Below are 60,948 nucleotides of genomic sequence, written 5' to 3' on the forward strand. Positions count from 1 at the left end.
GACAAGAAATTCATTTCAGTTCGTATTTCAAGCCAAATCTTATCAAATTTGAGCTTTCTGAAACAATATGAGAACCAAAACACAGCCATCCTTTGAAATTCTCACTTTATTCAAATTTTGCAATGCAGTTCACAAACTAAACTATGTTTACAAAAGTACATATATTAGGAGAAAGTGTGCATAACAATGAATATATGAGTGAAAATAACATACACAAATGCATTAACATTAGGAGGAATTGTTTGCAAAAATGTGTACATCAGTCAAAACTGCCTACAAAAATGTGTTTATATGGAGAAATTTGCACTAATGCACTAATGCAGGAGCATTCTCATGCAGATTTTTTTTAAAAAAATTGCAAACTGCTGTAAAAATGTGGAGAACTGAATTTAAGATTAGAAAAATGAAAATCTGAGGGAACCAAAATTGAGATATCCTTCCATCCCTAATAAAATCTTTTTTGCAAGCAGAAGATTTTGCAGGATCCTCTTTAATTATTCATCTGTTAGTCTCCACATCATAAGTATATAACTTAAAAGTGCATGAATATCTGCAAATATCAAGGATTTTTCAAAACAAAAGTAAATACAACCAATAATTTCTCAACAAAAAGAAGACACAACAGGACACACATCAAATGCCTGAAAGAGGCAGTATTAGCATTGTTGTTGTGTAAATTTGTATATTTGTTAAGCAGAGAACAACAGCGGTCTGAAATGCATGTGTGCCAGTGTGTGCGTTTACCTAAGTGGCAGGCTTTTACCCTGCATTAGGATCACTGAGACTTAAGACTTAGTAAAATAAGAAAAGCTACTTTATTTATAGGAATACATAGTAGATAGAAAGGCATACCTAGTTCTAACTAACTAACTAAGTTGGAGGCGCAACGCCCACGTTTGGGAGTTGCCCTCATGGCTAGGAGAGAGAGAGCAGAGACAAAGGTGTCTCCTCTCTCTTGGACAGTCAAAGAAGAGAAGAGAGGAAAGGGCGGAAGGAGGAAGGGCAGATAAGCTTCCCTAAGACATATCAGTCTAACAATGGAAGGAAGTCAGTTAGAGCATCACAGTAAGCAAGCCTATCCATCTGGAGGACCCTAACTCTATCTCCCTTCTGGAACATAAACAAAAGAACAAAACAGGAGTTGCTCTTGCCCCACTTCCAACAAGCATTACATTTAAAATAATTACATTTGAAAATACTGAGACCATCTGCAAACATGGAATACAGCCATGTACCCTCACAGCTAATAATTTCAAGGTTTCTGGAAACAGTATCTTTCAGCCATCAAACGCCTGGGTGAACAAGAATGTGTTATAAATTCCTCCTGAAAGTTAATCATGAGGGAGACAGGTGCACCTCACCAGGGACGGTGTTCCACAGATGGGGAACCACAACCAAGAAGGTAGCTTGACAGGAAAAACATATGGGGAGCAATGGTTAAACTCCCGTTCCTCAGCGCCTCTACTTTTACCAAAACCAAAGTGTGCAAGTACATGTGTGACTTGTTGTGGCTTATCCCAGGACTGAGAAGAAGTGGTCAAGGAAGAATCATACAATAGTAGAGTTGGAAGGGGCCTATAAGGCCATCAAGTCCAACCCCCTGCTCAATGCAGGAATCCAAATCAAAGCATTCCCGACGGATGGCTGTCTAACCGTCCAAAGAGATTGGTTGCTGCTTTTGGACCCAAGCCCAAATAGCAGGAAGAGAAAGGGGTAAGACGTAGCAGTAAGAGGCCAGCTCTGACCATGCTTTACTTTGGGATGCATCACTTGGCTTTGGATGCTGGCATACTGCGTACATTGTCCCCTTTCTTAGACACGGGTTGAGGAACAACATTCAGCATTCAAAGAGCACTGGGCCACGGAACAGGAGAGGCGAACCAGACAGAGGTGAACTGGCAGAGCAGCTGTGAAAATGATTGTGGGGGGGGGAAGCTGAGGAGGATCCAGTGCAGAATAAATCTCACCCCCCCCCAGAATGAAGATAAAAAAGGAGGAACATTTAAATGGGGGAGGCATAAAACTGGGCATGGTGAATGCAGGGGCACAGGATAGCAATTCAGAGAGGCCAAAGGACCACAGGCCAAGAGATATTGTATATATGTGTTTATACACTAACGCTAGAAGCCTCCGAGCCAATACAGGCGAACTGGAGTGCTTGGTCTTATTTATTTATTTATTTAAAATATTTTTATCCCACCCCTTTACCTTATAATAGGGCACTCAGGGCGGCTTACAATAAAATCGAGCCTGTACATAATAAAACTGTACACAATAAAAAAATCACAAAAACATTAAAATAAATTAAAATACATAAAATGCACTTAAAATGCATAAAATAATATATATATACATATACACACATATATGCATATATAGGGAGTGGTACTGAATGGACTACTGAGGTAAAAATTAACATAGAAGGCATAAAATCAGTGTCAGGCTCTACCTTCAGTCCCTCCCAAAGGCTCTCCGGAACACGATCATTTTCAGAAGTCTCCAGAAAACCATCAGGGAGGGAGCATTCTGTATTCCAAAGCTTGGGGGCCATGGCTGAAAAGGCTCTCTCCAGTGTGCCTGTCAGTCTAATATCTTTAACTCCGGGCACGCAGAGGAGACCCGAGAGGTCAGCATGATATAGTGGGCATAATGCAAACCAGGAAGAATGGAGAGAACCAGTGGGACAGGGTTATCTCTGCAGATAAAATCTATAGGGAGGACAGAGCATGATGTACTGGAGGCGGTGTAGGTCTGTATGCCAAAGAGGGCATTCGCGGAGCCTTATCCTCCATTTCTGAGCCCCCTTTAAAGCCATCCAAGTTGGTTGCCATCACTATCTCTTGTGGGAGAGAATTCCACAGTTTAACTATGCACTGTGCAAAGAAGAAGGCCTTCCTTCTGTCTTTCCTGAGCCACCCAACATTCAGCTTCATTGAATATCCACAAATTCTGGTGTTATGAGAGACTGAGAAAAAGTTCTCTCTTTTGACTTTCTCCCTTTCTCTCTGTGTGTGTTGAGACATTGTTATACCATTCCACAAATCACTAGCAGCAGTGGAAGAGAAAATAAATACAGAAATGCTGCAGAAACCTCTTTGTCACACACACACTCGCCTTCCATCAATGCATCCTCTCCAAAACATTTATTTTGCTCCAACTCTATTAGTCAGTGAGTGGCCAATATTGCAATACATCTTGAATTGCTATTAGCATTAATTTGTCAGACACAGACTCTGTGGGCAGCTGAACATCATTTTTTAAAACATTACCAGGCCTTGAAGACCTCAAGTGCCATAAACACCATTCATTTTAGAGCTGTTTTGTTTTTCTGGCAGATGGCCACCTGAGAACATCAGGTAATCTGCAGCTATGAAAGAGAATTGTGAAAGGATGCCCCTGCATCTCCTTGGGTACATTCCCATTATTGATGTTGGTGCCCATTATCGATACTGGTGCTCAAGACTAATGTTTGAGACAGACAGGCAGATAGACAGACAGACACACATAACCCCCAAGCAAAATGGGTATCATTGCTATCCAGTGCATGATATGAAGAGGGTCTCAAATCAGGTCTCCTAGCAGTCATGTCCTGGCTTCTTAACTGCTGTGCCAGAGGTACTGTAGTTCCTCTGAAATGCCAGCAGACTGACCTCCATTAACATAAGAAGAGCCTGCTGGATCAGGCCAGCGGCCTGTCTAGTCTAGCATCTTCTCATAGTGGCCAAGCCAACACCTATGGGAAGCCCTCAAGGAAGTCCTGGTTGCAACAGCACTCTCTCCAATTGTGATTCCCAGCATGAACCATACTGCCCCACCTGTACTATGCATTTAACACATTATTACACCACTTTAGCAGTCATGGCTTCCCCTCAAGAATCCTGGGAACTGTAGTCTGCTAAGGGTGCAGAGAGTTAGGACAACTCCATTCCCTTCACAGAGCTACAGTTCTCAGAGCGATTTGCCAATAAATTCCTTTCTCCCAGGGAACTCTGGGAATTATTTTGTGTGGATGAGGCCCGACAGTGGAGGGAGAGCATAGCATAGCCATCACTTTCAAGGGCACCACCCAGGTTGCTGTACCAGCCTACCTGAGCATTGTCAGCTGACCACAAAGACCAATCCCTGTCAACCAGGTCATATAAAACTCCACCCTTGGAGCCTGATTTCAGTCTGAGCAACTTCTGTGTGGTGTGAGAATGCTGCTTAAGTGCCTGCTCTGTTTCCTTGTTTGCTGCTTTGCATTTTGACCCTTGCGTGGTTTATTTATTAAAATGACCACATTCATACCATGCATTTATTCTACTAGTATTCCACTTCAAACAGTCATCCCCCAAAGAATCCTGGGAAGGGTAGTTTGTGAAGGTTGCTGAGAGTTGTTAGGAGACTCCTATTCCCCTCATGGAGCTACAATTTCTAGGGTTCTCTGGGAAGAAGGCCTATTAAACTACACAATAATAACCCCTGAAGTAACGGTACAAAACAGTGAGCCACTTTGCAGACTAGCTGTAGCTTCCGAACCGTCTTCAGAGGTAGCCCTACGTAGAGCGCGTTGCAGTAGTCCATCTGGTACAATGATACAAACCAGGCTCAGGTTTAACCGCTTAGTGAGAACTAGGCCTAGAACGGACAGAGAGCCATGATCAACCTACGGATGATATGAAAATTATTTTGAATCCCAAAGAGCACTGGGGTGGTGGAAGCAAAGCACTTGCTCCACACACTAAAGTTGTGTTTTTTCCCTGTGCTCATTCTGTGGTTTATATTTGCAGAGCCAAAACCATGACGGAACGTTAACTAAAATTAACACCAAGGAAGATGAATTAACATTTTAGTTCAATTTTATTAGTAATCTGCAAACTTTCAAAACTAATACTTGATTCTATAAAATGAGGGGGAAAAGAAACTCCAAAATACGAGGAGGCCTACTAACTGTACATCTTTTATTGTTTAATATTTATTTATTTTATTTAATAAGGCTTAAGTACTGCTTAATCAACAAGGTTTGCTGAGAGTTGTTAGGAGCAACCAAGGAGTAACCAAGTAACTGAGATTTGTTCTTAGTTTACAGCTGGCAGTTTTTCTGGAGTGAGACAAACTATGATCTGAGGTTAAGACAACATGCTAAGCCAAGCCATGGCATAGTCCACAGCAACAGGACTGGAGAAAGACGAAAGTGACTGTAGTTTCCTCTCCAGGAGCCCACATGCTTGGTGCATTCATGCTAAGCCATCATATGACTTTGCATTATGTATGAATGTGTAACTGCAGTCAAGGGCAGGAAAGGGGAGTCTGCATCATTTCTTAGGCCGTCTCCTTCTCTGCTAAGCAGAGAACATGGAGCAAGTGCTTTGCTTCCACCACCCCAGTGCTCTTTGGGATTCAAAATAATTTTCATATCATCCGTAGGTTGATCATGGCTCTCTGTCCGTTCTAGGCCTAGTTCTCACTAAGCGGTTAAACCTGAGCCTGGTTTGTATCATTGTACCAGATGGACTACTGCAACGCGCTCTACGTAGGGCTACCTCTGAAGACGGTTCGGAAGCTACAGCTAGTGCAAAATACGGCGGCCAGACTGCTAACAAGAACTAAGCGGTCTGAGCATATAACACCTGTTCTGGCTCGCCTGCACTGGCTTCCAATATGCTACCGGGCCAGATTCAAAGTGTTGGTATTAACCTATAAAGCCTTATACGGCGCGGGACCACGATACCTGCAGGAATGCCTCTCCCGTTATGAACCGGCTCGTACACTACGGTCTACTACGAAGGCCCTCCTCCGGGTCCCGACCCATAGGAAGGCCCGGAGGGTAGTAACAAGATCTAGGGCCTTCTCAGTGGTGGCCCCCGAATTGTGGAATAGTCTCCCCGAGGAGGTACGCCTGGCGCCGACACTATTATCTTTTCGGTGCCAGGTTAAAACCTTTCTCTTCTCTGAGGCATTTTAATCTAAGTTATTTATGTAAATGTTGTAATTGGTATTTTAGATGATGTACTTTTATATTTGTTATATTGATCTTGTAATTTTATTATTGTATATGTTTCTATGTTTGCTGCCCAGAGAGCTGTTAGCTAGGCGGGCGGGATATAAGCTGAATAAAATAAATAAATAAATAAATGGAGGTGGGAGCTCAAAATGATCAAATGCTTCTTCATTCAGCCTCCCACCACATGATCAGAGCTTGGAAGATTACTTTTAAAAAGTAATAAATTACAGTTACAATTACTTGGCCCAAAAAAGTACTAATTACCATTACAATTACAATTGCTCTGAAAGTAACTGATTACTTTACTTTTTCTCAAAAGTAATCACTACAGTTACATTTCAGTTACTTTTTTTAAAAAAACTCCTACAAAGTGCTGGCCTTGGCTGCTGCACATCTAAGTAGCCTAAAACAATATTAAAAATAAACACACACACACACACACACACACACACAGGGGATAGTAGAATAAAAAAAATTATCCATAAGATTAACAGAATGGCATAACAGAATCTTACATCCCCCCACCCCGACCTCACATTTCAGGGTAGTTGGGTTGATCCAGTGGGCTGTTACCCCAAAGAGGGAGAGAGCAGAGACAAAGGTGTCTCCTCTCTCTCAGACAGTCGAAGAAGAGAAGAGGGGGAAAGGGTGGAAGGAGGAAGGACAGATAAGCTTCCCTAAGCATATCAGTCTGCAAGGGAAGGAAGTCAGGCAGAGCATCACAGGTAAAGGCAGGCAAGCCTAGCCAGGAGTTTTATCTAAGAATTATGGCTTCTAAGAGCTGGTTGTTGGGAGAGCAAGAAAAGTTATATCTTGGAAGCAAGCTTTGTTGTTGTTATTATGTGCCTTCAAGTCAATTATGACTTATGGTGACCCTATGAATCAGTGACCTCCAAGAGCATCTGTCATGAACCACCCTGTTCAGATCTTGTAAGTTCAGGTCTGTGGCTTCCTTTATGGAATCAATCCATCTCTTGTTTGGCCTTCCTCTTTTTCTACTCCCTTCTGTTTTCCCCAGCATTATTGTCTTTTTTAGTGAAACATGTCTTCTCATTATGTGTCCAAAGTATGATAACCTCAGTTTCACCATTTTAGCTTCTAGTGACAGTTCTGGTTTAATTTATTCAAACACCCAATTATCTGTCTTTTTTGCAGTCTGTGGTATGCAAAATGTGTGTGTTGTACCAATCTTTCAGTAACAGTTCCACAAAGAATTTTCTGAAGCTTGCTTGCTTTCTTTTGACAGATGCTCATTCACTTGAAGTGAATTTTTTTAGTCAATAGATTCCTACAAGTCTGAACAGAAGTGAGAAATCAATACATCTTACTGTCAAATTAACATTGTCACAAGGTCTTCAGCTGCAGTTTCCCATAATAAAACCTCCATATGAGGAGGGTGTGGAATGAGTTTCTCCTATGAAATACTAATTTTATTTAGCACAGAATAGACTTAAGCTCAAAGTTCTCTTGCTGAATAGCATCTTAGATCCAGGCAGCAGTGTGGGGGTTTGTCTCTAGCTTCGCAAAAATGCTAGTCATGGTAGTTGGAGGGAAAGAGGTGCAGGTAAGGGTAGAAACAAAGCATAACTAATCTTAATGATTTTAAGACAGCAGGTGCTAATGACTTACACCTCAGGGTGCTGAAGGCACAGGCAGTGGAAATATCTAAACTGTTAGCAACTATATTTGAACATCTGTGGAAGACAGTATAAATCTCCGATGACTGTGAAAGAATGAACAATATATTTTTTCAAGAACAAGATTTGGTGATTTACAAATCAATGCATTTAACTCATTTGGAAAGTAGTTTGAAAAACTGTTTTAAGAAACCTAATCATTAGCTTATAGAGGGAAAACAGACAATCACTAGAAACTCAGGGAGGTTTGAAATAGTTACAACTTGCTTTGGAAACATTGACACATCATGTACACACTGATCTTTCCCTATATTCTTTCCTTATGACTTACATCTTTAAAAATGTATTTCTGACCAGTCTCAGGGCATGGTCTGAGATCACATGATGCAACAACCTGAAGCCTGGGGTCTGGTCACTGCCTGAATGGGAATCGTTTGTGAGATCACTGAAAATATTTTTAAAGCTATTACAAGACAAGCTTGCTGTATATTTTAAAGACCTCTGGAATTGTTATCTAAAGTGGCACCCTTGCTTTTCCCATTTTGGTCCAGCCAAAACTCTCTGGAGATGGAGCCAGGAGCTATGCCCATGAACAAAATTCTAGTTTGGGACTGAAACAACCTATTGGGCATATTGAAGATGACTTTGTTGAGTGGGTGGGAGTTTGTTGATAGCTTGAGTCTTCAGACAGAGATTCTGGCTTCATACACAGACTTGCTTTGTCATGCATTACAAAAGTCTTTTTAGCTTTTGGGAGTGACAAGAGTTTTGACAGCACAATCCTGTGCATGCTACTCAGATATAAATCCCACTGAGTCCAATCCTGTATATAAGATTCAGCCTAACTACACAAACCTTGGAAATCAGTCTTGTTTTCTCCAGTGGGTCTTACTTCCTAGTAAGTGTGTTTAGGATTGCAGCCTGAGCGTAACTATTCAAACAGCTAACTGGCCAAGTGCACAAAATTCTTCGCAACATAATCAAGCTGATCTTACTGATGAATGCGGGTGTTGTGTTGGAACCAGAAAATGTGGGGGAACACTCTTGATCTTAGCTTTCAAAGCAGACACATGAAAAGGTAAATGCAGAAAATCCTCATATTACATGTTCCCCAATTTGTCAAGTCATGGAATTTGCCAACAAAAATGGAAGCCACTTGAGTGTCTTTAGAAGGTATTTGCCCAGTTCATGGATGTGTGTATGGATGATACCCAATGCTGATGACACTCAGGTAGACCTATTGAAATCAGTGGACTTAAGGAACTTACATCTATTCATTTTAACTCCTCTGACACACACAGACACACACGTGTATGTAACATCCAACATACAAACACACATACCCTGATTAAAAGTCTGCCTTCCTTATCAACAAAGGTCAACTTGGGTCAAGTTGTGTCACTAAAAGAATATGATTCCGCTGCCACACACACAGAGCCACCCACCCACATCAGTAAAAAAAAAAAATCCATCTGTGAACAGGGGTGTACAAGAACTAGGATGAAGCGGACTCCTTTGCACACCCACAGACCGACCACCTGCCTTGCGGCAGAGACTGCGTGGGGTGGTGGCTGTCTGCGTGTGTTCCCTCACCTGAGAAGAGAGAAAGGTGCACTCTGGCACAGCAGCTGTGAGGCAAGCCGCCATGGGGAGCTCTGACTGGGCGAGCTGGAGAGTGGAGGGAAAGCATTGCCGTCGCCCGCTGTTTGCTCGGCCGGCAAAAGAGACTCTGCGGAGGAGCGTTACGCAGCTCTACATGCCTGGGAGCCGCAGCGGGACAAGGCACAGCCGGCTTGGGTTGTTCGAGGCACGTGTTTTGGCGGCAGCAGAAAGTAGTTGCTGCGCGCCACGAGGGGAGACGGCATGAAGGCTGGTGCCCCAGGATGCCCTCCTCAGCCTTCCTGAGAAAGAAGGGGAATGGCAGCGGCGGCTCCAAGAGGAAGTGCGGCGCAGCGGCGGCGGAGGGGCTCACGGTGGCAGGGGTGGGAGCAGGACACGCAGTGGGGACGGCAGGAGCTGCGGGGGTATGAGCAGTGGGGGGGCGGCAGGACACATGGGGCACACGTGCACACACCATCCTCACACCTCCACAGCTCTCTTCCCCTCCATTCTGCTGCCGCCTTCTCCATCCATTTTTTCTCTCTCCAGCACTCCAGCTGCGGAGACCTCCAGTGTGAGGCACATGTCTTCTGTCCACCAATCACATGAGCAGAAGACTTGCTCTTCCTCTCGCCCCTAGTAACGTCCAAATATAACGTCAGAAACGTTACAGTTACTGCTAAAAAGTAGGGAAATTGCTAGTCGTTCTATTACTAGCAAAATGTAGTGAAGTTACGCCCTCGTTACTTAAAAAAGAAACAAATTACAAGTAACTCGTTATTTTTAACGAGTTACTTCCAAGCTCTGCACATGATTTTATATATATATATATATATATAAAATATAAAAACAGAATCATAGAATAGTAGAGTTGGTAGTGGCCTATAAAGCCATCAAGTCCAACCTTTTGCTCAATGTAGGACTCCATCTTAAAGCATACCTGACAGGTGCCTGTCCATCTGCTTCTTGAATGCCTTCAGTGTTGGAGAACCCATCACCTCCCCAGGCAATTGGTTCCGTTGTCGTAGTGCTCTAACAGTTAAGAAGTTTTTCCTGATATTCAGTTGAAATCTGGGTTCCTGCAACTTGAATCCATTATTCTGTGCCCTGCACTCTGAGACAATCAAGAAGAGATCCTGGCCCTCCTCTTTGTGGCAACTTTTCAAGTACTTGAAGAGTGCTATCATATCTCCCCTCAGTCTTCTCTTTCCAAAACTAAACATATCCAGGTCTTGAAGACCTCAAGTGCCATAAACACCATTCATTTTAGTGCTGTTCTGTTTTGCTGGCAAATGGCCACCTGAGAGCATCAAAGTAATCCTCAGATATAAAAGAGAATTGTGAGAAGATGGCCCTGGATTTCCCTGTCTCTCCTCATAGGGCTTTGTTTCCAGCCCTCCTGATAAAGTTCTCCATGTCTGGGAAAAGTTACGCTAAAGTCTAGTGATCTGTTAAGGGTTTGGGTTTGCATGCAGGGAGTTTATTTATTTATTTATTACATTTATACCCCACCTTTCTTTTCATGATAGAAACCCAAGGCGGTTTACATATGGTCTCCCATTCAGGCACTGACCAGACCTGACTCTGCTTAGCTTCAGCAGGGAGCTGGCCTTATGTACCTTCAGACCATAGTCTGGGAGTTCTTGAGAAACCTTCTACACTATGCATTGGTACAGTTCAGACCTGGATTTTCCACCTCTCTGAGAACTACAATGAAGGTAAGAATGGGGAAGCCATGGTCCTCTAGATGTGGCTGGACTACAGCTCTCATCACTCCTGATCCCTGGCCATGCTGGCTGAGGCTGATGGGAGTTGGGAGTACAGCAACATCTGGAGGGCCACAAGTTCCCCATCCCTGATTAAGCGTTAATGCAGGCTATGTTTATTTATGTCTTCATGGACCCTTGTTCCAAGAACTCATTTTACTTTCAGGAGTATTGTAGAAACTGATTATGTTCTACTGAACACAAAATCCCTAAGTGGCATTCTCTGGCGTATGATTGCCTCAGATGATGGAAGCAAAAATCTGTATAATTGAGGAAAGCAAAAGCTGATCTAGGGGTTGTCAGAAGATTTTAATTGCCTCATTTTGAACCAGATCTATCATTGCCAAGCCAGAAAAAGAGAAAACAGATTATAGCCTGCCCTTGATGCTCTTCAACTTAATAGGACTGGTTTGTTCATTGTCATGCACTGTTACTTAAATTGTAGAACAGCATTAAAGAATATTTAGTTCATTTCTTATCCAGCTTTAAAGCAATTACTTGGCTGGTTAAACAATTACATTTAAATCTATTTGTGTATTACCAAAGCCTTTGTATAGATGCCATGTATATCCTTAACTCATCACCTCACTCATTAAAATTTGCCCTTCCCATGGAATCAACCCAAATTTTAGATCAGGGTAGCCAACATGGCACCTCCCAGATGTTGTTGGACCAAGCTTCCAGTGTCCCTGAACACTGGCCATGCTGTCGAGGGCTGATGGGAATCCTAGGCTCCATATGCATATACATTTAAGGCAATATTATCCCATTTCAAAAAGTTGTGGCTTTCCCCCAAAGAATCCTGGGAAGGGTAGTTTGTGAAGGGTACTGAGTGTTGTTGGGAGACAGTTCTGGTCTCCACACTTCAAGAAGGATGCAGACAAACTGGAACAGGTTCAGAGGAGGGCAACAAGGATGATCAGGGGACTAGAAATCAGGCCCTATGAAGAGAGACTTAAAGAACTGGGCATGTTTAGCCTGTAGAAGAGAAGATTGAGGGGAGATATGATAGCACTCTTCAAGTACATGAAAGGTTGTCACACAGAGGAGGGCCGGGATCTCTACTCGATCGTCCCAGACTGCAGGACACGGAATAATGGGCTCAAGTTGCAAGAAGCCAGATTTCAACTGAACATCAGGAAAAACTTCCTAACTGTTAGAGCCATATGACAATGGAACCAATTCCCTAGAGAGGTAGTGGGCTCTCCGACACTGGAGGCATTCAAGAGGCAGCTGGACAGCCATCTGTCGGGAATGCTTTGATTTGGATTTCTGCATTGAGCAGGGGGTTGGACTCGATGGCCTCATAGGCCCCTTCCAACTCTACTATTCTATGATTCTATTCTATGATTCTAAGACACCTATTCCGCTCACTGAACTACAATCCTAGGAGTGGTTTAACAATCAGTCAGTTTTCCCAGGGAATTCCCAGGGCAGAGACAACCATCTGATCGTCCCTTCCCTTCTCGGGAGGAGATCCTGCAAAAACCAGTAGCTGCCTTCACAAGGATGGAATTCCTGCCTTTGGATGCAGACTGTGGGGGTCTGCTTTGCAAGCAGCTTCCCCAACGAGCATCACCCCACAGGATTTAATGAATCCTCTGGGCTGCAGGGGCCAGCTTCACAATCCCTTTCTTGGTGCTTGCACAGCAGCACCACACAGGATTGAATCTTCCTGTTCACAGTGTGGTGTGGCTCCCCTCCTGACCGTATGTTTAATTAGGGGTTTAACCCCCCTAATTAAACATTAGCCCTGCCCCTAGATTGATTTGGGCTCGGATCTGGGTCAGTTGTCCCCAGGTCACCCTGGGTTGGGTGTAGGGGGCTGTGGACAGCCCTAATAGCTTTATCCTTGATGAAGTCATCTAATTCTCTTTTAAAGCCATCCAAATTGGTAGCCAGAAAGCTTATTAATGGTATCTCTACTTCCCTTCCACGCAGTTGGGAGAATTCTTCTTTACTGATAATGATTACAGAGGCATTTGTATTTTTGACTGGAGTTAACCTTCTAACTAACAACCTGCCACTCACTTCTAGCTGTGTCATTGCACATTAACCTTGCTCCACAAGCTCTCCCCTTAGAGAGCAGCTGATTAGTGCTGCATCTTTTTTCCCCTGGTGTGCTGGATTATCAATTTGTTGCAAAGGCCCCAAGTATTCTAATTGGTTGAACCATCGCAAGTGCAAATGAAAGCACTGATTGCTATCAAGGGGAAACGAGCCAGAGCTAGTCCCAAATTAAGCCACATGAACAGCAGCCAGGAAATCGGTGGACAGGAAGGGAAGCAGAGAGATTGTTATAGTAGCGGCACTAATCAATTACAAAATAATGCCACTTTTGACTGCATTTATAAAGGCACCTTACTGAGTCTGTGAGCTGATTCCCCCCTCCATCTAGGGTTGCCAGGTGTCCGATTTTCATGAGTTTGTGGGGGTCCTCTCTGGGTCCCTCACTTTAATCTTTGGCTCTTAGCGTTCATATTTTTAAAAAAATAATTTTCTAGGTTGTCTGGTTCAAAAGATATAAACCAAAATGTCAGCAGCCCCCCACCCCTCGCAACTTCTGTTAGTACACGGTGCTCTAATCCCTGTCCTTTCAGGTTTTTAGCCAAATAGAGAAGTCAGGGTTGTGATTGACAATATTTGTTCTCCCCCCACCCCAAGGCAATAGCTAAACCCACAGTTTCCTTTTCCTACTTGTCTCACATGAGGAATTCAGTAAATATATGGTTTCATCAACTATGTATGTTATGTAGTATAAACAGTACTTTCTCTGTACAGGATTGGGTATTGCTTCTGAATAAACATGCATAGGATTGTACTACAACAGAAGTTCACAGCAGAGTCTTGGTAGGCATAAAAGTGTACATGCAGGGTTTTTTAATTACTTGCAAAAATGGCATATTATACATTTTATCTTTCAAATAATTTTTAAACATAATTTTAAAAAGTGTACATGATGCAGTGTTATACTTGTCTAATTAAGGAGTCAAACAAGTTTAAATTTTAATGGACTGTTGAAGAGGGCAGTTTATTTTTCTTATTCATAACCTGTTTGGAAATCCTTTCCAATATGAAGCTTTTCTGGGAGTAAAGCTGCAATGTTAATTGCACATACCTAGGAGTTAACCCCATTGAATTCAGTAGGACTTACTTTTGAGTAGACATGGTAAGGATTATGCTGAAAATCAATGGGACTTTTGTGTGAACATAGAAAAGGATTGTGTTGTAAATCTTCCTCTACCCCTCTGATTCTATTTTTTTAAGCAGCTAGGCAGGGCTTACTCAGTCTCATTGCTTTTATTTGGCAGGAAACTAATACTTAAAAAAAATGTTTTGCTATGGCCAACTGGTTTTGACAACAAACTATTATATGGGGTGTACAGGTGGGCCCCGCTTATATGGCAGGTTCTGTTCTGGACCCCCCCCGTAAAGCAGAAATCTCCATAAAGTGGAACCCCATGGAGTATAATGGGGTGCATCACGCGAAAATGCCACAAAAGCGCAAAAATCGGCTTTAAAATGGGGAATGAAAGCCACCGCATTAGCAGAACGCTGGGAAGCGATGCGCCGGTAAGCGGGGTCCTACTGTATGTATTTTTACATCTTCAGTGTGTGTGTATATGGAATATTTCCAACAACCCTGTGAGATAGAGTTGGAAACCAAGGCAGCACACAAGAAGAAATAAAGCCATTTAAAATCCAACAATCATAAAACAAGTATAAAACAGTTGCAAAACAGCGGCATGATTCTGAATTTTGGATTGGGTGAGTGAAGTTCCTTATCGGTGAATTGCAGTCCTGTGCATGCTTCCCTGTTTGACTAAGCCTCATTGAATACATTGGGACTTACATCTGAGTAAACATGCATAGGATTGCACTATAAATATCTTCACAGGTTGTGTAAATAATAAACATCTTTGACATTCATGCTTATATAAATATTTCTTCATACTATGTCTTGATACGTATCTGATTTCACACTATGGTTGTAAATTATTATTTACAAATTGCTTCCTCTACATTTTAAGTGTACCCTTCTTCCTTGGGGTGATCATGGTCCCCCTCTATCGCTTTTACCCTAAGGGGCAGATGCGTAGCCCATGGGCACCCAGTAAACTTTGTAGCTTATTTCCATTTTAAAATTTAATTAAAATGATTTATATGCAGGCACAGTTTATGAAGTAATGCAGATCCACACAATACATTTAAAGCACATCCAACTTGCATTTAAAGCACATGATTTCCCCAAAAGAATCCTGGGAAGTGTAGTTTCCCCCTCACAGTTATTGTTCTCACCACCCTTAACAAACTACAGTTCCCATGATTCTGTGGTGGGATTCATGTGTTTCAAATATATGTTGAATGTGCTTTAAATGTACGGTGTGGATCTGCCCTAGTATGCTATGCATTCATTAGTGAACTGAAAAGACCAATTTTAAAAGATATGTTTTTAAACAGGCTGTAGCTCAGTGGTAGGTCACATGCTTTGCATGCAAAGGTCCAAAATCCAATCTCTGGAAGAGACTATTCCCTGGAATCCTGGAGAGCCAATGCTAGTCCATGTAAGCAGTACTGAGCTAGATTGTACCAAATGGCCTGACTCAGTATTATTATTATTATTATTATTATTATTATTATTATTAATATTATATTATATTATATTATATTATATTATATTATATTATATTATATTATATTATATTATATTATATTATATTATATTATATTATATTTATTAGTCACCCATCTGGCTGGTTGACCAGCCACTCTGGGCGATGTACAAGATAAAATACATTGAACATTAAAAATTAAAATTTAAGAACCCAACAGTAAAACTTAACCCATTCCAAAGGCCTGCCGGAAAAGCCAAGTCTTCAAAGTCCGGCGGAAGCTCATCATAGAAGGGGCATGGCGGAGATCATTTGGGAGAGAGTTCCATAGGGTGGGGGCCACTATTGAAAAGGCCCTCCCTCTGGTCCTCACCAGCCTAGCTGTCTTAACCGGTCGGATCGAGAGAAGGTCTTCTGAGGCTGATCTTGTTGAGCGGCATCCCTGCGGATGCTGGAGGCGCTCCTTCAGATAGACTGGTCCAAAACCGTATAGGGATTTAAAGGTTAAAACCAACACCTTGAATTGGGCTCGGTAAGCAACCGGTATCCAGTGTAACTCCATTAACACTGGAGTGATATGGTCCTGCCGGCAGCTGCCTTTGATCAGACGAGCCACTGCATTCTGTACCAGTTGCAACTTCCGGACCGTTTTCAAGGGTAACCCCACGTAGAGCGCATTACAGTAGTCTAGGCAAGAGGTGACCAGGGCATGTACTACTGGTGGGAGCAGATGGTTGGGAAGGTAGGGGCGCAGCCTCCATATCAGATGGAGTTGATACAGCGCCGCCCAGCTCACAGCCGAAACCTGAGCCTCCATGGACAGCTGGGAATCAAGGATGACCCCCAGGCTGCGGACCTGGTCTTTTAGGGGCAAACAAACCCCATTAAGCACCAGGTCTATATCCCCCAACCTTCCCTTGTCTCCCACAAACAGTACCTCGGTTTTGTCTGGATTCAGTTTCAGCTTATTCCTCCCCATCCAGCCACTCACCGACTCCAGGCACTTGGACAGGGTTTCTACAGCCAACCTTGGTGAAGATTTAAATGAGAGATAGAGCCGTGTGTCATCCGCATACCAATGACACTGCAGCCCAAATCTCCTGATGATCGCCCCCAGCGGCTTAATATAGATGTTAAACAACATCGGAGAGAGGATGGAACCCTGTGGCACCCCGCAAGTGACAGGCCAAGGGTCCAAAATCTCCTCCTCCAATGCTACTCTTTGGTACCTACCGGAGAGGAAGGAGTGGAACCACTGCCATACAGTGCCTCCCACGCCTAACCTCTCCAGGCGGTCCAAGAGGATACCGTGGTCAACGGTATCAAAAGCCGCTGAGAGATCAAGGAAGGTGCCTTTGCACCTATCCCATGCCCTCCTCATATCATCTACCAAGGCAACCAATGCTGTTTCAGTCCCATGTCCAGGCCTGAAACCCGATTGAAATGGATCCAGATAATCTGCTTCCTCCAAGTGCACTTGCAACTGCTTTGCCACCACCCGCTCAGTTGCCTTGCCTAAGAATGGCAAGTTTGAAACTGGGCAGAAGTTATTCAAATCTCGAGGGTCCAAGGAGGACTTCTTTAAGAGTGGTTTTATTATTGCCTCCTTGAGCGCTGATGGCATTACTCCCTGTTCAAGTGAAGCATTTACCACCAGCTTGATCTCCTCGCCCAGTTTATCTTTACAGCTCATAATGAGCCATGATGGGCAAGGATCAAGTACGCACGTGGTTGGCTTTAAGGTTGAAAGCACCTTGTCCACTTCATCAGAAGGAAGAAGCTGGAACCGATCCCACATCACCAGAGCAGCACTGGTCACCTCTGGCTCACTCACTGTATCCACAGCGTACGGAATAGCACTTTTGATACGATCAATTTTCTCCGTGAAGTGCTTTGCAAATTCGTCACAGGTGACCTTATCATGTTCCATCGGTTCCGGAGCAACTGGACCGACCAGGCTCCGGACCACTTGGAACAGTCTCCTAGAACAGTCTCCTGGGACAGTATAAAAGAGGAAAGAGACCCAAGGGCCACAGTGACTCAGAAATTTATACATTTTATTTACATTTATATACTGCTTTATTGAAAAAAACCTCAAAGCAGTTATAGACAAAATTTAAACAATAAAATTATTGGCAAAAACACTTAAAGACAGGTATTTAAAAACATTCAAAATAAGAAAACCAACACTGAGTTAAAAACAGATAAAAAACATAATAGCTTCTACATGCCTGTGTAGGCTTACCTAAACAAAAATGTTTTAGCAGGTGCCAAAATGAGTACAATGAAGTCTCTTGCCTAATGTCAATAGGCAGGGAGTTCCAAAGTGTAGATGCTGCCCCAATAAAGGATTGATTTCTTACAAGCACACCTTGAACTTTGCCGATTACGCAAGTTGTTTATGACTTATGGCAACCCTATGAATCTTTTTTGGGTAGATTCATAGGGTTTTCATGGTAAGAGGTATTCAGAAGTGGTTTACAACTGCCTACCTCTAAGCCTATGGCACCCAGTATTCAGAGCTTGGAAAAGTTACTTTTTTGAACTACAACTCCCATCAGCCCAATCCAGTGGCCATGCTGGCTGGGGCTGATGGGAGTTGTAGTTCAAAAAAGTAACTTTTCCAAGCTCCGCTAGTATTCCCCGGTGGTCTCCCATCCAAGTACTAACCAGGCCTGACCCAGCTTAGCTTCTGAGATCAGACGAGATTGGGCGTGTTCAGGGTAGTATGGCCCTAAGCCTAATTCATGTAACTCATTCAATTTGCACTTCCTGAAGCAATGGATGAATAAAAACTGAGCTATCCGTTTCTCCACATTCCACAGTGATGCATACAAATATGTGCATATTCAGGGAAAGCATGATACAAATGCATATATTCATAAAAAAATTACACACATGCATTATATTAGGCAGATTTGCATATAAAATGTGTCTATTAGCAGAAATGCATGCTAGAATGCTGATTAAGTTCTGTAAGGACTTTAAAAAAATTAAACTGATGTGGCAATGTGGTGAAACGTACTAAGGCGCCATCTGCACTGTACATTTAAAGCACTATTATACCACATTAAACAGCCATGACTTCACCCAAAGAATCATGGGGGCCGTAGTTTGTAAAGGATACTTGAGAGTTGTTAGGAGACCCCTATTTCCCTTATAGAGCTACAATTTCCAGAGTTCCCTGGGAAGAAGAATTGACTGTTAATTCTGCAATCTCCTAACAATTCTCAGCATCTTTAACAAACAACACTTCCTAGGATTCTTTGGGGGAAGCCAGGACTGTTTAAAGCAGCATAAGAGTGGTTAAAATGAATCCTGCAAATGGGGTCTCAGACTGGGAAAATGAAAAATGAAGACAAATGAAAACTGACAGATTTGCCCATTCCCTACCTGTACCGACCTGAGAAACAAATTGATGTGATGCTCTACTAGAATGTCAAAAGGACATTAATATGTATTCTACATTCCCCACTTGGTGTATCACTTCAGTTAAGGGTGCTGCTGAACATTAATTAATAGTCTTCTTGAGGTGAGAGGCAGTGTCTGGTTCATTTCCCTTCCAAGCTGCCCTCTGAACTAACAAACATTTCAACATGTCACCTGCTAGGGGAACATTTCCACCCCTCCTCCTCTTTCTCTGTTTTACTCAGAAGGGAATATGCTAATTCTTCTGGGTATATCAACTGTAGCCACAAACTCCTTAATGAGCAAAGCAGCAATGCTTAATTGTTCTGTGTATCTCTGTGGTGTCAGCCACAGCATGAACCCCTACAGGAGCCCCACATTAAGCAAAATGTGGATTTAAATGGAATCTGATTTGTCTATTTTTAAAAAACAAAGAAAACAACCCTACGATTTCCCTACAACTAGACTTTGATGGGGAGACAAAGCACTAAAACGATTTGATGGTGCACCAGCTGCTTTTGGGTAGAGCCACTAGAGACTGGTGGCTCTGACGTCAGTGGGGCAGTGAATCCACTCTGGGTTTTAGTCTGAACTTTCAAGGAGCTGTCCAAGGTGCTTTTGCTGGGTAGAGCAGAAGGGGTGGAAGAAAGACACTATGGACTCAGATCTCGGTGTTACAGTCCTTTTTTAACATCATTTTCAGATCCTGTGTAGGAAGCACAGCCAAGTAATGCCATCATGGTCAGGCAGCAGGAGATGTGAAAAGCCTTCAATTGGAGGCCCTAAAGAGCTGCTGCCAGTCAGAGTGGATAATACCAAGCTTGATGGACAAACAGTCTGACTTGGTATGAGGCAGTTTCCTATGTTCCAAATGCAGTTATACCATACTTAGGGATGGAGGAGAAATTCAATTCATTTTGCATTTAAAGGCAAACCTTTCTAATTCACACTTTTTGAAACAATACAAAAACTGTAACACAGCCACCCTCTGAAATTCAGTTTCCTGAATTTTGCAATGCAGTTCTCGAGCTAAGTAATGCGTACAAAAGTGCATAGAATTAAGGTAAAACGTGTATAAAAATACATACTATTAGCGGACATAATACAGCTCCCCTACAAATTTATTCTATATAGATGGTATAGCACAGTGGGGAGGAGAGCCTGGCTGGGAGTCCAGAGTCTGTGAGTTCAAATCCCCGCTTGTGTCTCCTGGGTGTCAAGGGCCAGCTAAAGATCACCCCCCCCCAGTGAGTGGCTCAGGAGTGATGTGCCCTGCCACCTGTACAGCCGTGGGCAAGCTGCAGAGTCCCACAGAGCCCAGTTGCCCCCCAGCTGGCAGTTGTGGACAAGGAAGGGGCTGGCTTGTGCAGCTGTGGCAAGCTGAGCAGGCTCTAGCCAGCTGGGGAGGACTAGCCTTAGAGGGAGGCAATGGTAACCCCCCTCTGAATACTGCTTGCTATGAAATCCCTATTCATAGGTTTGCCATAAGTCGGGATCGAATTCAAGGCAGTCCCTTTCCATTTCAGCAGACATAGCATCCAAAAATGCATTATATTAAGGGAAATTGCTTTGCAAAATATGTATATTAGGCAACATTGCAAACAAAAATGTGAATATAAGGAGAAATGCACACTAAAATGCTGATGCATTTTCATGAGGACTTGTTTTTTTAAAAAAATGTGTATTAATGCAGAAATGTGGCACAGTTAAGACTGCAAAAATGAGGATCTGAGAGAAACCAAAACTGACAGATCTGTCCATCCATATCTCTGAATACCAGTTGCTGTGGAGACAATGAAGGACATGGAGGACATGGAGAAATCATCAGTCTGGCCACTGTGGGAAGCGTATGCTTGCCTAACAGAGCCATCGGGGTGGCTTACAACTATGGGGAAAACCCCCCAATAAAAGCACTCTACAAACAACTGAGTGAGAGAGCAGAGTGAAATTAGACTACAGGGACAAACAACATATTTTCTTTGTCTTCACTTAAAAAGGTTTTTTCAAGTAGATTAGCAATACTTCCTAGGATTATCCACACACACACACACACACTCATCCCTCCTGAGACTTGACTTTTATGTTCAGCCAGAGCAATCAGATCAGAAGGATCAGCAAGATCTTTAGTTGGAGGGACACTGACTGGCCACATGGGAGAAAGACAAACAACATCTGTTAATGTGATAATTCAAACTATTGCCAGTAAAAAGAAGGAGGAATTGCAACTGATTTTTCCCTTGGAGGAAATGAGCTGTTAGGCAGGCCCCTCTAGGTAAAAAGGGAAAAAATGAATAAAAAAGGGGGGTAGGGAAGCAAATCTTTTTTCTGAAGCAACAAGAAGTCTACTCATCATAGGGTTGCCAGGTTCATAGCCTGAGACTGATGCTGTATCTTTAGGAGAAGAGAAAGTCAGCCAAGTGCAGGTGTTCTTGCAACCTTGTAATGGGAAAAACCACAAGGTAGAATTCTCCCTTCCCCCTGCACAACTTTGAAAGATACAGAAGACCTCTTGGAGGCTGGGCCTGGCAACTAAGAGGTCTTCTGTGTCTTTAAATTGGCTATTGGCCTGATCCAGCAGGCTCGTCTTACATTCTTTCAATCAAGCACTTTGTACATTTTCTGAATAAATAAATCTTGGATATGCAGTATTGTCCAGAAACAAAATGAGGCTCAAAGGGAAACATTTTTCACATCTGGTACCCTGCCTAAGTTCTGATTTGAGTCTCTCTCCCCGCATTTCCCAGCAACTCCAGCGAAGGATGCAGCAAAGCTAAATGTTGGTGTTGCAATTCAGGACAGAAAATCTGTATGCAGAAGTGTCTCTCAGTGTCTTTAGCAAATGATTGCAGGCTGTCTTATCATGTTCTTCTTTCACTAGAGATGTGATGGATTGATCCTGCAACCTTTTGTATATGATGTATGTACCCCAACAATACTCCCTCCAGAGCTTGGAAAAGTTACTTTTTAAAACTACAGCTCCCATCAGTCCCAGCCAGCAAGGCCAGCAGATTGGGCTGATGGGAGTTGTAGTTCAAAAAAGTAACTTTTCCAAACTCTGCCCCTTACCCTGCCATAATGGTGCAGAACCTTTGGCTTTCCAGATATCATTGGACTCTAACTCCTATTAGCCAAAGCCACCGTGGCCCAATGGTCAGACATAATGGGAGCTGCAGTCCAACAAGCATGTTTGGGAGCATTGGATCAGGCCAGTCTGTTGGGAAAAGTGGGTCAAATGAATTCTTCCCACATCACTAGCAGAGAGCTTAGGGATTAAGCACATCCTTAGGACCTTAGAACTTTTATAAAAGTACCAAAATGCAAGAACCTACAGCCGAGGGCTGGGGAACATGTGACCTTCCAAATATTGTTGGATGCAACTTCCATCAGCCCCAACCAGCATAGCCAGTGACCAGGGATGATGGGACTTGGAGTCCAACAACATCTGAAGGGCCACAGCTATCACCATCCTTGCTTCTTCATGACTCAGTCTGGGAGCTTCCTTGTCTACATAGTGCCTAGTGGTAGGGATGTGCTAGAATTCTGTCCAATTCAGATTTGGTACTGAATTTTCCAATAATTTGCTTATTTGCTATCATTTCTTATTGGATTTTTGTGTAGTAATGTTCCACGGCTATTTTCAAAAAACAGATTTGTTGTTGTTTTTAAAAAATCATGTTTAAAATATCAATATTATTATTGACATTTTATTGACATTTCCTTCAATTTATTGATATTTCCTTTCAACATATTGATATTCCCTTTCAACATATTGATATTCCCTTTCAAAATGTCAAAAAAGCAGTGGCTTGTGGGCAAAGAATGAACTTGAATTGATTCCAGCCTGTTAGGTCGACTGAATGCTTTTAAATTGACACTGACCCTAACTACGGGTGAACCACCTGAGATTTCAGAGAGGAATAAAAAATAGGGTTGAATCCAGATTTCTCAGAAAACATTTTTGTCTGAGAAAATGTGTGAAATTCTTCTTTTTCTCACTCCCTTAGAAAAAGGCTACTTGAATGGAAAGAATTCAAATACTTTCCTCCATTTTTTTAATGGCAGCTCTGGAATGATGCTAGGTCTGGGGCATTGTGGAGAATGCAAAACAGTGGCCAGGTGGTCAGTACAGTTGGTGCACCTGCCATTTGCATCAGCAAAAAAAAAAAAAAAGACCTTAGAGGGAAATGAAGCTGTGCTACTATTAATGGTGAGCTCCACCACTGTTAACAGAATTTCTCCTCTCACTGAAGATGTTTGGTAAAATTCCCTCCATTTCTCTGCACCAGAAATAGAGTAGGCCAGAAGGGATGGGGGATACATTTGATTCACTTCAAATTTAACACTGAATTCATCAAATTTGCAATTTCCGAAACATCATGAGAATCGAAACAAGCCATCCTTCAAAATTCACACTTATCCAAATTTTGCAGTGCAGTTCATGTTTACAAAAATGCACATGTTAAGGTAAAGTGTGCATGTAAATGCATATATTAGTGAAAATAATATACAAAAATACATCATAAGGAGAAATCGCTTGCAAAAATATGTATATTAGTCAAAATTGCAAGGAAAATGGGTTTATTAGTTTATTTGCACTAATATTGTGAAGAATTTCCAAGAGGATTTTTTTTTTTTAAAGTGCAAATTGTTATGTAAATGTGGAAAACTGAATTTAAGACTGGAAAAATGAAGAATTGAGAGAACTGAAATTGACAGATCCTTCCATCCCTAATGAGGTGTAACCAATGCAGCACCTAACATAGTAACTTATACTGAGTCAAATTGCTAGTCTGTCTAGCTTATTTATTTATTTATTGAATTTATATCCCACCTTTCCTCACAGGAGCAGCTCAGGATGGCAAACAAAAGCACTAAAACCACTCTAAAATATCTTTTTTAAAAACTAGTTAAATTATGGGTTTCTCGAAGAATCAATTCTAATTTCAGTTTGTAAGGCTGCATTTCATTTAAAGATACCAAACAATGTTGCTTTAGGATGGTGTAATAAAATTACTCTTCATTCTTCCTCATTATTGCTTTTTTCCTCTTTCTAAGATACTGTTTTATGTGTTACTTCACTGTCTTTATCATACTGTATTGGTGTGTAAAAGTTATTTTAAAATAACGAGAAAGGTATAATTCAAGGGCCTACAATAGGGTTCCTTACCACCTTTGCTTGCTAGCTGGACTCCTATGTCTTTAAGAACTGGGGGAGGAACAGAAAACAGCTGGTACAACTTTCCCCATCACCACATCTGAGGTGGATGGAAAAGTTTCACCTGCAGAATTTCTGCTTATGCCACATCTGATAAAGCCACAGACAAAAAAATCTCTGCAAGGTGATTTTGGCCAATGTGAAGTTGGGATACTATTATGGTTTAGCTAAGCCCTATTGAAAATCCTATTTTCAGTCTCTTTTAGTGCCATCCTATATATATCTACTCTGAAGTAAATTTCATTATTTTCAATGGGCTTATCCTCTGGCCACTGTGTACTACATGTATAGAATGGGAGTCTCTCTCTATCTCATACACGCACACCATTCCCAAGCTAGCGTTGCCAGGCTCAGGGCCTGAGAATGATTCTGTATCGTTAAGAGAAGAGAAAATTCAGCCAAGTGCAGGTGTTCTTGCAACACTGTAATGGGAAAAACCACAAGGTGAAATTCTCCCTTCCCCCTGCACAACTTTGAAAGATGGAGAAGACCTCTTGGTTGCCAGGCCCAGCCTCCAAGAGGTCTTCTGTATCTTTAAAAGTTGTGCAGGGGGAAGGGAGAATTTCACCTTGTGGTTTTTCCCATTACAGGGTTGCAAGAAAACCTGCACTTGGCTGAATTTTCTCTTTTCTTAAAGATACAGAATCATTCTCAGGCCCTGAGCCAGGCAACCCAATTCCCAACTGTTCATGAACTGCCTGCTTTCCACAGCTGACAGAACACATCCACTTATGGACAGACACGTTTTGTTTCTCTGCAGTTGACCTACAGTTTCACAGGACTCCTTGGACATGCAAATAAAGTCCCATTGTTTTCTACAGTGGATTCAGGATTTCATTCCATAGTTAAGACAGGATGTTATGAATCACATTTCTATCTCACTGTTCCTCTACAGAGGTATATATTCAGATTTCCACCCTTTATCTTTACAACAACTATGTGAGGTAGGTTTAATGAAGACACTGTGTTTTCCCTGAACCTGCCAAGCGATATGAATGGCCTAGTGTGAACTGTGAAGTCAGGCAGGTCCAGCACAGGCTGACTGGGAGCAACCCATCGATGAAGGGCAGCAAATTATCAATTACATATTTTATTTTTATCACAATGCAGGGGGTGGGGGGCATCCATATGATTTGAACAGCCTCTAAAGTTGAGTTTCCCCAGTCTTAATCAAGCACTCTATTTAATGCACTTCACTGAATACACTTTATTTTGAGTAAACATACATGGTGAGGAAACTCTTCCAGCATGAGGACCATGTTCCCTCTTGGACAACCTTCTGGGGGCCACATGCCAGTGGTGGGTAGGGCCAGAGTCTAAAGTGGGCAGAGCAAGTAATGATAATCTGTTACAGTAGGCTAGTTTCTACACACCCTCACACACACCCTTCTCTATCCTTCATCTTTGTTATGTGCCTTCAAGTCGATTACGACTTATAGCGACCTTATGAATCAGCGACCTCCAAGAGCATCTGTGGTGAACCACCCTGTTCAGATCTTGTAAGTTCAGGTCTGTGGCTTCCTTTATGGAATCAATCCATCTCTTGTTTGGCCTTCCTCTTTTTCTACTCCCTTCTGTTTTCCCCAGCATTATTGTCTTTTCTTGTGTGCTCAGAGTTTAAGGACACATTCTAGGCAGGCAAAAAGCCTCAAGGACAGTGCAAAGCAGCATCAGTGATGGGTTTAGCCTGTGGAGGGGGTATGTCCTAGGGAGGGTCTCAAGGGCCAGTAGAAAAGCTTTTGGGCTCCAGGCCTGAGGTTCCCCACCTACATAATATAGGATCTGACTGGAAAATGTTTTCAAGGACGGTTAGCCTTTTGGTCCTGCATCAGGAGATCCCATGCAGTTGAGTTAAATGATTCTCCTGCCACCCACAACTCTGATTAGAAGCTTGTGTTAAGAAGCAACATTCCCACTGTGTAGCACCATCTGCCAACCCCACACTCACCTGCCTCTACAATGCATTAATAGTGCTTGTAAAAGCCCACCCTGAAAGCCATATCAATGTGGGATGTGGGTTAATATACATGTGTTTGAGGACATGGCAATAAAAACAGTTCAAATGTTGACTGCTTCACCTAATGACACAAGAGTATCTTTAGTGAACTCTATTAAGGGTGTACCCCCAACTATTTCTAGATATTGGCTTTTGCTTAATTTGTCTTTGGGAAATACCAGAAACCTCATTCTAAGCCGTCTAAAATAACAGTTGTTCAAAGCTTAGGGGAAACAATTGTGAAATCAATCATGCATTTGAAAACCAAATTGAAATGCCATTTTTTTGTCAGGTATGGAGACCTGTTGTGGCATAGCCTAACAACATACATTTTAAACAAATTGCTACAGGGGCCTCATATGTACTATAATTGCTTTTCATTTGAAATTATCCAAGTTTAGCTGCTGACGAGTAGAACATCCTGTGTACTTCTGAAGCCCTTTTGTCTGTTTCTGTGAATAGCTTTTTAGTTTTTTTATCACTTCTCCATGCTCTCTTTCATCATAGCAAACCCATCATTTGGTTGGCCCACCTACCCAAGCTCTGCCAGGAAATGGAAGTGTATACAATTGAACAATGCTTGCCTTTGACTTCTCTGTCATGGGACTTCCTGGATACTTGGAGGGGCAAGTGAAGGCCTTCAGGTAGCTAGGAGACCACCTCACTAACCAAAAGTGCCTGAGTGTGCCCCCGAATGGCATAGAGGAGTGCCTCCTTGAGGTAGCTGAATCTCTGTGTAGTTGTATATTTAGAGGTATTAAAACAGGGATAGGGGGGCTGATACTGTTTATTTTATTTTATTTTTTTATTAAATTTATATCCCACCCTTCCTCTCATAGGAGCCCAGGGTGGCAAACGAAAACACTAAAAACATCTTTGAAACAAAATATCTTTGAAAACATAATCTTTAAAACATCTTTAAAAATAAATCTAAAAACACTTCGAACACGGATACACACTGGGACAGATTTTATTTATTAATTAAATTTCTATCCCACCCTTCCTCCCAGAAGGAGCCCAGAGCGGTAAACAGAAACACTAAAAGCACTCTAAAACATCTTAAAAACAAAAGACTTTAAAACATATTAAGACAAAACATCTTTAAAAACATATTAAAACAAAACATCTTAAAACATTTTTTAAAAGAGGCTTTAAAAACATCTTTAAAAGCAATTCGAACACAGACACGGGCTGAGATAAGGTCTCTGCTTAAAAGGCTTGTTGAAAGAGGAAGGTCTTCAGTAGGAAAAGACAACAGAGACAGCACTTGTCTAATATTTAAGGGGAGGGAATTCCAAATGTTCAGTGCCACTACACAAAAGGTCTGCTTCCTATGTTGTGCCTAATGGATCTCCTGATAAGATGGTATCTGCAGGAGGCCCTCCCCTGCAGAGCACAGTGATCGACTGGGTATATAAGGGGTAAGACAATCTTTCAGGTATCCTGATAGCAAGCTGCATAGGGCTTTGTACACCAAAACAAGAACCTTGAACTTGTTGGACTCCAGCTCTCATCAGCCTGAGCTAGTGTGGCCAATAGATAGGCTTGGTGGGAGCAATAGCCCAACAATATCAGGAGGGCCAGAGATTTCCTATTGCTGGGTTAAGAAAAGGGTCATAGCTCAGTGGTAGAGTACATGGATTGCATGCAGAAATTCCTGTGTACAATCCCCAACATCTCCAGTTAGGGAAGCCCCCCACCCCCTGATGATGCAAATCTAGTTGCTCTAGTGCCACAACTCCACACTAGCCCTTAGGGCTGAGTACATCACTTCAGGCATCTCTTATTGAAGCTGAAGATACAATGGGTAATTGTTAAAGGTGTTCACACAGTTTGATTTTCTGTACGCTTATTGTTTTTCACTTCATGTGTGGGAGAAATAAAGGAAGCTACACTTACTTTGGTGTGAATTCGCACTCAGTTGTGAACATCTTTTCAAAGCTAATAATGCAAACTGAAGCATGTCTACTCAGAAGTATGTCCCACTGAGTTCAATGGAACTTTAACCTGCAAAAATGGTCCTTTGAACTTTGTGAGACTTACCACTGAGTAAGCAAGTTATAGGATTGTGCTGTAAGTCTTATTGATTTCCAGTAGCATTATTCCCACATATATGTGCTGCTTCCTTTAACCCCTAAACTCCTACAGCTGTGAGAGTGGAAAACCCCACACAGTAGCGTAAATAACTAATTAAATATCCTTCACTAAAGAGAAAGAGTCCAAAGTAGTCAAATCAGAAGTTCTTGCATAGACAAGGTGAGGCCCAAATTGTTATCAGCTGTTAGCTTTGACCTCTTCTGCTGACTCATCCTCCCACCCACAAAGCCAAATGGAATTTCTATTAAATGACATTGTTGCTAGTCACATGCTATTTCCCTGCTCCAAACTGTATTAATACTACTGGGGCTAGGTAGTCTCCTATAATAACGGGGTTGTAGGACTAGTTGTGGTATTGTTTAGTCTTAGTTTATGTTCCTAGGACCTAGAGATGACTTCCCAGGTGTGCCAGAACTTCCATACTGACTGTGAAGCTTCTATAAACCAGCTAGTGAATTTGGAGCTACATACTAGCTATGTTTATTTGTCTATGGTAAGTGGCTGTTAACTATCTATCTAATGGGAAGAGTTTGGAAACTTTCTCTGGTACAGGGAAGAACTTGGTTACAAACTGTTTGTAGGAATCCAGTTTTATTCCACTCCTGCATATGTTTCTTCATACAGTGGGTTTGTACCCTTAGCTGTGAGAATGTGCCTGTGATAAAAACCCTAGTAGTCACAGGGCTTGGTAGACCTTTGATGCTTTATTGTGTCTTTTTAATTCCAAATATCTTTAAATGCCTGAGGAAAAGAGCTAAACTGAACTGTTATAACTAGTGCATTGTAATTACTACACTATAAGGACATGACCATGATGGGTGGTATGCATTGCTAGTCCTCCTCAGACTTAACTCATTGAAGTTAATGGATATAGCTAACTTGCATTAATTTCAATGGACCTACTCTGAGTATAATTTAGCTGAATGCAACCCTATAGTATTGCATCAACTAGGATGTTTCTCTAGTATTCTAGATGGGGTTGTGGTTGGTTTTTCACCATTGGTTATGCACAGTGTTCTTCATGGGGAGGGGCTTTCACCACATAAAGCTGACATGGGAAGCTTGGGCCAAATGTGGTTTGTCAACTCTTTGTAACTGCTTCTCGGGACACTCTCTGGGCCACACCCTTTCAGGTTATGCCTCTCACTAGCCCTGCTATGCAATTTCCTTGAGTGCTTTTATTTAGTTAGGTTGTTTCCTTGAACTGTGATAATGCCTTTCACACTAGCCTGGACAGAGGGATGTGTGGTGTGTATCTATGCAGAAACCTGGGTGGCTGGAATGTAGCCTACTGAACTTAAGTGAAAGTTGTATCCCTTGATCTGCTGACTTCTGGTTCTGCCCGTTGCTGTTATGTGGCCCTGGCAGACTACCCACAATGAAATGCGGTCCTTGGGTTGAAAAACGGTTTGGTAATATTGGTGTGGGAACACAAAGCAAGCAAAGATGTATGTTCCCTTCCCCCTTTGCAGTTAGTTGTAGACCCTCAATGCTCCCAGTGTAGGGTTGCCAGGTTCAGGGCCTGAGACTGATCCTATATCTTTTAGAGAAGAGAAAGTCAGCCAAGGGCAGGTGTTCTTGCAACAATGTACTGGGGAAAACCATAAGGTGGAATTCTCCCTTCCCCCTGCACAATTTTTAAAGATGCAGAAGACCTCTTGGAGGCCAGGGCTGGCAACCATCTACCCAAGTTGTACCTTTTTCCATCACTGTATCAATGCAAGTTTGTGTGGGCTCTTACAAACTGCATGGACACAGCTGTGTCCATGTAATCTGCCTGTTGGCTAAACATCATCTAACTTTCATTTTAATATGTATTTATTTATTGTTTAATTTATATCCCGCCCCTCCTCCCAGCAGAAGCCCTGGGCGGCAAACAGAAGCATTCAAAACACTTTAAAGCATCAGAAAAGTAGACTTTAAAATGCATTAAAGCAAAACATCTTTAAAAACATTTTTTTAAAGCTTCCAAGGTTTCAATATGAGTTTAATGCTCCTTCCCCCCCTTCTTAGTCTTATCACTTTGACCGGGATGATGTTGCCCTGATCTGCGTGGCCAAGTTCCTGAAGGAGCAGTCCCAGGAAAAGTGGGAGCATGCAGAGAAATTCCTGAAATACCAGAACAAGCGAGGGGGGCGCATTTTGCTGAAGGACCTCAAGGTGAGTCACATGGAAGGGTTTTAGCTGGGCTCCATCTGAGAGAACTGAGATGTTGAGTGTTGATGGTACTGCTTATCCAGAGCTTGGAAAAGTTGTTTTTTGAATTACAACTCCCATCAGCCCCAGCCAGCGTGGCCACTGGATTGGGTTGATGGGAGTTGTAGTTCAAAAAAATAACTTTTCCAAGCTCTGTGCTTATCTGTAGAAAGCCACAGACTGATGTCTTAAGTCTTTATATCTGATTCTTGGCACAGAGGCCGGACAAGGATGAATGGGGCAACAGCCTGGATGTCCTGCAGACTGCTCTGCAGCTGGAGAAAGACATGAATCGGGCCTTGCTGGATCTTCACAAGCTGGCAACAGAGAAGGGAGACCCTCATGTGAGTTTGCAAATTCAATGAAGAGACTGGGAAGCATGAATAAATAGCAATTGGCTCTGAAGATGGCAAATAAAATCCTGCATATGAGAGGCTTGTTTTATTAGTTTATATTTTTAGGAGTTGGCTGCAAAAACTGCTGCTCAAGCTGCAAGGTTCAGCCACAGCATCAGTGTCTTAGCAGTCTTGCTTTCCCCATGCCATTTAAAATCCAGAAATTGGTAGACTTGTTTTTCCCCCTGATGTCAACAAAACCCCACAGCCCCAGTGGAGATGAATGCCATGTGGCTTGTTAAGGGACAGCCTTAAATTTTGCTGTGAAGAGTTCTGTGGAAGTGAGAAATGCTTGTCTTTGACTCCTCAGCTGTGTGACTTAAAAGCTGCAAGAGTGTAACCTTTCCATGATTGTATACCACTAGTGACTCTTGTTTTAGTCTGTCTAAAGGAGGTGAATGCCATGTGCCTTGTTCCCCTTTATGAACTGGTGCTTAAAGATGTACACAAATGCATGCATTAAACCAGGGGTGAGGGATTTGTGATCCTCCAGATGTTGCTGGGTAATGACAAGAAGTTGCTGGATGTGTTGAAGTCTAATTGCATCTGGAAGGCTGCAGGTTCCTCATTCCTGTCTTCAGCCTTGCAATTAATCTGTGCAAGTGACCAGTGCTTGTCTTTGATCCTTCAGCTGTGTGACTTCCTGGAGTCTGAATACCTGGAGGAGGAGGTGAAGGCCATCAAGCGGCTGGGAGACCACCTCACCAACCTGAGACGCCTGGGAGTGCCCCAGAATGGCATGGGAGAGTACCTCTTTGACAAGCTCACCTTGGGGGAGAGCAGCTGAACCTCCTCATTATAAAAAAAAAATCCAGCTTGTATCATGCATGTTCAAGAATAAATTATTGGCATATGTGCATGTAGTGTCAAGTGTGGTGTTCTTCTCAGACACAAGAGGAACTCTTCCTGGATGCTCTGTGGCAAAATATAGGACAGACCAAAATGTGTTCAGAGCAGGATATGGTCTGACATGAGACCAACAGTTCAGGTGTGGGTCTGGTCAGTACTTGGATGGGAGGCCGACTGGGGGCCACACGTTTGTTGCTTGGGTTCCAGGATGGGAAAGACATTGGATTTAAATGTCATAATTAGCTGACTTAATTAACTGGTTTATTTAAAAACATTTATATACAGCTTAATATTTTGACAATCTCTAAGCAGCAACACACACTGTCATGTCCCTCATAGGCCCATGGCCTCCTGAGAAGGACCTCAATGTTTTTGCAAAGAGACTAGAATGATGCTTGGTCTCACATGCATATGAGCCATGATAGTGGCAACCTCCTTGTTGTCTAGAACCTAGAACAATGTGAAATATGAATGCCAGGGTTACAGATTCACTTTATCATGCAGGAACACTGACACATGTGGCTTGAAACTGCAGTTTGTATTGTTGTGACCTGCCCTGGGATCTTCTGGTGAAGGCAAGCATTAAATTTAGTAATAGTAGATCTCAAAACACCAGAAGAAGGGAAGATGAGGAGGAGGAGCCTAGTTCTATTGCTGCCATGCTGGTTTCTCTTCAGGAAAACCTGCCCAAGTAGATCCTTGGCTGGGCTAGACCGTTCCTGGGACATTCAAACTGGTCTGCAGTTATGTTTCCTTCACTGCCTCCTTCTGGTTTCTGAGTCCAGACCTTGGGAAGGCACAGCTGTCTCCAAGGCCTCGCCTGCACTATAAATTTCAATTGGTGTCTCACTTCAACAGGCTTGGTTTCCTCCAAAGAATCCTTCACAAACTACAGTTCCCAGGGTGCTGAGAGTTGATAGGTCCCTCTTTGCAAAGCTATAGTTCCCAGAGCTCTCTGACCTGACAACTCGCTCCTAAACACTGCGTTCTTCACCTTTAAATCAGCCCCCCCTTGGAAAGGAGAGCAGGGGAAAGGGCACCAACAGCTGCAGCCCTATAGCTGCTGCAGCCTTGCTCAGAACAGGAATGCTGTAGTTAGGCACAGCAGCTGCACCCATTACTATCTGGCAGTCAGGTGCCCATTAAAGGTACAGAAGCCCTGTAGGGAAAGGTGAACACCTGTACTGTGCAAAGCTTTCCCCAAGGGTGCCCTTTGGCTCTTGTCAGGTGCACTTTTCTTCAGTTCCCCTATAAAACTAACCCATGCTTCTGGATTTTCATTGCCTAAATCTTTCTGCCACAGCTTCCCCTGTGCTGACACTCTCTTCACCTAACATCAATGGTGGCTGGTGCCCATGGGGATTGGTAGGGTGGAAGACAGTGGAGCCCAACAGCAGGCAGAGCTTGAGCCAAAGATAGACAGGGCCAGCCAATTCTAGTTTTCTCCTCCTCCCTGATGAATTCTGCATAGGCAACGCTGAGAATAAGGAGGAAAAAGCTACCAGCCAGTGAACCCCCCTGGACTGGTTGCAAATAAGGCAGGCAGATGGGGACTGGCTGAGGGTAGACTGAGGTTGTTTGGGCAGTGCCCCATTTGTCCTCATGCACTGTCCCAGCTGCCTAACATATAGCTTCTATTCTCTGAACCTTGTGTAAACTCTTCTTTCCCTACACATGCTAATTTTTTTCTCCTTGGGCCTTTTGAAGTGGCTTGTCCATCTTCACCAGGGTTAGCTGGCATGGTGCCTTCCAGCTGTTGCTAGACTACAACTCCCATCATCCCTCACTATTGGTGATTGAGAAGAAAGTTGCTGTATGAATCAGAGTTCTTTCAGAGATATGAGAGTGGTGTTTCTCTTAAACAAAATTAACTCATTTGATTAAGAAAGTACACGTTGGTAGGAAAGCCTAGTCATTTACACTAGCTGAATTCAAAGGAAGAGAGAGAATTGTGGGCAGGAGGAGGAGGAATTGGAAGTGATGATAGCCCTGAGAATATCATCTAAACAATCAGGGGCATGCTTAAACTTGAAGTAACGAGAGAATTCAAACAGGGACCCTTTCAATTGACTGACTAAATCTATTGCCCCTAAATGGTCAATAGATTCAGAGCACACAGTGAGACAATGCATTGATTGAAGTGGAACTTCCAATGTGAGGCTGATAGGAGTTAGATGTTTGGAGTTCTGCAACATCTGGAGGGCAACGTATTGACTTCCCTGATCTACTTTGAGGTTCCTGTATGCCAGACTAGTTTGGCTTGGCTACATCTGCAATTCTCACCCCTTAATTTCCTTATATACCCATTCAGCTTGCTTCCCTGAACGGCCTACTCATTCATCCTGTCCTACGTTCAGTATGAAGCTCAAGATCTAGTCCCTGGGATCACTCACTTTGCAAGCAGTTTACTTGTAAGGACTGTTACATGCACTCCTCTGCAAGCATATCTAGAATATTTGTGAACATACTAAGACACTGCATCATCGCAGCCAGGAATGTAGCTAGAAATTTTGTAGTGAGAGTGTCTAAGGATATAGTGGCTGGGAGCAACAAATGTAGCATTTAAGTATAAATAATGTGTCAGTTTATTTGTGTCAAAAATTAAAAAGTTGCAACCTTACTATATATTTTTCTAAGCGTCGCCTGTGAATGCTTCTGTGCATGTATGTGCAGTAGCATTCATGAATATTGTAACACTGTGAGGTGCCTGGCACAGGTGCGTGAATGAGAGGGGTGGAGGCAGATGTCCTGGCTGGGCCTGGCTCTCAGTTAGTCGGTGGATGAGAGGGAGAGGAGAGACCTGGTGATAGTATCTGGGCTTCGTGAGTGAAGCAAACGGGGAGAGCCCCTAGTAAAACTACAATGTTTGGAAAGCATGTGATTCCAAAACACTGATAGATGAAAACAGCTTAGATTCCTATTGAACAACTGGGCACAATCTTTCCTCTATGCTTTTCTTTATATCTACACAAGCAAAAGGGCTAGAGCAGGAATAGTCAATGTGATCCAGATGCTGTTGGACTATAATTCCCATCCAGCACAGCAAATGGTCAGGTCTGATGGGGGTGGTAGTCCAGCGTAATATGGACTGGCGGTCACCATGTTGGCTACCCCTAGGCTAGAGACTTCCTCTTCCTGTTTTGATAAGGGAAGCTGAACATTCAGAGAAGCAGCCTTGAATACCTCTGAGGAGCGCAGCCCCCTTGGGGCATTAGCTAGGGTCAGTGGTGCAGAGGTAAATTTTAAAGTGCAGGAGCTCATCATGACAGCCACCCATAGCTAAACCCCCAGGAGAGTCTAAATGTGGTGCAGTACACCTAGTATAATATCAGTTTGCTTAGATTAGCTGACCGTCGCAGAATAGCGAGCTGGCAGAGGGTGCTGTAGCAGTTAACATGTTACAATGTGGCTGCAGAAAGCAGAGGTCACATATCATGATTGTAACTATGCATAGTTAGTTGATCTGCAGTGAGGATTGGACTAGCCACTTCAGGTATCCCTTGTTACACCAACAAACCTATCAGTAAATTCTCATTCCCAGTTGGTGGATGGCTAAGGCCACATTCACACCATACATTTATTTCACTTTTAAACAGTTATGGCTTCTCCCAAAGAATCCTGGGAAGTATAGTTTGTTAAGGGTGCTAAGAGTTGTTAGGAGACTCCAGTTCCCCTCACAGAGCTACAACTCCCTGTGTGGTTTAACAGTCAGTCCTTCTTCCTGCTTAACAATTATGGGAAAAGGTTAACTATGACTACTCTCTGTTATGCTATGTCCCCATGGCAGCCATTTTGTGACTGGTCCACCTAGAACTCTCTACAAGTTTGAAATATCCCTTCTGGTTGAAAATGTTTGGCAACCCCTGCATTACGGGTTGTATCCAGCTAACTCATATTTAGAGTAAACTCACTGAAATTAATGAACTTGTTGCTATTGATTTCAATGAGGCTACTCTAAGTAGAACTTAGCTGGATGCAATTACGTGTTGTGGAATGTTTTAAAAAGTTGGTGTGGGATACAGCAAGAACTAGCTGACTAAGTACTCAGCTAAGTCTTAAGTCTCTGTGATCTAAATGCAGAGTAAAAGCCTGCTTCTAAGGCAGCCTTCCCAACCAGTGTGCCTCCAGAAGTTTTTGGACCACAACTCCCATCAGCCTCAGCCAGCATTGCCAATGGTCAGGAAAGATGGGAATTGTGGTCCAGCAACATCTGGTGGCACACTGGTTGGGAAAGGCTGTTCTAAGGTAAATACACACACTGGCACACATGCAGCTCAGGTGCTGGGTACCTCTGCAAATTTCCATAACAATCAGTCATAAACAGACAGTTACTTCCTCTGATAAAGATGTGCTCAGCAGACAATCCTTTACTCTGTCCTTCAACTAATTAGAGAACATCCTGCCAGATGTTACATCTAACACTGACCTTCAACTTAACTAAGAACATCCTGTTATACTATACATTTAATCCAGATGCAATATCTGTCAGGGAGTTTTTGCTCCTAAACCGTCCCTTCCCATGAAGCTTTAGCTTGACCAGAGTTTCAAAGTTTGAGGCCTATATATTCTACTTCCACAGAAGTAACACTAGAGTTTTTCTACACCTACACACACACACACACACACACACACACACACACACACACACACACACACACACACACTATTATACTCTTTTTGTGTGTAACTATGTAAGATGTTTGAAAGGGAACCTAGGAAGTGAAAATCCATAAGATAGTTGAACTATGATTTAGGTGACCAGGAACAGTAGTTACCTCTGGCAGCAGGGGTGGGTGACCTCAGGCCCAGGGGCCACAGATGGCTCTCCAGGCCTCTCTATCTGGGCGCTGGGACTCTACTCAGACCATGCCATTCACTGGCCCTGCTCTGTGCCTTTCCTGGGTGCTTTTGGCTGGCTGGAACGTGTGGTTGAATTGTGGTTTGTGGGGATGTAGAAACCTCTGACTCTTGCATGGTTGAAATGTAGCCTACTGTACAAAGGTAAGAGTCACATCAGTTATTCCCACCATTGCCTCTGACCTCACCCACCACTGGCATGCACGCCTAGAAGGTTACCTACTAGGAATGTGGCCCTTGGACTGGAAAGAGATTCTCTACCTCTGATTAATGGCTTTTAAGTTTAGAAGGCTTAGTCCTTGCAGTATTAATAGGAATAACAGCACCTGTAACAATAGTTCAGTCCTTTTGGAGAGAAAGCTGACTAGACAGACATCACCTTGATCCAAATACTCCTTCCCCTTCCTGTCCTACCACTGACTGTGATTTATTTATTTATTTATTTCATTTATACCCCACCTGTCTTTCCCTGATAGAAACCCAAGGCGGCTTACATATGGTTTAAGTGGGTACAGATACTGTTGCATCCAGATCACTCCTTCCTTAGGACCTAATTTGGCTTTATGTTGTACTTCTGTTTACAGCATCTATTCTAAAAGCAATAGCTGCATTTTCCAGAAGGGATGGTTTCAAAGGAGGAAAAGGATTTGAATCTTCACAACCATGAGGACTAGAAGCTCACTTATTTTGCTTTAAATGTAGGTTAAGCATCTCAGGAACCCATTCTGTGTCAGATATTAAATCCTCTGTCGTTCCAGTGCTTTGGCACCACTCATGACGTTGCCCTGAGCCATGTGGCCAAGTTCCTGAAGGAACAGTCCCAGGAAGAGAAGGAACATGCAGAGAAGTTCCTGAAATACCAGAACAAGCAAGGGGGACCTATCATACTGCAGGGCATCAAGGTGAGTGGTGTGGAGACCTTTTAGTCTATTTTATGTACATCCTAAGACTTGAGGTTTCATAGAGGTGACTCTTTGAAAACGTATACGTGCACACTAACGCCTCTATGCATATTGGGTTCCTTGCACAGAAGCCAGAGCAGGATGAGTGGGAGAGCAGCCTGGATGCCCTGCAGGCTGCCCTGGAACTGGGGAAGAACCTGAACCAAGCCCTGCTGGATCTGCACAAGTTGGCAACAAAGAGAGACCACCTTACCATCCTGAGGCACCTGGGAGTGCCCCAGAAAGACATGGGAGGTGCCTCTTTGACAAGCTCACTTTAAGGAAGAGCATCTGAGCTCTGCTTTGAAAGCTTGTGAAGGGTCCTTCCAAAAATAATAAACCAAAACACTGGAATAATAATAATTAAAAAAAAAACAATTGTGGTGGTCTGATCCTGTCTGATTTGACTGAATTTCTCTGGGGTGATGGGAGTCAAAGACATAGGGGAGGCAAAGCACGTGCACTCACCATTAGGCTGCAGTGCCCAGAGGCTATTCTGAAACTATATTTTACAATTAAAGGAAACCACCCCTGCATTCAGTTGTCTAGGCAATGCTCTTTATGAAGCCAGCTTTATTGTGAAGCTACATTTTGAGCTTGGTTACCTGAAAGACACTTCTTGCTTTGCAGGGGAAAAGAAAGGCTTATCGCTCAGGTAGGAGATTTCTGCCTCTGATGGGATCAGACAAAATCATGCAGGGTAAGGTCTATCAAATGACTACACTGTGAACCCCATTGCAGTAAGCACCTCATACTTGACTTAATGTCCAAGGCTACTCTTGAGGCCAATCTGGACATAGAGACATTAACAGCAGGCCAGGTGTGGGTCAGGTCTCATCTTCATCTTGCCTTCATCTTCTCCTTCAGTTTGCAGCGACACAACTGGGCCTCTAAGGGCAGAGCTGTCAGTTCTGTTCAAACACCTAGTGCCTCTGCCCACACCATACATTTCTAAAATCCTGCATGGAGTGGCCCAACTTGGAATGTGCCTAATATTCTTCCCACTGGCTGCCAAGTTCAAATCTGTCCACCCTTCTGGGGGAAGCATTGTCACGGTATGGCTTCTCTCGGTCCTGCTGTTGTAGAGATGGGAAGCGTGTGCCTGCTAGAGTTTTCCCCTCAGAGCTGAATCTGCAGTCTTGTGCCCACATGGACTTCCCATCTTCTGAAGCTGCCTTGCATCTTAGGTAGCCATCCCTTCCCCCATGCCTCGGCTCCTCTGTCATCAATGGCTGCAGTATTACTACATGTAGGGCAGGGATAAGAGAAGCTGTGGGCCTCCAAGACATGGTTGGACTACAACTTCCATCATCCCTGACCATTAGCCAGGCTGGCTGGGGCTGATGGGAGGCAGAGTCCAACCGCATCTGAAGGACCACAGGTTTCCCATCCCTTGTTGTAGGGAAGTACTGAGAAAGTGGCACCTCTTATAGATGTTTCTGTAGTTGGCTTCAGGTAAGACACTATATATCTCAGTGTTCTTTCCCTCCACCAGTTCCAACTTGTATGGAGATATTGACCCATTTCCATGCTGGTTATATGGATTTCTAGGTCAGTGGTTCTGATATGTTTTGTCCCATGGACCACTTGAAGACTGTTGTGGGTCTTGCTGGGCCATTTCAAGATTTTTCTGCTTGTTATAGCAGTTGTAATGTGCTTTGCTAGATGCTGTATGATTTTTAATTGCATGTTTATTGTTTCTTTTCTTTGTTACATTGCATTTTATAGTATTACCATTTGCATTCCATAGAATTCAAATTGTAATATTTATTTATTATCTGATTTATATCCTGCCCTTCCTCCCAGCAGGAGCCCAATAAAATACATTATAAGAAATAAAAGAAGTGATAGAATGCAATTAAAATCAATATAAATATGTAATGTAGACATGCTGCTGATCACCAGAATGAAGCTCACAGACCACTGGTGGTCCATGGTAGGGATGGGAAGATCTATCAGTTTCGGTTCTCTCTCAGTTTCTCATTTTTCCAATCTTAAATTCAGCTCTCCACTTTTCTGCAGCAATTTGCAGTTTTTTTAAAAATAATCCTAGTGAAAATTCTCCAGCATTTTATTGACTCTGTTGATTCGCCTTGATCTCTCAGCAGCTTCCGATACCATCGACCATGGTATCCTTCTGGGACAACTGGCTGAATTGGGAGTGGGAGGTACGGCATGGCAGTGGTTCCGCTCCTTCTTGATTCCAGAAGGTGGTGCTTGGGGAGCATTGCTCATCCCCGTGGATTCTCCAGTATGGGGTTCCACAGGGGTCAGTTCTGTCCCCCATGCTGTTCAACATCTACATGAAACTGTTGGGTGCGGTCATCCAGAGTTTTGGAGTGTGTTGCCATCAGTATGCTGATGACACACAGCTCTACTTCTCCTTTTCATCTTCTTAGGTGAGGCTATCAATGTGCTGAACTGGTGCCTGGCTGCAGCAATGGACTGGATGAGGGCTAATAAACTGAGGCTCAATTTAGACAAGACTGAGATGCTGTTAGTGGGTGGTTCTTCTGACCAGATGGTGGATCTCCAACCTGTTCTGGATGGGGTTGCACTCCCCCTGATGGAGCAGGTTCATAGTTTGGGGGTTCTCCTAGAACATCTTTGTCACTTGAGGCTGAGGTAGGCTCAGTGGCATGGAGTGCCTTCTACCACCTTCAGCTGGTGGCCCAGCTATGCCCCTATCTGGTCAGGGATAGCCTGGCTTCAGTTGTCCATGCTCTGGTAACCTCTAAATTAGATTACTGTAATGCACTCTATGTGGGGCTGCCATTGAAGACAGTTTGGAAATTGCAGCTTGTTCAAAATGCAGTGGCCAGACTGGTAACAGGAACCAGATGGTTTGAACATATAAAACTGATTCTGGCCCACTTGCATTGGCTGCCTATATGTTTCTGAGCCCAATTCAAAGTGCTGGTTTTAACCTATAAAGCCTTACATGGCTTGGGACCATAATACCTAATGCCTCTCCTGACACGAACCCACCTGTACACTACGCTCAACATCAAAGGTCCTCTTCCAGGTGCCTACTCCAAGGGAAGCTTGGAGGATGGCAACAAGGGAGAGGGCCTTTTCAGTGGTGGCCCCCAAATTATGGAAGGATCTCCCCGATGAAGTTCACCTGGCGACAACATTGTTATCTTTTCTGTGCCAGATCAAGACTTTCCTTTTCTCCCAGGCATTCTAACAGCATGTGCTGAGCTCTGACCCCAGGGCTTTTACCTGGTTTATCTGTGCTTCATAGTTTTAAACTTTGTATGGTTTTAAAATTATATATTTGTTTTTAATGTTCAATGTTTTTAATGTTGTAAACCGCCCAGAGAGCTTTGGCTATGGGGCAGTAGATAGATAAATTAATTAATTAATTTTTGTAGGGAGTTTTGACTAATGTATACATTTTTTGCAAACCATTTCATGTCATATAATGCATTTTTGCATGTTATTTTTGCTTATATACTCATTTTTATGCATACTTCCCCCTAATATATGCATTTTTGTAAACATTTTTTTGGTTGGCAAACTGCATCACGAAATTCAAATAAATATGAATTTCGAAGGATGGCTGTGTTTTGGTTCTCATATTGTTTCAGAAAGTGCGAATTTGATAAATTCAGCTGAAAATGCAAACTGAATCGAGATTCTCACCCATCCCTAGTCGACAGATCCCAGTTTGGGAACCACTGTTCTGGATATATCTGTTCTAAAATGTGAACATTCAAATGGTGTTCTCTAAATGTGAAGTGGTACTGTTGGTATCCTTATGTGCGCAATGCAGTCTACTGCATAAGACGCCTACAAATTATTTATTTATTTATTATTTATTTAATTTAATTTATATACCGCCCTAAGCCCGAAGGCTCTCTGGGCGGTGTACATCAAAGATAAAACAAGCACAGTGTATAAGTACAATAAATACAATAAATCAAGAACCAAAAACAAACAAACAATAAAAGAACCAAACAACGTCCAAAATACAAAATAATAGTGAAATACACTTTAAAATGCCTGGGAGTATAAAAAGGTTTTCACCTGGCGCCAAAAAGATAGTCGCGTCGGCGCCAGGCGCACCTCATTGGACAGACTGTTCCACAGTTCCGGGGCCACCACTGGAAAGGCCCTAGTTCTAGTCCAGAGCTTGGAAAAGTTACTTTTTTGAACTACAGCTCCCATCAGCCCCAGCCAGCATGGCCACTGGATTGGGCTGATGGGAGTTGTAGTTCAAAAAAGTAACTTTTCCAAGCTCTGTTCTAGTCACCACCCTCCGAGCTTCTCGATGGGATGGCACTCGGAGGAGGGCCTTAGATGTTGAGCGCAGTGTACGGGTAGGTTCATATTGGGAGAGGCGTTCCACCAGGTATTGCGGTCCCATGCCGTGTAGGGCTTTATAGGTCAAAACCAGCAAGTGTCATATAACCACACAAAAACCTCAAGCCGCTCATTTGCCTGAAGCCATACTCTTCTCACCAATGTAATTAGTCACTGTTGTATTGTTTTACAAAACTAAAGAACTTGCAAAGTAAAACCACTTGGTATTTATGGAATGCTTTCCTCTCTATCCAGAGAACTAGTTCTCTATGAGAAGGTGCCCTTCAAAAGGCTAAATGTCTGACTTTAAAAAATGTAGAAACACAAAGAGAAAACATCAGACACTCCCCATGCCCCCTTTTCTGACAGGCTCACCTCTCCAAGTTACAAACGATCAACTTGGGGCACGAGCAAAATGTTCCAGGAGATGTTCAAAGCTCTGTTTGAAGCTTTGCTCTGGAGTTCAAAGTTTCATTCAGACTTTGCATCCCCAGTAATTGTAGCCAGCTGCTCGCTTCTGTCCTTCCTGTCCTTCCATCAATGGAAGCTTCAGTTTGCCTTTGAGAGGGAGAAAATAATTTGAACAGAAAGTCTGCCTCCAGTTAACAACTGTTTCTCACTGAAACAGGAAACAGAGAGGCTACTTTGTTGCTTACAGTGTGGGACACGTTGCTGTGTGATCTACTGCCGCACCGCATCAGAAATAACTAGCGATGGGCTCTATATCTGCAATAATCAGATTTGCCATTTGATTTATTATTATTGATGATATTCTCTATCTTTGCGGAGAGAATTTTGAAGCAGTAGCTCTCAATGCCCGGTTTCTGATTCATTATTCTTTTTTTCCATTTCTTTTTCAAATTTGCTTTGAAATCATTTTTTCCCAAATTTGCTTTGATAGTGTGAGTGATATTTTTATTGATCTACTTTCTAAGTGAGCTCTTCAAATGTGTATTCCCTTTCATTGATGTCAATGAAGTGTTGATGGTAACTAACAGACAGAAAGCAGCAGGGGGCAATGGGGTGTTGATTGTAAGCAGCAGCGGGAAGACACTGACTTGATTATCTGCCTTAATGTCTGCTCTGCAGTGCACTTGAAAAGGAATGTAAAGAGGCAATAATTACAGAGTTCAGAATAAAGATCGATACCAGTGGAGACTCATGAATAAACAATGATTATAATATTGATAAATATATATTTCAGAGGAGATCAGAAAAATGAAAAGATGTCAGAGGGAAAAGGAATCAGATAATTAACAACCAGTAGGGGGACACACTTAAAAATGAAACTTAAAAAAGGAGAAGATTCCATCCCTAGAAATAACTTCTGTAAAGTGGAGCTAATATGGGAACACATGAATTTTGTGAATTTTTTCCCATGCCATTGGACTAACTCCTTTCCCTAATGTGGAAATGAACCATACTATCCACCAAATTGCTGGGGGAAGGGCTGTGGATCAGTAGTTGAGCATCTGCTTTGTGTGCAGAAGGTCCATGGTTGGTGGGGACCAGGGAGGTTGGTCCATTACGGCAAATGCCTACCAACCTCAGTCTGCCCTCATCCAGCTCTCACAGCCTCTCTTCTTACAACTGGGGATGGAAAATTCTGCCAATTTTGCTACTCTTTCTCATTTTTCAAATCTTAAATCCAGATCTTCACATTTCTGCAGCAATTTGCTTTAAAAAAAAATACCCTCATGAAAATTCTCGAGCATTTTAACGATAATTTCTTCTACTAAATTTCACAACAACAATAGCCATGGCGATAACTAACTGGAGCCCCTCATGTTTAGAGAAACTATACTTTGAGGACCAGAAGTAAAGGGACGTAGGAAGCTGCCTTATACCGAGTCAGACCATCTGTCCATCTACCTAGGTATTGTCTGCACTGACTGGCAGGGGCTCTTCAGGTTTCCAGTCAAGGTGTCTCTCCCAGCCCTACCTGGAGATGCTGGGGATTGAACCTGGGACCTTCTGTGTGCAAGGCAGATGCCCTTCCAGGGAGCTGTGGTCCTTCCCTAAATAATCTCAAAGTGATGGCCTTCATGTCCTACTTGTGGGCGTCCCCAAAGCATTTGGGCGCCCATTAATAGAAATGTAGATCTGTCATCTATTTCAGTAGGGCTTTTCTGTGTAACGATATATGTGTGAGTGTGTTGTTATTTAGTATTTAAATATGAATTTCTGTGCACGTTTTAAAAAATCTGTAGATTAATATGGAAATGGGATAAAACAGATTTAGGAATCAATTGGCATGGATTGGAAATAGACGGATCTGTCTATTCCTAGTGACGAGTCTCCTGAGTGTAGTAGTGCACATCCCTCATCCTACTGTGCTGGTGCAATTTCTGAGATTAGCTTGCAATGCTTATAAGGTGCAAATGGGTTAATTCATTGAAGGAGCCCAGATCAGTTTGTTTCTTGATGCAACAGGATTTAGGGCTGGCTTGCTGCATCATGGCATTAGCACTTTCTCCACTAAAGTACAGCTGGTCCAGGTTAGGAGGCAACAATGGGGCTACTTGGAAGGTGAAACTATGCTGGGAGTAGAAGACCAGTCTTGCTTTTGTACTTCTGCTGGGCAGTGTTACAGAATCTACATACCCATCACCCAAGAAGAGGGTAGAGGTCTGCATGAAATATGAATGTGCTAATATATATGCATAAATGCAAATTTAGAAATAATTCAAAGCAAGCATGAGGAACCTTTGGCCCTCCATATGTTGTTGGATACAATTCCCATCAACTCTGGCTATTGGCCATGCTGGTTGGGGTTGATAGGAGATGTAATTCAACAACATCTGAAAGACCAAAGTTTAAACAAAAACAAAAACGATACAATACATCTTGCCATAGTGGGAAAAGGTTATGAGCAGGTGCTCAGTCTGCTCTCTAGTCACTAACTGTGGATGGGCAATTTCAGGGTTCCTGCTCATCCTCCTTATGGTTGTATCCCATGTCTGCTGGTGCAAGGGCAAGCTTTAATGCTGCACAACGGAGGAATCCAATGCAACCGTTGTGCTAGCGGAAAGTTGTTGTGCAACAGATTGCACAATCTGTGGTACAACAAAGTTATGAACAACTTGCTAATGCATTCTCTTGTGCAATTACATTCTGCTGGGGCAAAACATTTCACCAGAGGAACAAGTATACACCTAAGTATACACTTAGTGCTACATTGGATACAATTCTTAAACTTAGACTGGACAGCTTTTAAAATAAAAGACATCTTCAAATAGAGGATTGTAAAATAGGATGCAGGGCCTCCCTATGTCTGGTGGTGCACCAATATCATGCTATTGTGAAAACATTTTTTTTAAAAAAATAAGTAAACACATAAATAAATAAGCAAATAGGCTAACCAACATACTGCTCTAGAGAATCCAAGTCTGGGTCCTGACAGTGGCTGGTTTTGGTCTCATGCACATGGAATCTTATTCGTTAATTCACTTTGAACATTTATGCATCTCTTAACCAGTCTGAGAACAGGCTGTGAGATCAAGTAGTTGGACCAGCTAGTAAAATGCAGCTGTAGAATTTACAAGCGGAACATGACATTCTTTGTCAGACAAAATTTAGTACCCCGAAAGTCAGAGGAAGCTTTGCTTGCCCAGTTTGGATTAGTTCAGCCTAACTTGCCAAAGGATGCCTGCAATCAATCCCTTCTCAACCTTTCAGTTAATTTTGGAGAAAGTATCTTTGGCCAGATACCAGGGGCCTCTGCTTGTTGCCAACGACAGGTACATTTTCTATGTTTATTTCTGCTTATTAACAGAGGTGAAGACATTTACACAGAGCTTTCAGTTCTGCTTTGGAGATCGATCCAGAGCCAAACTCTGCCTACTCTTTCATTCCTTGGAGACTTTTCCACTTTCACTTTTACATAGAAAAGACTTTAGAATTACAACAACCATGCTCAAGAAAGATTTTTTAAAACCTTATCTTTTTAATGGGATATCTTTTTTTGAGTGTAGGGCAATTTTGATTATTATTACTTTAGATAAATACTATCCAGCAGTGTGTTGGCATACCAGCTGGCCAGGTTCATTCAGTTTATTTCGCAAGGTTACACAGCTGGTTCTGGCGATTGGGTTAGGCTGGAGAATCATTCCCAGGCATCCTTAGGAAGGGCTGTAATTCAGTGGTAAAGCATTTGCTTTGCATGTAGGTTCAATTCCCAGCATCTCCCGATAGGGCTGTGAAAGATTCCTGTCTGAAATCCTGGAAGATCACTGCCAGTCAGGGTAGACAATACTGAGCTAGATGAAGCAACAGTCTGACTTGCAGCTACTTTTTCTGTTTTTTCATGTAATTGTGCACCTAGTTAAGGCTGTGAGGAAGGACTGCACAAATTATTCATCCATACTCTGTATCAAGTATAATGTTGTAGCAAAGGTATGAGAATGGGCATTTCCCCACCATGCTTATGGAATTGTTGCTTCAGGTCCGTATCTGCACGGGGCTTCTATGGTGGAATATTAAGTAAACTGAACAGCCACATCAAATATGCAGGGGTGTCGCTACCGGGGTGCGGAGGGTGTGGCCCGCACCCGGGTGTCACCATGAGGGGGGTGACACCCAGAGCCACCCCACCCCACGCAGTTGCCCGGCAAGGCTGCTCCAACTCCTTGGAGGCAGGTGGGCGGGTGGGCGGGCGAGACCGGGAGCAGCATCGGCAGGGCGAAGGAGGCGCGCTGGTGTTCCCAGGCCTTCTCCGGCTGGGTGCCCCTCTGGCGTGTGTCCTCCCAGGGGCATGGACAGGGTGGCTGGCCTTGAGTGTGCATGCACGCGTGCGCAAGCCCAGCCACCTCGTCCATGCCCCTGGGAGGGCGCGCACCGGAGGTCCGCACACCCCCGCACTCCCACTAGTGATGCCACTGCAAATATGCACAAGAAGTGACCCTGTCCATAAACAATTAGCCTGTCTATTTTGGAAAGGATTTGTGACTTTTTTTTGTGCAAGCTGTGAGTACCTTTCTGCAAAACTCTTCTACAGCAAAGGTCACATCAACACTTGTAGGTCCAAACCTCACAATATTGATAAACTGAATAACTAATTGCATGACTAAGATGCCATTCTTTCCCCTGATGAAATATTCATTATCTATTTATATGTAGAATTGGATAGATAATTCATCTGGTGCTTTAAAAAAAACCATTCAGTTTATTTTCTGCTCTTTTTTGCTAAATAAATTATTCAAACCTATTCCTCTGCAACCAGACTTTGCTTGATAAAAACCCTGTTACCTCATCAGTTGCCAGCATTCGCTCTGTCTCTTCCTTTGTGTCTCATGAGGGAATCATATGGCTTGAAAGTCTAATTTCCCGATAATAAAAATGTATACACATTATGAAATGGTTGTTTTAAGACCCATGTTGTGAATTTCATATTTGCCCACCAACTGTAGAGCTGCTATTGTCCAGGGGATTGAGTTGCACCCCATGCCTCCCAAGAATAACATCCAATTTAGAGGAAGACTTGGTGCCATTCATTGGCTAGAGAAGAGACAGAAAGAACACTCTGCTCCATCTGTCAGCGGCAAGGGAAGGGCCCTGCTTTCAGTCTTTAAACTACCACTCCCATCAGCCCCAGCCAGCATGGCCAATAGTCAGGGGTGGTGAGAGTTGTAGTCCAGCAACATCTGGAGGGTCACCTGTGCTCTATTGCTCTACTGTTGTCTATTTAGAAGTAAGTCCCATTAAGTGTGCATAACAGGACTAACATGGTTTAGCTCAAGGGGCACATTGAGGCCACCCATCCAGAGGCCCCATGGTGGTGTATGCATGTACATGGACCCACTCAGCAGGGCAGAGAGGGACAGGCAGCCTGCACCCATATGCACAGACACACACAGTCATGCACTCAGCAGCATTTTTGTTTCCCAGGGTTTCTTTCTGTGCCAGCGCTTCCCCGAGGTACCAAAATATGACATTTTTACTGTTGCCCCAGAACTGGCCTGGAGTAGGGTTGCCAGGTCAGAAGTATGCAGTGGAGGGAGCAAGTAGCCGGAGTGCAAGGATGTGGATGAAGGAGAAGGAGGCAGCAGCGGAATGGAGATAAAGAACTGTGGAGGAACTGAGCTCGCTGGCTTCCGGACATGCCAGCCTTGTGAACCTGCAGCTTGAATCCACAGACGAGGAAAGCATTAGGACTGCCGCGCTGGAAGCAGAGGTCCACTTGGCAGGAAGCGAACTCAATCTGCTGATCAACAATGCTGTCATCATGCCACCAAGCACCGTGGAGTCAGTAACCCAAGAAGATATACTGTGTGTCTACCATATCAGCACTGTAGTGCCAATGCTGGTAACGAAGGTATTTCTGCCCTTGCTGAAGGCAGCTGTGGAAAGGAGGTAGGGGACAGGGCTGAGCTGCAGCAGGGCTGCTGTTATCAACATTTCCACCATTAGCAGCTCCATTGGGACCCCCCCAGCATGACCACCTTTCCAGTCATCTCTCACCACTGCAGCAAGACGGCGCTGAATATGCTCACATGGTGCCAGGCACTGGAATACAAGGACAACGGCATCCTGTGCACTGCAGTCCACCCGGGCTGGGTGAAAACAGAACTGGGAACAGACAATGCAGAGCTGGCAGTGAAAGAAAGGGTGCGTGGGATCATTGAAGTGCTTTGCAGCCTCTCTGAAGAGTAAAACTGTCGTGTGGTGGATTGGCTGGGAAGGCCTGTACCTTGGTGAAGCTAGGGGCTTTCATGGGAACATTGCCTGAAAGAACAGCTGTTGGATCTCCCTTTGCAGGCAAGAGGGGCTGGAGGCAAACTCTGTTCTTGGTGGGTAAGCATTTTTAATTGTTGTAAACCGCCCAGAGAGCTTTGGCTATGGGGCGGTATACAAATAAATAAACAATAATAATAAGTATCCCAAACCCTGAGATTCCAGGGGCGGGCCTTAGTGATGTCATGGGGAGTGGACCCTAGTGATGTCATGTGGGTATGCCCTAGTGATGTCATTAAGCATGATACATTAAGCATCAACCACTCAAACAAAAAGGTTTCTCTGATTAGAAATTAAGATAGAAATCTTTGCAAAAGTGAGTATTTCCAGGTCCAGCTGAAGTGACGGGACCATTCCTTCTCACCTGCTTAGAGGGCCTGGGTAAGGAACAATTAATCTACCCTGCTTGCTTCAGCAAGAAGGGTATAAGTGCCCTCACACCAGGCCAGTCGCCAGAAGGCCATTGTAGGAAAAAGGGAGCCTAGTGTTGTGGAGATGTTAGATGGGAGCACTCAGGAGTAAAGATGGATGCCCCTGAAGGCTGCAATTCTAAACACACTTAATAAGTGACTAAGCCCCATAGAATTCAACAGGACTTACTTCTGAGTAGATATTGTTAGGATTGTGCTGTTGGTAAGGCTTGACTGGGGATCCTCTGCAACAATATCCGTATTAAAGCAGGGTTGATATCCCCCTGCCTGGAATGTCCTGCCTGCCTTTTAATGTGGCTGCTCCAAACTTATTTTTACAGATTTGACCGTTCACTGCAGAGAGAGGTTTGAGAAATGAGTAAGAGTTAAGAAGATTCTCTACTCTTTCCTGCCAATCCTTGGGCTGCTATAAACTCACTTTGACAGCCAACCAAATTCCAATGAGCAATAATTGACAGAGAGAAAACACACATTGTTTGGTCTACCTTCACAGGCAGTAGATTGGGAACAACAGCAATTGAAGCCACATTTTCCAGTGCGTGAATTCTCTTTTATCACTATTGGGCGAGAAAGAATCCATCATACAAATAACAAGGTGCATCATCAGTGGGTTTCAGGGGATTGAGGTGAGTGATGGAACCATGGATGTAAGGGGGAACTTGAAATGCAGTTTAGTTATTGCCTGTAGGTCAACAAATCTTGTCAATCACAATCCTGACTTCACTTTTTGGCTAAAAACCTGAAAGCGCAGGGATTCGAGCAGCCAGTACTAACAGAAGTTGCAGTGGTGGGGAGCTGACGTTTTGGTTTATTTCTTTTGAACCAGACCACCTAGAAACTTTATTTTTTGAAAAATGAAAGCCAAGAGTCCAGAGATTAAGGTGACTCACCCAGAGACCTGGAGAGGACCCCCAATAAAGCAGAGTCTCCAAGTGAAAACTGGAGACCTGGCAGCCCTAGCCTGGGGAGTAACAACACAGCCTCTTTATTTTTGCAAAAGAACTCTTCTCCTTATGTGTCTTAGAGAGAGAAACAGGAAGGTTATTCTTCACACACACACACACATAGGAACATGGGATGCTACGTTACATTGAGGAAGACCATGGGGGTCCATCTAGCTCAGTACTGTGAATTGAGCCATGGCTCTTCCCTAGAATACAAACCCGTCACAGCAGTGGAAATGATCAGAGTGATGATCCAGCTTTCGGGAGGCTCTTGGAGAAGACACCCATAATCTGAGATTGGGGCTATGTCCTTCTGGCACCATGACCTTCATTTGCCCTCTCCATTTGGGCCCAGCCCACACAGCCACCCAGAGGCTTCTGCTTTTTCTCCTGTCACTGTTCACTTTCTTAGAGGGGATTAACAAACAGAGAATGACAGCAAGGAGGAGAGCAGTAGGAAGAGGGGCCTCCAGAGGGTGCCAATGGGACCCCTACTGGGAGTGGGCCTTAGCAGCTGCCCAAGGATATCGACAGCTGGCACCAACTCCAGAAATGATCCTCGGTGGCAACACCTCTCCCTTCCAAAGCAGCAAAGTAACCATTTAAACAAAAAGGATTTTGCTCTTCTATTAAACTATCTTGGGCCCAGCTTGTTGACTGGTATGCCTGCAGGACTAGGAAGCTTATAGAAATGTTGTCGGGAGATGTCAGAAGGACTGAAGATAGTGTTGAAAAGGCCCTCTGCAAAGAAGTGTTGTATTGATTTCTTTGCTCAAAGCTTCAGGCAAGTGGTTAGAAGAACTTTTGACTGTGAAGACTTTTTAAAAGTAGTATTAAAACAGAGTTCTCTTTCCTTAAGCCTTTTTTTTTTCTTGAGTCAATACAGTTCTCTGGTAACTGACTTGGCCACAAAAGCTGTGAAGTAGGTTTTCATCACCAATCCATTTATACTTACAGGCACATAGTGGTCTGGTGGCCGTGGATAAGAGTGGTTCAAAAGGAGCATGCCACCAATTTGAGAGGCCCTGGATGAGCACTGCAATCCTGCTGGGATGTGCATCCAGATCTCCATGCGCATCAGCTATGCATGCAGAGGCTGCTTGTGGGCAGAAACAGAGTTGCAGGGAGCCTTATTTTATTTATTTATGCATCCATTTATTTTACAAATTTATAAAATGCTTTACAGCCAAAAGCTATCAAAGCAGGGTGACGTATTTATTTGTTTATTTTATTTATTTATTCGATTTATTAGTCGCCCATCTGGCTGGAATACTCAGCCACTCTGAGCGACGTACAAAGCAAAAACATATAAAACATCAGAGCATCAAAAACAACAAGAGCATCAGAACATCAAAACATCGAAGCTAAACAATAAAGACTAAACAATAAGGTAGAGGCAGCTAGATTTCACTAACAGGGCTTCTCGCCTGTGTAGTCCGAAAGATGTAATTCCAAATGGAAGCTCCTGATATAAGTCTTCCCACTAAAAGCCAATGTGGGTGATAGTCCGTTTGCAAGATCAAAGGCTACATCTCCTCTTGATCTTAGCGTCCGGCAGCTCCCACAGGGAGAAGGGCGGGGTAAACAGACCCCTTGAAAACGAAACTAACAGGGAAGTAAGATACCCATATATGCCCACTCAACTGCTTTGATCTGTGGAACAGGCACCATTACAAGTGCCACACAATACTTACTCCACACTAGTAAGAAACAGATCTTTTAGTGTGGCAGCCCCTACACTCTGGAACTCCTTGCCTTTGCTGTACTCTTTTCAGCACCTGCTTAATCCTTTTTTATTTTGGCAAGCCTACCCAGACATGTAAAAGCTGACATCTGCTTTAACTGCTAATTTTAGCTTAATTGCTGATTTTAGTTTTAATGTACCCACACACTTGTTTTTAACTGACTTTTATTGATAATGTCAATGTATATTTTATAGCTTTTTTTGTAAACCACTGTGAGATATTATTTACAAATGTACTTAAATAAATAAAATGAGATAAAATGCGAAAGATACAGACTCTGTAAAACAATAAAACCAGTTCTAAAATGGCATTAACTACCTAGTCTTGACATCAACCCTCCTGTACAAAAGAGGATAATCCATAGCTGGAGAATCCCCAAGAGATTACTTTCAAGCCTCTGCCTGTAGACTTCCAACAAGGGGCAGCCTATCACTCTTCTAGGTCAGGGATAGAGAGTCAGTGTGGTGTAGTGGTTAGAGTGCCAGAGTGGGACCTGGAGACCAGGGTTCAAATCCCCACTTGGCCATGAAGCTCACTGGGTGACCTTGGGCCAGTCACTGTCTCTCAGCCTAACCTACCTCACAGAGTTGTTGTAAGTATAAAATTGGGAGGAGGAAGAGCCATGTTTGTATGCCACCTTGAGTTTCTTAGAGAAAAGGGGGGATGTAATTATTATTTATTTATTATTACATTTATATCCCATCTTTCCTCCAAGGAGCTCAAGGTGGTTTACATAGTTTGCTTCCCTCTCCATTTTATCCTCACAACAACCCTGTGAGGTAGGTTAGGCTGAGAGACAGTGACTAGCCCCAGCTCACCCAGTGAGCTTCATGGCCGAGCGGGGATTTGAACCCTGGTCTATCAGCCCTCCAGGACTCTCCCTCTAACCCTTGGGGCTCCCTGGGCCACAGCTCCTCAATGGCTCTGCATCCCCTTCTGAATGTTTTTGACTGGCTGGAATGCCTCTTGCTTCTCTGGATGGAGGACAGAGAGCAGTTTGTGTAGAAACTAAGCTACTATACTAGGGTTGCCAAGTCTCTGGTTTTCACTCAGAGATTCTGTTTTTTGGTGTACTCACCAGGTCTCTGAGTGAGCCACCCCAATCTCTGGAATCTTAGGTTTCATTTTTTTAAAAAATTAACTTCCTATGTGGTCTGGTTCAAGAGATATACACCAAAATGTCAGAGAGCCCCCCAACTTCTGTTAAATAAGCTAGTAGCTGGCTGCTCTAATCCTGGCCCTTTCAGGTTTTTAGTCAACAAGTGAAGTCAGGGTTGTGATTGGTGAGAGATTTGTTGACCTCCAGGCAATAGCTAGAACCCCTTGCAAGTCCTGAAAATAGCTGCCTTTTCCTGTTTGCCTGCGCATCACAGGAGTTGAGTAAGTTTATCGCTTGCAGCAGCAGCAAGAGTGTCTTTCTTTCTGTGTGCACATTGCACAATAATCAAGCAGCAGCTCTAGAACATAAGATCACATCAGGATCTTCGTAGGCATGCACAGTAAACAATTTCAGTTATTATTATAGTGAAAGTGTACCTGCAGGGTTTTTAATTACTTGCAAAAAAATAGCATATTATACATTTTATCTTCCAAATAATTTTTGAACAGAAATTTTAAAAAGTGTACATGCAGCTTATAATGCCATTACAATGTGTCATACTTTTCTAATTATAAGGAGTCACACAAGTTTACATTTTCCTGGGCTGCTGAAGAGGACAGTTCATTTGTCTAATTTATAGCCTGTGTTGAAAACCTTCCCAGTATGAAGCTTTAATGCCACACTCACTTTTCTGAGAGTAAAGCTGCAATACTAATCCCACATACCTGGGAGTAAACCCCATTGAATTCAATAAGACTTATTTTTGAGTAAACATGGTTTGGATGGTGCTGTAAATTAGTGGGACTTTTGAGTGAACATAGCAAAGGCTTGTGTTATAAGTCTTTCTCTCCCTCTCCAATCCTATTTTTAAGCAATTAGGCAGGGCTTACTTAGATGTCACTGCTTTTATTTGGCAGGAAATGAATACTGATTATTATTATTATTTTAAAAAAAGAAATGTTCTGCAGTGACCACCTGGGTTGCATGTATTTTTTACATCACCAGTGTGTGTGTATATGGAGTCTTTCCAACAACCCTGTGAGGTAGGGTTGCCAACTGGAAACCAAGACAGCTCAGAAGATACAAATCCATTTAAAATCCAATAACCATAAAACAAGTATAAAACAGTTGCAAAACAGCTTAAAGTACATGATTCCAAATATTGGGTTGGGTGAGTGAAGTTCCATATCACTGAATTGCAGTCCTGTGCATACTTCTCTGTCTGAGTAAGCCCCATTGAATACATAAGGACTTACTTTTGAGTAAACATGCACAGGATTGAAAAATAAATATCTTTACAGGTTGTGTAAATAATAAACATCTTTGACAACCATGCTTATATAAATATTTATATAAGCGGTATATAGTAGCGGTGAGGGCAGCAAAAAAGAGATATTTTGCTGCCACAATTAAGGCATCTCTCTCCCGCCCGGCGGAGATCTTTAAAATCGTACGACGGCTTTTACATTCTGGCCCTTGGGACATCATAGATTATTTAATACAATATTTAATCTTGATCCATTTCAATCCAGTTTCAGGCCCGGTTTTGGCACCGAAACAGCCTTGGTATGATGACCTTTGTCGGGAGAGGGACAGGGGGAGTGTGACTCTGTTGATTCTCCTTGATCTCTCAGCTGCTTTTGATACCATCGACCATGGTATCCTTCTGGGAAGACTCACGGAGTTGGGAGTTGGGGGTACTGCTTGGCAGTGGCTCCGCTCCTACTTGGTGGGTCGCCACCAGAAGGTAGAGCTTGGGGAACACTGCTCGATGCCCTGGACTCTCCATTGTGGAGTCCCGCAGGGATCGGTACTGTCCCCCATGCTTTTCAACATCTACATGAAGCCGCTGGGTGCGGTCATCAGGAGTTTTGGGGTGTGTTGCCATCAGTACGCTGATGACACGCAGCTCTATTTCTCCTTTTCATCCTCTTCAGGTGAGGCTGTTAACGTGCTAAACCGCTGCCTGGCCGCGATAATGGACTGGATGGGAGCTAACAGACTGAAGCTCAATCCAGACAAGACCGAGACGCTGTTGGTGAGTGCCTTCTCTGCCCAGATGGAGGATGTTCATCCTGTTCTTGATGGGGTTACACTCCCCTTGAAGGAACAGGTGCGTAGCTTGGGGGTTGTTTTTGATCCTTCCTTGTCACTTGAGGCTCAGGTGGCCTCGGTGGCACGGAATGCTTTCTACCATCTTCGCCTGGTAGCCCAGCTACGTCCCTATCTGGACAGTGACGACCTCGCCTCAGTTGTTCATGCTCTGGTAACTTCTAGACTAGACTACTGCAATGCGCTCTACATTGGGCTGCCCTTGAAGACTGTTCGGAAACTACAACTAGTCCAGAATGCAGCGGCCAGATTGCTGACGCAGACCAGAAGGTCCGCTCATATAACACCTGTTCTGGCCCGTCTGCACTGGCTTCCTGTTTGTTTCCGGGCTAGATTCAAAGTGCTGGTTTTGACCTATAAAGCCCTACACGGCATGGGACCGCAATACCTGGTGGACCGCCTTTCCCAATATGAACCTACCCAGACACTGCGCTCAACATCTAAGGCCCTCCTCTGAGTGCCATCCCATCAAGAAGCTCGGAGGGTGGTGACTAGAACCAGGGCCTTTTCTGTGGTGGCCCCCGAACTGTGGAACAGCCTCCCCGATGAGGTGCACCTGGCGCCGATGCTACTATCTTTTCGGCGCCAGGTGAAAACCTTTTTATACTCCCAGGCATTTTAATGTGTGTTTTAATGGTATTTTCATCATTATTTGTATTTTTGGATGTTGTTTGGTTCTTTTATTGTTTGTTTGTTTTGTTTTCTTGATTTATTGTATTTATTGTATTTATATATTGCTTGTTTTTTATCTTTTTGTACACCGCCCAGAGAGCCTTCGGGCTTAGGGCGGTATATAAATTAAATTAAATAAATAAATAAAAATAAATTTATTCATACCATGTCTCAATAAGTACCTGAGTTCACACTATGGTTGTACATTATTATTTCCTCTATATAGTGTACCCTTCTTCCTTGGGGTGTTCGTGGTCCCACTCTGTTGTTTTCACCCTGAGGGGCAAATTAGGCTGAGAGATGGTGACACATGGTGACACAGTAAACTTTGTATATGATTTCCATTTTAATAAGCCAAAAAGTGTACAATGAAGGTGCCTGCCTAATGTCAATAGGCAGAGAGTTGCAAAGCATTGGTGCTGCCCCACTAAAGGATTGATTTATTACAAGAGCAGAACAAGTACTATGTGCTACCCATAACATGGGAAGCATACGTTGAACTTGGCCTGGTAGCAACTAGGCCACCAGTTGAGTTTTCAGAACAGAGTATTATGTGCTGAAACAATCTCACTCCTGTCAGCAACCATGCCACAGCATTCTGCACTAACTGCAGCCCCTGGGTTAGGTTGTGCTGCATGGGGATTTCTGTGATCTTGGTTGACTGACTGCCAGGATTCTTTGTTTTGGTTTTTGATTAGGAACCCTGACTGACTGTGGGATACTGAGTTTTATGCCTTACTCTTAGGAACCTTGCTGTGGTTAGTATGATATTGCATTTAAGAAAATCATCAGTGTATTTTGCTTTGCTTTTCCTATTTGCATTTCATTTTATTATTATTATTTATTATTTATTTTATTATTATTTATTCAGCTTATATCCCGCCCGACTAGCAAACAGCTCTCTGGGCAGCAAACATAGAAGCATATACAATAATAAAATTACAAGATCAATATGACAAATATAAAAGTACATCATTTAAAATAAAAATTACAATATTTACATAAATAAATTAGATTAAAATGCCTCAGAGAAGAGATATTTACCTCTGACCCTTACATCCATAGAAGCAACAACAGTGGTTCCATGCACTCAGCTCAACCTCCTTAAACCAACTGATGGTGCACCTTGTTGATGGCATGATGGTTTGTTTCTTGCCCAGTAGTGGTAAAGGAGAATTCATATACTGGGAATCGTGGCCGCAATTGCTGTTGTTCTCAAGCTACTGCCTGTGAACATAGACCAAACCATGTGTGTTTTCTCTTTGTCAGCTATTACTCATTGGAATTGAGCTGGCTGTCAAAGTGAGCTTATAGCAGCCCATAGGATATGCAGGAAAGAGCAGAGAATCTTCTTACTCTTAATCATTTCTCAAACCTTTCTCTACAATAAAGAGTCAAGTCTATAAAGACAGTTGTAGCAGCCATGTTAAAAGGTAGGGCATTCCAGGCAGGAGGTTGCCAATCCTGGTTTGATATGGATGTCTGCAGTGGATCCTAGTCAAGCCTTATCAACAGCTCAATCCTAACCATATCTACTCAGAAGTAAGTCCTGTTGAGGTCTATGGGCTTAGTCTCCTAGTAAGTGTATTTAGAATTGCAGCCTTCAGGGCCATGCATCTTTACTCCTGAGTAAACACTAGGCTCCCTTCTTCCTACAATGGTCTTCTGGTGACTGGCCTGGCCTGAGGGCACTTAAACCCTTCTTGCCAGAAGCAAGTAGGCCAGATTAAATGTTCTCTAAGTAGGTTAGAAGGAATGATCCCATCACTTCAGCTGGGCATTGGAACATCCTCTTGTAGCAAAGATTTCTATCTTAATTTCAATCAGAATTTTTTTTGTTTGAATGATATGCTCCAACATATCATGCTTAATGACATCACTAGGGCATGCCCCCATGACATCACCAGGGCCCACCCTTGAAATCTCAGGGTTTGGGATGCTTCTGACCTGACAACCCTATACTGTACAAACCTATACTGCATTGACATTTGTTGCTCTGCCCATGGTCGCCTCTGGCCCCACCCCACCACTGACCTGTGGCACTCAGAAATTTGTCCAGAAGAGAATGTGGCCCTCAGTCTGAAAATGTTTTTCATCCCCTGTTCTTGGAAATTGGTTCCACTGTCAAATTGCTCTGGCTATCAAAAATTTTCTTGTAACTTTTGCCCATTAGACTTAGCTCTGCCCTTAGAAGGCCTCACCAGTGCAGAGTAGTGTGGAGCTATGACTTTTCATGTCTCAGAAGCCATGGGCCTATTAATGCAGCCTCAAATCACAATAGCCTTTTCTGCAGCCTCATCATGCTGCTGGCTCATGTTCAGAGTGTAATCGACTATAACCCTGAGATTTCCCTTGCTGTGTCAGGACACAAATAGCTTCCATTTGCCTTTCTTCAGCCTAAAGAGAGGGAGTTCAGGGAGAGAGAAAATGAGGTAATTATTTCCTTTAAAATTATTTCTGTTCAACAACCAACAACTACCCCTAAATGGAAACTAGACTGCATTTTAGTGGAGCACAATTACCTTCCTTCTCCACCTTCTTGGCTCTGAAGACTACGCTATATTTAGACTTGTACTGTGCCACAGTTTTCTTTTCTGCCCCCACCCCACCCACAACAATTCTCCTTAAAATAATGAGAAATGAAATGCCACTCAAAATTAGCAAAGGGGGTAGGAAAAAACCTGTGAGATTCTCATGTTTTTTTCCATTTACCTTACTTTCAAGATGCTTGAGAGATTTTGTGATGGAGGAGAAATTCTGTTTAGTTTGCATTTAAAGGCAAACCTCTGTAATTTGTACTTTCCAGAACAATGCACAAACCGCAACCCAGCCGCCCTTTGGAATTCACACTTCTCTGAGTTTTGCAATGCAGTTCTCTAGCCAAGTAATGCTTACCAAAATGCTTATGCTAGGATAAAGTGTGCATAAAAATGGACCTATTAGTAGAGTATAACATTTATTTATTTATTATTTAATTTATATCCCGCCCTTCCTCCCAGCAGGAGCCCAGGGTGGCACACAAAAACAGTAAAAACACTTTAAAACATCATAAAAACAGACCTTAAAATACATTAAAACAAAACAACTTTAAAAACATTCTTTAAAAAAGCTTTAAAAACATCTTAAATAAAAAGGGTTAAAAATATTGTTTGGAAAAAAAGTTTTAAAAAAAACATATTAAAAGCAATTCCAACACAGACGCAGACTGGGATAGGTCTTGACTTAAAAGGCTTGTTGAAAGAGGAAAGTCTTCAATAGGTGCCCCAAAGATAACAGAGATGGCGTCACCTTGTAGTGGTGAGTGGGCTTGCTTGTTCCAATGAACCCTGTGAGCGATACCGTTGGGAGTCATGTACTCCCAGCAGGGTCACCCATGGCGGTAACGTCAAGTGAGAGGAACCAGACAAAGAACGATCCAAGAAAGTCCTCAACGGCAGAACAGGCGGAGGATAACAGTGTGTACGTTACAACGGCTGTGAAGGGAGATGAAGGCTGCAGCAGATAAAAGACTTCCAATCGTCGTGGTATCCATGCCATTGGATCAAAGCCTTTTTCTGTCAAGATTGTGTGTTGATCGTGGTGCACCGATCTCCCCACATAAAACAAATCTACACACAGGCGTCTTCCATAACAAAAGTCCCATGGCGATTGACAAATGGTGACGGGGGCAGGACTGTGAAATCCAAAAGCCCCTAGCCATGGTCTGGTACATCGGCGGTGGATACAGGTTCAGACGGATCCATTGTTAAAGACTATATTTTGGAAGTCAATCTTACTCAGTCACGAGTGATCGCCAAGAAGAAATATTTAAGGGGAGGAAATTCCACAGGGAAGGTGCCACCACACTAAGGGTCCATTTCCTATGTTGTACAGAACGGGACTCCTGATAAGTTGGTATCTGCAGGAGGCCCTCACCTGCAGAGCGCAGTGATCGACTGGGTATATAAGGGGTAAGGTGGTCTTTCAAGTATCCTGGTCCCAAGCTGTATAGGGCTTTGTACACCAAACGTAGAACCCTGAACTTGGCCCAGTAGCAAATGGGCAGCAAACATGCAACATGCAGAAAGGCATTATATTATGTCAATTGGTTTTGCCAAAATGTGTATATTAGGGAAAAGATGGCACACAAAAAGGTGTAAATGAGAGGAAATGTAGATTAAAATGCTGAAGAATTTTCATGAGGATTTTTTCCCCTGGCAAACTGATGGGGAAATGTAGAGAAATGAACTTAAGAATGAAGAAAGAGAGAGAAACTCAAATTGACAGATTTGCCTAACCCTATTTTTGAGTGCCCTTTCTTTCACTGTCCCAAAGACGTCCCCGGTAGTCTTCATTCTGTAGCCTTTCTGGTGCCTGTGATTCCTGAAAATCCCATGACATCTTTGTCTGTGCTCTCCTATAAATGTGGGAATGCAAGTACACTGTGTATGGTGCACCTGACAGGTGGTGTTTGCTGTTATATAAATGAAGACTTCTTACTTTAAACAAAGCAGTGCAGAAAGACTTTTTTTTTTAAAAAAAGGCAGGGCTTTCCCTTCAAAAAAAATCAGTGAGCACACCCGTTTCAGGCTCTGGGTTGTCAGTCAGCCATCCCCCCACCCCTGGCTTTCTGGACTTCAATTAAAATGCCTGTGAGTGTCCTTTCTAATTATTCTACTAATCATCTCACTATTGGCCAGTATTCTGCAACCTTCCCATCCATTAAAACCCTGGGGAAGACTTCATAAGGTAACACCATGCACTGGGGCTGGGGAAACTGGAAAGAAAACTAAACGCACTGCCCTCAGCTACCTTGCAATGAAAAGGTATGCCCAGTCCCACACCTACTAAAATTCTAAAGAAATTCTGAAATTCCCTAAAAGGAAGAAAACCCTCTTTCAAGAAAGTGGAGGCTCATTTTCAACACAGCGCTGATCCAGACAACCTTAAAAGCATTGCATATGTACAATGATCATGAACTGTAGAACCTTCTGAAGCAAATTGGAACCATCTGCCACCAGGAAGTGTGGAGCCAATCTGCCTTTCCCACTGGCTGATATCCTCCATCTTATTGTAGGGTCCTTTTCTGGTTCAAAACACCAGGTCCCATTTGTGTCTCCATATCTCAGAGGAAGCAACTATATCATCCATGAGCCATGGGAAGCATCCATGTAAAGGAGGTTCCTTCCTACCACTATGGGTGGTGAAGAGACATAAGGACCAGGCAGGTAAGAAGGCACTAACCATATTACAGCTGAGCTGAAAGTTCTCCAAGGAACTCCTTTCCCCCCCTCCCATTTTGACAACCCCAGATCACTCCAGATGGACCCAATCTTACCCATGGCTGCCTTAATCAGATCCCACCAAATCCTGG

At 43.1% G+C, this 60,948-nt stretch overlaps 1 protein-coding gene and 2 pseudogenes across 1 annotated transcript; all 3 read left to right on the forward strand.

The window, feature by feature from the left end:
* Positions 1-28,545: 28,545 nt before the first annotated feature.
* LOC133363852 (ferritin heavy chain A-like) lies at positions 28,546-31,764 on the forward strand. Its single transcript, XM_061583430.1, has 4 exons — positions 28,546-28,807; positions 30,328-30,474; positions 30,729-30,854; positions 31,537-31,764. The coding sequence occupies exons 1-4, from the start codon at positions 28,706-28,708 to the stop codon at positions 31,690-31,692; spliced, it is 531 nt and encodes a 176-aa protein (XP_061439414.1). The 5' UTR covers positions 28,546-28,705; the 3' UTR covers positions 31,693-31,764.
* Positions 31,765-33,928: 2,164 nt separating this feature from the next.
* On the forward strand, positions 33,929-37,847 carry LOC133363687 (ferritin heavy chain B-like; annotated as a pseudogene).
* Positions 37,848-43,619: 5,772 nt separating this feature from the next.
* Positions 43,620-48,511, forward strand: LOC133363688 (C-signal-like; annotated as a pseudogene).
* The last annotated feature ends 12,437 nt before the right edge of the window (positions 48,512-60,948 follow it).

The sequence above is a fragment of the Rhineura floridana genome, chromosome 9 (assembly GCF_030035675.1).
Source record: "Rhineura floridana isolate rRhiFlo1 chromosome 9, rRhiFlo1.hap2, whole genome shotgun sequence".
NCBI lineage: Eukaryota > Metazoa > Chordata > Lepidosauria > Squamata > Rhineuridae > Rhineura > Rhineura floridana.

Coding starts and splice junctions, on each gene's coding strand:
- LOC133363852 (XM_061583430.1), top strand. CDS start 28,706: ATGACTTCCCAGGTGTGCCAGAACTTCCATACTGACTGTGAAGCTTCT. Junction 28,808..30,327: donor GCTATGTTTATTTGTCTATG/GTAAGTGGCTGT, acceptor CCCCCTTCTTAG/TCTTATCACTTTGACCGGGA. Junction 30,475..30,728: donor TTTTGCTGAAGGACCTCAAG/GTGAGTCACATG, acceptor TTCTTGGCACAG/AGGCCGGACAAGGATGAATG.